Genomic DNA, 60948 nt, shown 5'->3' on the forward strand with positions numbered 1-60948 from the left:
AGCTTGGAGGCTTTGTCCCAGGTACCTCTGATGGGACGTTGTACTTCAGTCTCCACTGATAGCAAATTGCTTGTCACCCCTTCCCAGGTCCCCTCCCAGTAGCAAAAAGAAGCTGGTGTTGCATCACACGGGACCCTCCTCAGCAGCCAGAGACGTGAGCACTCCGGATGACACGTCCAGGAGGCAATTCTCCCCAGATGGTGAACACAGTGAGTCTGAGTTAACAAAGAAGCCCCAGTTTTCTCCCCAGACCCTGTGGTTTCATTCAGATCAGCAGCCAAAGAGGTGGCAGAGGTTCTCAGATCCTCAGGGGCAGTGCTTGAGGCTTTGCTCAGGCTGGCAGAAAACAGTGGCCAGTGCTTGTGGGTTTTCTTGGGAGCTTCAAAGCTTGGGCTTCAGGCCGGTGTTGAAGTGTCCTGAGAGCGCTTGGGATGGTCTGACACTGCATCCACCTTCCACAGGTGCAAACAGATCCCTCTGCAGCGACACAGAAAGTCTGGGTGGGAGCTGTGAATCCCGCTCCCTGGACTCTCCCAGTTCCAGCCCAGGTGAGAGCTGCAGAAAGTCAACCCTAACCATTGCCCAAAACCCTAAAACCAGAAGCACAACCCCACCGACCCCTCTGGCTGAGGACAGCCGTTGGCATTTCCCCTCTTCTCAAGGCAACACCAGCAGGAAGCTGCTGAAAGCTCCATCCACTGGCACCGTGTCGTCCTCGGATGACTTCGAAGAGAGAGAGTCCCTGCACACGCTGGAAGCCGGTGAGGCGCCCACAGCCCTGACTCCCCCCGAGGGAGCCCCAGCCTGAGCATCGGCTCCTTTTCACTCCTTCCTGCCGTGTTCTGCAGAGAATGGCTCGTCCCAGCAGCAGCTGAAGAACGTTTCCCTCTCGTGTGCTGCCCAGAGCCACCGGCTCCGCCGCCTGCGGGGACCGTCCAAGTGCAGGGACTGCGACACCTTCATGGTCAGCGGCTTCGAGTGCGAGGAGGTGAGGGAGGAGCTGGTCCTGAGGAAGGTCTGGGGTGGGGGGATGAACTCCCTCTGCAAAGCTCTGTGCTTTTTTACCCCCCATCCCGCCCTGGAGTGAGCCTGGAACGAGCCTCTTGGGCTTGGTGGGACGCTGGTGGTTGAGGGAAGGGGAGAAGTCCTTCAGGCTCAGCCTCTGCTGCGGCGCTGGACCACAACCAGACCGCACTGGGCTTGGTTGTGCCGTTCCCAGTGCTGCCTGGCCTGCCACAAGAAGTGTCTCGAGACCCTGCTCATCACCTGCGGCCGCAAGAAGCTGCCCAACCGGGCGCCTCTGTTCGGCATCGACTTGGCGCAGGTCCCTCGGGACTTCCCGGAGGAAATTCCCTTCCTGGTGCTGAAATGCACCTCGGAGATCGAAGCCCGTGCCCTGGCAGTGCAGGTGAGGGGGGGTTGCTCTCACCTCGGTCTCCTCTGCGCCCGGAGCTCCTGACCCGCTCTGACCCCCCGCAGGGCATCTACCGGGTCAGCGGCTCCAAGGCGCGTGTGGAGAGGCTGTGCCAGGCTTTCGAGAGCGGCCGCAGCCTGGTGGAGCTCTCCGAGCACTCCCCCCACGACATCACCGGCGTCCTCAAGCATTTCCTCAAGGAGGTGGGTCCTGGGTCTCGCCTGGCTGCTCTCCTGGGAGCCAGAGCAGTGGGATGGATGCACTGAGCTGCTCTTCTCGCTCCCCTCTCGCTGCAGCTCTCGGCACCGGTGCTGCTGCCCCAGCTCTACGACGACCTCATGGCGCTCGCCAAAGAGCTGCAGAAAGCTGGGGAGGAAAAGCTGGACTGTGCAGGTTTTCCCTCTGACCCCGTCCAGAGCATGAAGGACTTGCTGAGCAAACTGCCTGGAAGCAACTACAACACCCTGAGGCACCTGATTGCCCACTTGTACAGGTGAGGAACGTGCTGGGTAGAGCTGGAGATGGGCACGAGAAGCACTCTGGGCTTCCATGACCCGGGAGAGCCAGGCAGGCAGCTGAGGAGGGGCTGAAAGTAATCATTGGGAAAGAAAATCTTGCAGGGACTCACTTTAACGACCAAGGAGGACCAAAGTGCAGAGCAGGAGGTCGAGGAACAACAGGATCCCAACCCTCCAAGCACAGGCTGCACCACGCAGGCAGCCGCTGGGACCTGTCCCCTGCCCAGACCGGAGCTCTGCGGCTTCTCTCTCTGCTGGGGGTGCTGTGTCCTGTCTGGGAAGCCTCTGACACTCCCGTTTCCCTTCCCCAGGGTGGCAGAGAATTACGAGGAGAACAAGATGTCCCCAAACAACCTGGGCATCGTGTTTGGTCCCACGCTGATCCGGCCGGGCTCGGGGAGCGACGTGTCCATGTCCTGCCTTGTTGACTCCGGGTACCAAGCCCAGATTGTGGAGTTTCTCATCCAGAACTACGAGAGGGTGTTTGGGATGGACGACCTGCCCTCGTCCTTATCCCCAGGAGGTGAAAACCCTTCGCAGGAAGCATCAGCAGCAGAGGGTGAAGGACCCGAGAGCCCGAACACAGCCCAGAGCGTGACCCTGGAGGTAGAGACACCCACCGGGGCTCCCTGACCCTGCTGTAACACACAGGGAGGTGCAAGAGCCGTTCAGAGAACGCTTCCCACGGAGAGCACAACCCTTCCCTCTCAGGGGGTTGTTCCAGGAGGAAGGAGCAGAGAACCTGTGGCACGTGGAGCAGGAGAAACAGAGATAAACGAGTGTTCTGTGCTCTCCCCGAGCTCCACTGCTCATTCCTCACAGGATTCCTCTGCACTGACAGCCAGGAGTGGGCACAGCAGCCCTGAGCTGGGGCATGGAGGGGCTTTTTACCCTTTCCTGGTTGTCTGGTGAAAGAGGAAATGACTTTCCTCGAGGTTAAGCCAAAAGGAGTGAGATTGGGGCTGGGGGACGCTCTGGCTCCTGTTCTGGAGCCGATGTGGGTGCCTGTGTGTCTGCAGGGACCTTGCCCAGGCTCCTGGTGGAGGGAGCACAAGTCAGAGTAGCTGTGGTTACAGCTGAGCTCAGCAGGGCAGGCACAGTTTGCTTCTGCTGTGCAGGAAGCCTGCAGGGTTAACAAACCTTCGCAGAAAGCACTGTGAGAGACACACAACAGTCACATTGGGGTCTGCAAGCCCAGCCCTGTGGCAGTTGTGGTCTCACAGCACATCCTGAGCCATGTGTTTCCTCTCCTGTCCCTGCTCCTTCCCCATTCCCCCGAGGGCTACAGGATCTGAGACAAATCCAGGTGTTTCCAGCTCCAGCAGCTGCCTCCATTCACCTGGCTCTGAGAGCAGCTCTTGCCAAGCAGGAGCTGACAACATCTCCATGTCAAACAAGGGTCCTGTATAAACACCCCTGGCTTTTCCCAACAGAGCCTCTCCTCCCAGCACGGTGCAGTCGTGGGCTGCGCCTCTGAGAACTCGTCCTGCAGAGAGGCCGTGGATGAGCTGACTCTGGAGGGAGCCCACAGCCTGCTAAGCCTGGATGCTCATGGTAAATCCTGCTCTGCTGCTTTCCACACCTCCTGCCTGCCCTACACAGCACAGAGAGCAGAGCTGGGTCCTTTGGCATGGCTGCTTGGGCTTCCTGCAGTGACCCGTGGCTGAGCACCCGACATGTAGCTGCAGGAAACCTCTGCAAGAGCTTTTCCCCGCTGCTGCTGCCCCAGCCTGAGCTCCCCATCACCTTCCTGGCTGCAATGCACTGAGGATGGCTCTAGCAATAGGGACCTGGATGCTCTCCTGCAGACAAGTAGCTGCAGGAAACCTCTGCAAGAGCTTTTCCCCGCTGCTGCTGCCCCAGCCTGAGCTCCCCATCACCTCTCCTGGTTTTAATGCACTCAGGATGGCTTTAAGCACAAGGACCTGGCTCATCTCCTTCACCTCTTTCAAACACACACCTCGTGGCTGCTCCTGGCTGATGAAGCTGTTCCAGGGGGTGTTTCAGCACGAAGGGCTCCGCTGTCCCTTCCAACGGGGGAACCTGCTGCTTGCAGTGACGTTGCCTCACACTGTTCTAACTGCCTGGTTCTTTCATGCAGAGATGAACACGAGTGTTGGCTCTGAGCTGGAGGACCTGGAGGACTCTGGGCAGGAGAAGACAGACAGTGACTCAGAGTCAGTGCTGGGGACCAAGCCCAAGGGCCACTTCAGCCGACAGCCCGTCAAGTACATCCGAGTGCAGGCGAAAACGAAGCCGGTCATTCCCACCTCCTCCAGCCTGGCCCTGTGGGCTACCAACGTGGCCACCGAGCCTGGTGCAGAGGGCAACGCTGCTGAGAGCAGCTCCAGCACAAAGGAGGTGCTGGAGGAGCTCAGGCAGGGCTCGGGGGGGAGGCAGCAGCTCAGACACTTTGAGATCACGCAGGAGACAGCCAGGATCGTCTCCAAGTTCAAAGCCAGAGATGCTTCTGCATCCCCTGAGCCTTCTCTGGACAGCACCCAGAGAGCAGAGGACGCCAACCCAGGGACATACCTGTAGGAGTAACCTGAGGGGTGCCAGAACAGCAAGGGAAGGGCTGAAAGGACTGAAATCCTGCTGAGCAGAGGAACAGCGATGGGGAGAGAACGGCCTGACTGCTTACCAGGCAGGCTGGAGAGAAGGCACCTGCCTGGTGGGGTCTGAGCTAGCCCAGGGCTTGCTTTTCACTCGTTAGCAAACCCATGTGAGCAATAGAAGCAAGCCCAGGGGCTCGCTGCCTGCTCAGCACGAAGGGACACGCGGGAAGCAGAGGAAACACGGGCTGCCTGGCTTTGCAAGAGCTCAGCAAGGAGGATGCTGGGCAGAAAATGCACCCAAAGGCTCATTTCCAGGCAGCTGCAACAAGCACTGGGGTTTGCCACTTGTATTTCACAGCTTTTTTTGGAGCTTAACTCGCTTTTTGAGTGTCCTGGGACAGGGCACAGGGGCAAAGCTCCTGCCCTCGGGACCCTTCTGCTTCCCTCGCTGGAGTCAGCACGAAGCCACTCAGCCAGGGGAAGAGCTGCTGTGTTTGTCTCCAGAACAGCAGTTCCCTTTCCCTCAGAGCACGTGGAGCTTGTGCAATCCCCACACGTGAAATCCCCGACCCCCCAGATGAGATTCCTGGGTTCTAAGGCGAGGCTGTTCCGAGCTGCTGGGTCTCACCCAGCCCTGGGCTACCCCGATGCTCCCCTCTGCAGCAGCTTTTGCATCCACCCAAGTGGCCCCCGAGGCTGGGGCAAAGCCGGTCCCACAGTGCCACCTCCTGACAAGGGCTTGGGGAGGGCTCTGAGCTCCGGGATGGGCATTGCTCAGCCTCTCAGGAGCTCCTTGGTCTGTCTCTACACACCCACGACCTCAGAACCTTGTGCACTGAGGCAGGTTTTCAGCGGTTGCTGCAAAGGAGCTGGGAGATGAGACCCCCAGGGCTAAAGGGAAACGTTACTACACTTCCCCCAGCTCCAGAGGGTGAAGGATCCACTTTGCAAACTGCTTTTGTCTCCTCCAAGGCTCCATCCTGCCTCCTACCACAGTTAGAAGCAACGCTGAGGATCTGCCCTCAGCCCCTGGCTGTGCAGGGCCAAGGGGAGTTTGCACCTCTGCAGCAATGTATATTTGTACATGAGAGTGATTTGAGGCCTTGAAGAGTAAATTATCTCTTTGCTGTAGAACTTCTGCAATAAATGGCCAGGTTTTTACCCTGTGTCTGTCCAAGGTCAACGGGGAAGCCTGAAGTCAACACTTGCTGGCTTAGGATCAAGTGCCAAGTGCACTCAGGGCTCTGTGAGAGTGAAAAAGGTAACGTTTGCCCACAAGGATTTGTAATTTGAGGAACCAGCAGGGCCAGAATAATAATAACCCTGGTCAAAACCCCCAGTTTCCTTTTCCTGCTGCACCCTTAGCCAGGCAAGAGGAGTGGCAGAGGCTGGCACAGCACAGCTCAGCTCCTGCCATCCACCTCTGCCCTCTCCTCCTTCCAGCAGCCCAATACACACAGAGGTGCCATCAGAGAAAACTTTACCTCCTAACCCCTCATTGCTTGCTGATGTCTGCAGAGCTGGTAAGTTGTTGAGGGTAGGAGCTGCCAAAACAAGGCTTCCAGCCAGAGCTGCAGGGCTGCCAGGTCCCACCGGTGTGGGGAGAGCTTGGACACAGGGTCTGAACCATCAGGATGGGGATCTGCTGTCATCCAGCCACAGCTGACAGGGTTTGGTTTGGAAACCAAAGGAGAAACTTGGCAGGGAGGGAAACATCATTTCCTCAGTTCCTCCCACCTCCTTGAGGCCGCATCTTCACTTCAGAGGAGCAGCAGGGTCGTGTTTGTGTACAGCGAGGGACAGGCAGCAGCCCCGTGAAGCACCAAGCAACAGCCCACTCAAACCAGGAGCAGACACGATCTTACAGCCATCCTGTTTGCACAGCAGCACCTTCTGTGGGCGGCTGGCTGACCCCCTCCCAGCTCAGGGGATGGCAGCCTTGGCTGGGCAAGGGCATGTAAAACCACCCATAAACCCATTTTCTCACCTCAGGATCTCGCTGTTGTTTGAAACCAGCCCCTGGGAGCTCAGAGCACCAAGTGACCAGCTCACCTCAGCCAGTCACCGTGCTCCTGAGCATCAACTGCTCCTCATCCAGTAAAGGGAAGGCCCTGGAGGGGGCATGCAGGAGGGAGATGCAGGCACTGAACAGTTCCAGGCAGGGGCCAAGAGATTCCTTTTACTTGGAGAAGCCAGTTGGGGTTTAATTGCATTTCAGTGTAAAGTGGTGTAATTGCAAGCAGGCCAGTGACAAATTCTGCCCTAAGAGGAAAAATGGGGGTGGGAAGGGAGCTCTTTAGTTTGTCTTTATCCTCCTAAACCCCCAATCAAAGCAAACAGGTAGCCAGCAGGAGGCTGGAAGGGAAAGCCAGTGCTTTCCCAGCACAGGGATTACCTCTGGGGGGTTCAAACCGAGCAAGGCAAGAGGCAGGACCTTTATTTCAGGAGCTCAGGGTCTAATTCCTGATCCCTCCTCCTCCTCTTCTGCTCATTTTAAGTGTTGTGCTGTTGTTTCATGTTACCTAACTGGAGATTAAACCTCAGATAGTCCTCAAAATTACTCCCAGGAGGAGACTCACTGGGGAAAAAGCAAAGCAGCTCAGGCCAGTCGTGGGGTGGGAAGGAGCCTCACTCCCAGCTGCCTCCCTCTGAGCCACTCACCCTTCTTCAGCACTCCCCCTTGACCCAGCAGCCCTCCAGTATAAGGTGGGGATGAGGGGCTTGTTCCTGGCCTGGGGATGGGATGGGGAGCCCTGCTGCTGCTTTCCCATGAGCTCTCTCCTCCTGGGAGCGTTGATGCCTTGCAGGATCCATCCTCTCAGGGTAAGAAGTGTTCAGGCTGTGCCCCTCAGTGTGATGGGGTAGCTGTTACAGCTGACCCAAGGTCTCTCATTCTCCTTGCCAAGCCATTTAGTTGTCTCACACCCTGGCAGGAGGTGCAGTGGTGGGACTGGTCGTGGAGGTTGTTGTTTAGTGGCAAATGAAGTGGTTCCTCTCCCTGCCTTGGGTGCTGCAGCACTGGGGTGTGTGAAGCCACTCAGTGTTGGGGCATTCCTGCTCTATTTTACTTTGGAAGCTGCTCTTCCAAGAGTCAATTAGCAGATCAGATGAGGCAGTGAAAAGTGAGCTCTTCTGTGTGTCCTGGTGGGAGTTCATGCTGCTGCAGACAAACAGCTTTTGTTTTCTTCTTCCCTCTCCCCCCACTGCCCCAGTATCTCTGTGATGTTCTTGGGTTTGTGGCTGTGCAGAGCAAAGGGACCTATAACAGATGGGAAAGGGGAGAGGGAGTGGAGCAGGGATGGGACTTTCTGGTCAGATGAAACCCAGGAACACCCTTTGCTTGGGGACCAAAGATGCTGAGTCCCAGGGTGCTCCCAGTGCAGGGGGATGGAAAGGGAGGGAAGTCTGAAGGAACTGACCCCAGTCTGTGTCTCCCCATCCAGGCCTGCAGCTGGAGGCTTTTCAGGGCACTGGCTGCTCTCCTCTATCATTTGCCGTAAATAAGGATGTGTGGAGCTGTAATCCCAGCTTGGCTTGCACAGAGGGGTTTGGGTGTTGGCATCCAGGGCCCTGCAGAGGGTCAGTTTTGTTGGGATCTTACCAATGGGCTTCAAGGGGGTTGTATTTTTTGGTAGAGGTCTGTTTAACACATGATCACCCTGGTTTCCTTAGGTGAGGGAGTACTTTTCTGGACAGCAAGAGCTTTCCTGCTGCTTTGCAGCTGAGGAAGGCAAGGGAACAAGCAAATGAAAGTGGTTTTTCCCCCTCCTATAAATGTGCCCAAGAGCCCAAAGCTTTAGGAAGTTAAAACAACTTTGACAGCACAGCCATTCCCTCCTCTGGCTCGGGGAGAGTGGCTTTGTGTCAGTCAGCCCCGATGCTCGTGTTGGAGACCAAGCTGCAGTTGTGCTGCATCTGCTCCTCCTGCAGCTGGAGCCTTCCCTCGCTTGGCTTTTGTTTGTTCCTTCCAGACTTAAGCAGAAAGGCATGTTAAATGCTTTTTATGGCTCTGCAGCCACAAGCTGCAGGCATCTGACACTAAACCCAGCAGAGACACAGGGGGAGTGGGGTTTGGGGAGTAATCCCCCTCCAAGCAGAGGCTGAGGCACGTGCAGCTGGAGTTGCCTGCAAAGCTCCCCGAGTCCGCAGCGAGTGCCAAGGGCTGAGGCAGCCTTCCCCTGCTGGGAGCCAGCCAGGCAGCGTGTGCCTGAGCCTGGGGCTGCCTCCCTGGGCTTCACAGGAAGGGAATTTCCACCCAGTTTTGTTGTTCTTGACAAGAGTGTGAGGTGCCAGATGAAATGCTCCTCGGGTGAGGACGAGGCTGAGTCCTGCTCTGTAAACAGCGTCCTGACTTGGTTCTGACCCTCCCTGGTGCCTTCTAAGGACGTGACATCGTTATGGGGGGCCAAGCTTTTCTTCCTCCGCTGCTCCTGCCTTCAGAGCTGCTTGTCTCTGTGTAGGATAATCTCTTTCTTCCTGTGTGAATTAGGAGCAGCAGCAGCAGAGAGGCCCCTGGACCATCCTGGCTCCAAACAAAACACCCCTGCAAACAGCCCTCTCTCCTCTTCTCTCCTCTTCCCTCCCCTGACCCTGTCTTCTCTCCACGGCTGCAGAGCAAATGTTTTCATCTCAGAGTGCTGCAAAAGCCAGTAACTGTGCCAGAGGGGCCCTTTGCTCACCAACATCCCCTCCCAGGAGGGTTACCTGGGGGAAGGTGAGGGTGCTGTTCAGCCAGGACCCGGAGGCACTGCAGGGAATTATCTTGGCTGCTCCTTCTGGGCTGTTTTCCCAGCAAACAGGGCGAAAAGGTGACAAGGTCCAATGTCTCTTGTGGTCTTGCTTCAGCTGGGCTCCCCACTCCAGTTTAAGGTGTTGTCTGCAGATGCAAATGCAAACACAAAGCTTGGGAGAGGGATTTTTCCAGGTTCTTTGTGGTTTGTTGTGGAGCAATTGGTGGTAAAATGGCTGGAGGGGAAGAAACTGCCTGTTGCAGGCGGATTCCTTCCTTTTTCCTCTTTGTTGAAGTGCTCTTTTGATGCTGGAGGCTTGCAAACAACAGCTCAGCTCCACCTCGGGGTTGGCTGGGTGTCAGCAGCAGTGGGTGTTATGGAATTCCTGCATTTTCCCTGCTGATGCATGTGCTGCTCTGCAGAGGAGCTGCAGGAGCCCAGGGGCTGCTCTGTGGTGCTGGAGGTGTGCTGGGGGGGAGGGTTTGGGAATCTCTGGGCCAGTTGGGACTTGGGGGAAGTGTTAATTCAAGCAAATGGTTCTCTGCAGAGATGTGCAAGGGGAGGTGGGGAGATGGTGACCTGGCTCCTTCCAGGAGGTTTTTCACATTCCTGGGATTCCAGGAGAAGGGTCTCAGTGGAAAAGAAAACCCCAGCTCAGATTGTGACCCCCAGAGCAGCCACAGCCACGGTGCTGAAAGTGACCTCTTGGCTTTGGGCTTGTGTGAGAAGTGCCAAATCTCCTCAACCAGTGAACTTCCCCCAGCAAAACAGAACCATGAGGAAGGGGAGGCAAAGCTCTGCTGTCTTTGGAAATGGTTCACTACCAGCTCTCTGCTGGGCACCACAGTGTGCTCAGATCCATGTCAGGATCAGGTTACCCCGTGTCTCTGCTCCAGCAGCCCCCCTGCCTGGGAGGGGGGACGGGGCAGCCCAGCACCCCTGAGCCCCTCTGAGCTGCTGGGGACAGGAGAGATCCCTGAGCAGCAGGAGGGGCCGAGGGGCTGGATCTGAGGGGTGTCTGGTGGTCTCCTTGGGCTTGGCCGTGTTTGGTGTGTGCTCAGTCCCAGAGCTGTGGCTGTTGGGAGATGCTTGAGCTCAGTCTCAGGTGCAGGGGCTGTGTCAGGGCTTCAGCCTGGTCCCAGGCTCATGTGTGGTTTATGGCTCCAGACAAGGGCTTAAATGGTTCTTGGCTCCTTCTAATACCCCCCCAAACCTGAAAGCACACTCCCAAACTCCTGTTATGCACAGAAATTGGTCTTTTCTAGACAAAGGGACTGGAAAAACTGCAGGCTTTAAAATCAGGGCTTTGAAACCTGGACTATTCCCTGACCTCCATGTGGGGTTTGTGACGGGCTCCCAGGAGCCCTGCCCTGACCCAGTCTGACACACCTTGTCCCCTTCTCTGTCCCGACCCTCCTGTGCAGGGGCTGAGCTGCACAAGTGCTCCTGGCCCCTGGTGTGAGCTGAACCTGCTGGGTCTGTCTGACTCTGAGAGCCATTGTGACGGGCTGCTGACACTTCAGCTGAAACCAGTTATGCTGGGCTGCTTTCCTGATTGCTCTGGGTGTTCCTCCATGCCTCTGAAGCACTTGCTGGTACCAGTTTGAAGCCTTCAATCACAAGTATTTTTAGGCTGCTGCCATCCCCAGCTGCAGAGTGTGTGTGGCTCTGTAGCTGACTGAAGCCTTGCCCCAGACCTGTGCTGCTGCCAGATTCTTGCTCTCACCTGGGTTTTGCTGCTTGTGCACCACAGAGCTGCTGGATCAGTGACTTGGGAGCTGTTTGTGGCAGCACCAGCTGCTGGAGCACACTGAAGGAGCAGCTGGGGGAAATGGGAGGGTTGGTTTATTGGACTTTGGTCTCTTCGGTCTTTAATGATGTAACCAAAGGGAGGGGGAAATGCCTCGTGGGAAGGGGAAGGAGCTGCTCTGTGGCCCTGGATGCTCCAGATGTGAAATGGCTTCTTGCAACTGCAACGTTGCTGTAAGTCTGTCGAGTTGCAGGGTGGCTGCCTGTGTTGGGAACAGACTTCTTGGTGTCTCTCTGCTCCGAGAAAGCAGCTTGGCTGAGCTGTAGGTGTTTCCCAAGGAGGGGCTCTGGGGTACCTGTTGGTGCAGCTCCTGGGACCCTGTGCAATTTCCATGGCATTGGGGGTAATTGTCCCTCTGCTTCCCCCAGCCTGCCCAGGTCATCCCCCTTTTCTTCTGCCAGTGCCACTGCAGCTCTGCCTTGGCCTCCCTGCTCTGTTAATGTGTCCTTGGCTCTCTGGCCCTATCTCTTTCCCCTTTGTGCTGGGCTGTCTTTGTAAATCTCCTGCCTGTTCTGCACACCATGAGCTGGCTCTGCCAAGCTGCACTGGCAGCAGATTAAGGCTGTCCTGGTGATAACATTGTTCCTTGGGGAACAGATGATGGCTGGAGGAGGGTGGGAGAGGCGAATGGAAATTGCTGGGGCCTTTGCAAGAGCAGGAGGTGTAAATCAAACTGGATGGATGTTGCAAACCCCATGCTGTTGGGTTTTTTTTTCCCCCTTCATGATTTATACAGCTCCTGGCTGCTGAGCACCAAGTGTGCTGATGGTATTTGCACAGGACTTAGCAGGTAAAACCACCTCAGAGGTGTCAAAGACTAGGCAGACAGACATACCAGAAACATGAGTGAGCTCTTTTCTAGCAGTGACACCTAATTTACCAAGTTTATGGCAGGAAAATCCTTTCCAATCTGTGCCCCAGTTTCTCTCCTCTCATGGCATCACCATCTCTCTGCTGCTTCCCCATGCCAAGGTTTCCTGTGTTGCCCTGGGCAAGTGTGGCTGCTGTAGAGGATGAGGAGGGGCCAGATCCTGCCCTGGCAGCCCACCTGAGGTGTAGGTGCTGCAGCTGTAGGAAGCAGAGCAGCCTTCTGGTGCTGAGCCATGACATTGTGGGGTCCCCCCACTAGGTCACTCAGTAGATGTTGTGGGGCAGTTGGACCAGAGGGTGCCAGTTCCCACTGAGCAGCCCTCGAGGGAGATGGTGGGAAAGTGTTGGGGGGGAGATGGTAGGAAAGGGATGGGGGGGTGCTGCTGGCAGGGGATGATGCTGATGGTGGCAGAGGGGTGCTGGTGGCAGAGGGTGCTGGTGGCAGAGGGGTGCTCCTGATGCTGGCAGAGGGGTGATGCTGATGCTGCTGCTGGCAGAGGGGTGCTGGTGATGCTGGCAGAGGGGTGCTGGTGATGCTGGCAGAGGGGTGATGCTGATGCTGCTGCTGGCAGAGGGGTGCTGGTGATGCTGGCAGAGGGGTGCTCCTGATGCTGGCAGAGGGGTGATGCTGATGCTGCTGCTGGCAGAGGGGTGCTGGTGATGCTGGCAGAGGGTGATGCTGATGCTGGCAGAGGGTGCTGGTGGCAGAGGGGTGCTGGTGATGCTGGCAGAGGGGTGCTGGTGATGCTGGCAGAGGGTGATGCTGATGCTGGCAGAGGGTGCTGCTGGCACACGGACCGCGGCTGCCTCGCTCCAGCCAGAGCCGGAGGGGCTCGGAGAGCGGGGGCGGCGAGGACTCGGGTTACAGCTCCCGGGTGTCCTGGAAGGACCCGCCTAGGGGAGGACCCGAGGAGGGGCCGGGCTCCCCGCAGCCCTCCCGGGAGCCGGCGGTGCTCCGTGCCGCTGCTGCGCTCCGCGCTCCGTGCCGCGGGCAGCCCTGCAGGGATGGGGGGCTCCCTCCCGGACCGCTGCCCCGGCTCGCTGCGGCGGGGAGGCCGGTGCTGAGGGTCGGGTGTGGATGCAGCGCTGTGCTCTCAGGTAAGGGCTCTGCCTTTCGGAGCAAAAGCTGCTCCTGGTTTCACGGCAGCGGCGTTTGGGCGCTGGGCCACGTAAATCGGTGCGGAACGGGTTGGGTTGGAGTCCCCGTGAGCCCTCGGAGATCCATTGTTCTGCCTCGATCAGCACTGATAGTGGCATAAATCCTGCCATTGGTCCCTGTCCCGCACCGCGCCGGGTCCTGAGCAAGCGCGGTGTCCCCGCACATCCCGGAGCCGACGGGGAGGACACGCACAGCCCGACTGACTGCGTGAAAGGACTCGGGACTTGCCCTGGAGCCGGGGCAGGGGGTTGTGTGTGGGGGGAAGGCTGGGGAGGAGGAGAGCAGAGTTGTGCCCTCGCTCTGTGCTGTGGCTCCTGCCAAGCTGCAAAAGCTGGGCTTGATCTGGAGGGGTCTGAGGTGCTGTGAGCAGGGAAGAGGCTGTGCTGGATGTGGAGAGGGGTCTGAGGTGCTGTGAGCAGGGAAGAGGCTGTGCTGGGTGTGGAGAGGAGCCTGAGGTGCTGTGAGCAGGGAAGAGGCTGTGCTGGATGTGGAGAGGGGTCTGAGGTGCTGTGAGCAGGGAAGAGGCTGTGCTGGATGTGGAGAGGAGCCTGAGGTGCTGTGAGCAGGGAAGAGGCTGTGCTGGGTGTGGAGAGGGGTCTGAGGTGCTGTGAGCAGGGAAGAGGCTGTGCTGGGTGTGGAGAGGGGTCTGAGGTGCTGTGAGCAGGGAAGAGGCTGTGCTGGATGTGGAGGGGTCTGAGGTGCTGTGAGCAGGGAAGAGGCTGTGCTGGGTGTGGAGAGGGGTCTGAGGTGCTGTGAGCAGGGAAGAGGCTGTGCTGGATGTGGAGAGGAGCCTGAGGTGCTGTGAGCAGGGAAGAGGCTGTGCTGGATGTGGAGAGGAGCCTGAGGTGCTGTGAGCAGGGAAGAGGCTGTGCTGGATGTGGAGGAGTCTGAGGTGCTGTGAGCAGGGAAGAGGCTGTGCTGGATGTGGAGAGGGGTCTGAGGTGCTGTGAGCAGGGAAGAGGCTGTGCTGGATGTGGAGAGGGGTCTGAGGTGCTGTGAGCAGGGAAGAGGCTGTGCTGGATGTGGAGAGGGGTCTGAGGTGCTGTGAGCAGGGAAGAGGCTGTGCTGGATGTGGAGAGGGGTCTGAGGTGCTGTGAGCAGGGAAGAGGCTGTGTTTGAGCTGGAAGGGAGTCTGAGGTGCTGTGAGCAGAGTGTGTTTGCTGTGTTGCTCAAGGAGAGGGGCTGCAGGATTGTTGCAGAGCGTAACCAGAGTCTTGTTTTACTGAGTAAACAAATGCTGGTGAGGAGAAATCTTGCGAGATCCTGCTGAGGAGTGTAAGGCCGTGGAAGGGGGAGTGCAAGGCCATGGGAGGGGGTTGCTTGGACACTGAACAATAGATTCATCCAGCTCCTTTGTGCATCGTGGCACCAGCCTGGGTTTCTATCTGCTGGGGGTGTTTCTCTTCCCCTGGCACTGCCTGCTGGGTTTTGATTTGTGATGTTGCCCGTCCTGGGTGCCAAGCTCCAAGGTCAGTTTGCTAATTGCAGGGTGGCACTGGAGTGCCACATGAGCTCCCAGAACCAGTCCCCAGCACTAAACCTGTCAGTGCCTCCTGCGCCCGCCCAGCCCAGGGCACAGACCTCATGTGTGACCCACGCGCCTCTCGGAGGGGTTTGCAGCTCTCTGGGTCTTGCCTAAAGAAGTGTTTTGGGTGCTGTCAGCAGGGTTAACGCCGAGGTGTTGTAGCTGCAGTGTTAGAGGTGCAGAGCACAGCTCCTCCGGGGGATTGCACAGCTCTAATCCCCTCCCCCAGCACACACCCCACTGGACCAGCACTGAGGAAAGCTCTCAGTTTGCCAGGAGGGAGTTTGGAGGAGTCATAGCTGTGGAACTCAACACTTGCAACGAAATCAAACTGGTCTCCATCACTCAGGGCCAATTTTAAAGCCTGGTCTTTCCTGGGTTTAGTTTGTCTTGGTGTCAGTGATGTTACTGAGAGCGAGACTTGGAACAGATTGTTGTGGTATTTAGTGTCCACTTCAATACTGGTGACAGATGGGAGCGTGGTGCCTGCTGCCTTTGTGCTGCACAGTGCACAGGCAAGTGGCTGTTCCCATCTTCCCTGTGTCACTTCTATAGCTGAGGGGGTGGGAAAGGTTGGTGCTGCTCCACGTGAGGTTCCACAGCACCTGAAACCTGCTGGGCAGTGCAGGGGCTCCTCCAGACCCTCCTCTGGGCATCCACTTGTGTGTCATCTTAAAAAGGTGAAGTGACTGGGCTAACTTCAGCAGTTTCCTCCCTGGTTTGGGATTAAAGCTTTCCAAAAGAGAGGAAACTCCTTTCATAGAATGGCTTTTGCATGAGAATGGCCCAGCTCTGGATCAGATGCCTCCCCAGGTACAGCTGAGGAAGGTGAGCACCTCCTGGTGACTCACGGTGGTTTTATTCATCCTGTCCCTGGGCTTTCCTCCCTTCCTCCTCTTCCAGCAGCTTCCCCTGTTCCAGCCAAAACCTTCCCCAGTCACCTGCTGAGTCACCACGAGGCATCTCCTTCATTTGGACCACATGACTCCCCAACAGCTCTGCAGCTTGAGATCTACCTGAAACGAGCAGAAAGATGGGTTGATGACACAGCTCGAGCCCACATCCACCCCTGGGGCAGGCTCATTCCTCCTCTGCCTCCATCCCCCCCAATATCTGTAAGAAATCCCCTTTCCCTGATGAGCAGCTTCCCAAGCCAGGGGCTGGGTTGGGTGGTGGGGGTCCCCAGGGAGCCTGTGGGGTGGTGGAGACCCCAGGCTCAGCCCCAGGTGGGAGGGGGTTTCCTCCTGGGCTGCCCTGTTTGCACAGAGGGGGTGTGTGGAGGCAGAAGCTGCAGCATCCCCACGTTGCCAAGGGCAGCCTGGCCCAGAGCTGCTGCCACAGTGTCCTGGGAAGGAGCCAGCCCAGAAAACTACCTCCAGAGGGGAGGAACAGGCAGCTCTTGGGGTGCCCTGAGCTTTGGGGGTGACTGAAGTGACGTGTGAGTTGGTGCTTTGGGTTCTTTCCCTGCCTGAGGAGGATGCTTGGTGCTGAGCTTGCTTAGCTCTGAGCTCACAAGAGGACAGGGAGAGCCAGTGAGCTCATGTGCAGGACACACCAGGGTAAGGAAAGAACTGTGTCACTTTCCAGCACCTCGGTGCCATGAGGAAAGAGGCTCCAGGCTGGGTTTGCCCCATCCCAGGCAGATCACAGCCAGCCCTGACCAGACATTTCCAGCCTCTGGGTTAGGAGGAACACGAATGTCTGCTGTGGGCTGTAGTGACTGGGCTCCTCCTCACCCCTTGGGTTCCTTCATGGGGCTGTTTTTCATGTTTGGCTGCTTTATTAATGGACCAGTAACACAATTAACACTTGCTCAAGCACCGGGTTCAGATTCTGACTCTGTAAGAACATCCTTTGCCTTGACCTGCTGCTCCGTGTGTGGCCACAGGACAGGATGCTGGACTCACCAGAGCTGCGTGGGCTCTGGAAAGGGGCGCTTCACCTTGCAGCCCAGAGGAATGGCCTGTCTGGTCTTGCTCCCAGCACTGCCTGCTGTGTCAAACGTGAGGAGTCCTTGAGGCTTCAGCATATCTTCCTGTCAAAGGTGTTTTTCCAGGGGGGTCAGTGGGTTTTGGATTGCAGGCTGGTTCCAGGCCTGGGGGGGAAGGAGGGAGCCGCTTGGTGCACGGATGGCGTAGCAGGCGATGCTCTGGCTGCTGACCCACAGCCTGCGAGCGCTGCAGGGTCCTGCATGATCCAGCTCTCCCAGACCCACAGGGCACCACGTGCTGACCTCTTGCTACACTTCATCCAGGGCTGAGGAGCTGGTTTGGGAAGCACTGAGCTGCGTGGGAGCGGTGGGCACGTAGGCTTTGAGCACCAAGTGCCCAGGAAAGGTGGGACGTGTCTGTCCTGCAGCAGGAGCAGGAGCCCTGGGGCCACAGCGGCTGCAGAGCCTCGTGGCTTTCCTCAGTGTTGCTTGGCCATGGACTGATGAACCTCCCTTGCTGCTGCTGTGTGTGCTTCTGCATTTCTGGAGCAGGGCAGTTCTGAGATAACAGGAGTAGTTGTGTCTGTGTCCTCGGGGAGCCGTGTGGGCAGCTCCCATCGATCTGGCGGCTCCAGGCTTTGCTGCACCCTGCAGCTGCCTTTGGGGCCAGATGAGGACTCTGCCTGGGGGCTGTGCAGTTCTGTATTTGGGGACAGAAGTGCTTTGCTGGCGCTGGTGTGGTGGTTTCTGTGTGTTTCGAGTTCCTCTCCCCGTGCCAGTGCTCAGCATCCCCTTGGGCTGCGTGTGGGCAGCGTGGGCTGACGCCTCTCGTCCCTCTGCAGGGCAGCAGAGATGAAGCACTGCTTCTACAATGAGACCGTGGGCTTCTTCTACAACAACAGCCGCAAGGAGCTGACCACCTACTGGAGGACCAAAGATGTGCTGGTGGTTGCCCTGGGCCTGACTGTGAGCGTCATCGTGCTGCTGACCAACCTGCTGGTCATCACGGCCATCATCATCAACCGCCGCTTCCACTACCCCATCTACTACCTGCTGGGCAACCTGGCGGCTGCTGACCTCTTTGCTGGCATTGCCTACATGTTCCTCATGTTCCACACCGGGCCCAGGACGGCCGAGCTCTCCCTGAAGACCTGGTTCATCCGTCAGAGCCTGCTGGACACCAGCCTGACTGCCTCTGTGGTGAACCTGCTGGCCATTGCTGTAGAGAGGCACCAGACTGTCTTCACCATGCAGCTGCACAGCAAGATGTCCAACCAGAGGGTGATGATCCTCATCTTCTGCATCTGGGTCACTGCCCTGCTGCTGGGGCTCATCCCTTCCTACGGCTGGCACTGCCTCTGTGCCCTGGAGAAGTGCTCCAGCATGGCCCCCCTCTACAGCAGGAGCTACCTGACCTTCTGGGCCATCTCCAACCTGGTCATCTTCCTGATCATGGTGGTTGTGTACACACACATCTTCATCTATGTCAAGAGGAAGATGACAAGGATGTCCAAGCACACGAGCTTCCACCCTCGCTACAAGGAGACCATGATCAGCCTTGTCAAGACGGTCACCATCATCCTCAGTGAGTGCCTTTGCTCCGGAGGATCTGACCCAGATCCTCCAGCCTGGGAGTGGGGAGCTGAGGTGGGTGTGCCTGGGACATAAAGGGGAGGATGTTGTGCATCCCTGGTCCCTGAGCTGCTGGGGTGATGGTGTCAGGGCTCTGAAGGCTGATGGGAGAGAGCTGGTGGCCAGAGGGGAAGGGAAGCTCCTGAATCTCTTCCCTGCTGGCACGGAGGGACTGTTGATGTTGATCTGGCTGCTGTGAGTGCAGGGGCTCAGGGCTCAGCAGCAGCTCTTACCTGCTCAGTGCTGTGGCCTTAGGAGCTATAATCAAGCCTTCAAAAGCAGCACTTGGTGCATCCTTTACCAAAGGATGGAGAGGGGCTCGGGGGGGACATTACAAGGGGATGGGGAAAGAGAACAAGGGAGTTGTGTCCAAATCCCTGTTTCCTGGAGCAAAGCCCTGAACTCTGCTCAGATTTACCTTGTGTTTTGGGAGCAGTTTTGGGAGCTCTCAGCTGGGTGTGAGCTGCCCTCTGTGCTCAGGGGATCTCCTGCAGGGTCCTGGCTGCATCCCCCCTGCAAGGAGCAGCACACACAGGTTGGTGCTGAGGCTCCCCCTGCCCAGGATCATTACCTCCTCCGTGCCTCTGACACCGGGGGCTGCTGTGTGCCTTGTGCTTTCAGCAGCTCGGGCACTCCAGGACTCCTTCAGCCTGTGTTTGCCTCGTGCTTTAAGGGTCTAACGACCTTTCTTCAAGGCAGGATAAATCAGCGCTGGGATGTTCCCGGGCTCGGGGCTCACGGTCACAACCCTCTGCTTTGCAAATCTTCCCTGATAAGAGCAGAATTTGCTCTGTCAGGGAAACCTTGGAGCTGCAAACAAAGGCTCCTCCCTGCAGGCAGCAGAGGCTGGCTGGGCTCAGCAGGGTGGGAGTAGCTGGGGGTGGCTGCTGGGCTGCTTGGTGTGTCCCAGCTCAGGGCCATGAGGCTTCCTGGGGCTTGTTCCAACTTGTGAGCATCGAAACTGGAGGGGCTTTGCCCATTTCTGCCTCTTGCTGTGACTGCCCTGCAGTCTCTCCGCTGCCTGTGTGCAGATGGGGGTTTGTTGCTGCCTTGGAGCTGATCAGATGCAGCACAGAGGGTCAGTAGGGCTGGGGAATTATTTACTTCATGTATTTTGCACAGGGCAGAGTGGAGAGAAGTTGTTTTGTTCCCTCCTTTCCCTTCCTGAACAGCCTCAGAAGGGGCCAGCCCGTGGTGTCAGCTGGGCTGCTTCATGTCGTGGGGCGTCACGGTGCCAGGGTTGGCGGGGTGCTGGCCAAGAGGGAAAATGCACTTCATGCTTGTGCATCACCTTGTTTCTGGGAGATCCCTTTCCTCTTGCTGTCCCCTCTCTTGGCTTGGCCTGCTTTGCCTGCTTCTTGCCTTCTGTCTCGAGTGAGGAGCAGAGCTGGGTCTGAGGAGGCTGCACAGGGGTCTCTGGTCTGACAGAGCAGGGAGGAACCCAGTGTGGAAAGCTGAGGGAGACCCAGGAGTTCATCAGGCCTTTGGGACTTGTAACCCAAGGGTTTTTCCCCCTGCCTCTGAGGGAGAGAAGCAGCAGGTCCCTTGCATGGGAGAGAAGGAGGGAGAGAATTGCTCAGCTTGGGGAAAACCTCTCAGTTTGGGCTCAGCGTACAGAAACTTGAGCCTGGAGAGGGTGTTTTTTCCCCTCCTCCCTCTGAAAGCCCTGGTGTAATTCCTTCTCCACCCTCCTTCCCCAGCCTTGTGCAAACTTGGACTCTGCACAGAGAATACTTTGGGCCTTATGCATCAGAGGGTGTAGCCGTGGTGAGGGTGCGGTGGGAGCTGCCTGTGGGTGCCAGGGCTCTGCACGCAGGGTCAGCCACGGCTCGGCATCCCGCAGCTCCTGGCTGCCGAGAACAGCTTCAGGACCTGGCCTGGAAGCCAGTAATGAGCTCCAGGGTGCAGCTGGAAAGGAGCAGCACGTTTTCCCACAGGAGCTGTGACACAGGGGGTGATGATGACTGAAGCACAGAGTCCTTAGTGACCAGGCTGTGTCACGTTATGGAGCTCAGGCTTCTTTCTGAGCATCTCAGCTTCCAATAAGGAGCAAGGAGATCAGTCTGGATGTGCAGATACTCTTTAGGTACCTCTCTTTGTTTTCCCCCGTCATGTTTAATGTTCCTCTGACTTTATGTAGCGCTGCTGGGAGCCAGCCTAGAGCCTGGCTTGTCTTGTGGATGCTGAAAACCTGGCTCAGGGAAGTTCTGTCACTGGAGGAGGTCCCTTTCAGCACAGAGGTATTGACCCTTCCTTCAGGACAAGCAGGAATCCACTTGGTGTAGCTGCTGAACCAAAGAAGGCAAAGCTGCCTGGCCTAGGTGTGGTGGCTGCAGAGCTGCCCACCCAGGATCATGAGCCACTGAAATAAGCAGGTTGTGTGATGCTGTGGCCTGAAAGCAATGGGGAACACTCCCTGGGAGGTCCCTCCCAGCCCTCCCTTGGCCCCTTCACCAGGGCAGCTTTAAATCCAGCCTCTGTGTTTTGGTGCAGCTCTCTGGCTGCTCCTTCCCCAGAGATGTTTTCCAGTAAAGGGTGTAGTTGCAAAGTTCCCAGCAAGTCTGGTTCTTTTCCACCCTTTCCTGGAAGATGTGGCAGGGGGCAGCTCCTGTGCCTGAAGATCCAGCCTCGTGTGTGACCTCCAGGAGCACTGATGGATGGGTGAGTGCTCCCTTTACGTCAGCCTCTGGAGCTGCAGCACCTCCCACTCGTCATGCAAAACAGCAATTAGCCCTTTGCCAAAGAGCTTTGCAGGTGGTGGCGAGAACATGGTATGTGCCTGACTGGATCAGTGGTGGAGCCTGCCCAGCTCAGCCCGTTGCTTGGCACAGAGCTGTGGCAGAGGCTGCTTTGGGCTGCCCCGAGGGTTGGCCAGGACTCTCACACTCGGATCATTAACCAAAGCCCCCCTAAACTCTGTGGACGGTGGAGATTGTTCTGTTCAATCAGCTCTTCTGTCTCCCCTCAGCTGCCTGAAGGGGGACTGTGGTGAGGTGAGGGATGAGATCTCTCGTCCCAGGTGATGGGATGGGATGAAACGGCCTCGAGTGTCCCCAGGGGAGGTTCAGGTGTGAGCTGGGGGCAAACATCTGCCCCAAAGGGCTGTTGGGTGCTGGCACAGGCTGCTCCCCGTCCCTGGAGACACCCCAGAGCTGTGGGGCTGAGGGACAGGGGTTCATGGGGGAGGTGCAGTGCTCAGGCTCCAGGAGCTTCAAGGTGTTTCCCAACCTCAACCATTCAGTGGTTCTGAGCATCTACGGCGTGAGACCGCCAGGGGCAGGAACCCGCTGCTTCCCTAACAGGGATCCTTCTCTCCACAGGTGCTTTTGTCATCTGCTGGACTCCAGGCCAAGTCGTGCTGCTCCTGGATGGGCTGGGCTGCAAGAGCTGCAACGTGCTGGCGGTGGAGAAGTACGTCCTTCTGCTGGCAGAGATCAACTCGCTGATCAACGCCATCGTCTACTCGTACAGGGACAGCGAGATGCGCAGCACCTTCCGCAGGATCCTCTGCTTTGTCTGCTACAGGAATTCCAAATACACCCCCACGGTGGTGAAGCTCAACACCACAGACCGCAGGACACTGTCCCACAACGGGCACTTCACTGTGGATTCCTCCATCTAGCTCTTGGTCAGCGAGACAAGGGGAAGGGGAAAGGGCAGAGGCTGGGAGCCACGGAGGCAGCAGAGACCTGCGGGGTGCTGGGGCAGCGGCGCCTCGGCGACACTGGCCAGGCATAACGGACGAGAGGCTTGTAGGGAACTGCTGCACCGTGTGTTGTTTAGGACAGAGGCACCTTGGGTAGTGTTCTGATTAAAGACTAACGCCAGGGTGGTTTCATTTTAGCAGCACCTAGAGGTGTGCACAGCAGGAGTGGCGTGTGAGCTCCCAGCAAGCAAAGTATTCCCCTCGGTACTTCAGTATTACTGCCTTCAGTAGTCACTCCAGCGAGCCAGAGCTCTCCAGCTTGCTAAACAGCAGCTTAGTGCTTCCCCAGAGAGTCTTGCTCTGGCTGTGTTCTACCTGCTTCAGAACTCTTATTCTTCTTGAGGCCTCTTCCAAGAGGAACCTGTTTGGGATTGCATCCTGAGAAGCAGATTCCTGCCTTCCCAAGGGCCTGCTGCAGCGTTTCCAGGTATTCTTGGGCTTTTGGAGGATGCCTCAGGAGCACCCAGTTCTGTCCTGAGATGGAGAGCAGTGCTGTAACCGGCTGCAGCCGTGTGTGTGCCCTGCTAAGTGATACCACGTGCTGTCCACAAGCTCCTCGCCCGTTCACAGATGTGGAGTGAGTCACGTTCCCATTAAACCATCTTTCTGCTCCTTGAAAGCCCCTTTGGGACAGGTTTAGCTGAGATTCCAAGGCGTTTTGCCTTGGGTTTTAATGTGTCAGTCTGTACCTTAATCAACTGCCCAGCCCACGTGGTGAGGGTCTGTTCACACGCAGCCTTTCTCCCCGCTGGTGTTTACTAACCCCAGCGCCCGTGGGATCTGCTTTCCCGAGGCAGTGCGGCTGCTGATGGCCAGGGCTGGAGGGCAAAGGCTCTGCCTGCAAGAATACTCATGGCTGAGAAACTCGATCCTTCCCGTGTCTCCTTTGCCTTCCTGCTGTTAAAGTTTAACAGTGGGAACGTGCCTGTTGAAGGTCAAAGCGAAGCGGAGTTAGTTGTTTAACCGTGGGCTCCTGTGAGAGCAGGGAGAGGCCGAGGCAAGGCACGTTTGTCTGAATGCATCGTGTCAGGCTTGTTTCAGCCATCCCTGTTGTGTCAGGTGAGCAGCTTCCTGACCGACCCCCTCGCCTGGCTTTGCAGAGGAGGCAGCTCCCGGTGACTCCGTGTGTGTGTAAGGTCCTTGCAGAGCAGGGTGAGGAGGTGACACAGTGTTAGAGGGGATGGGGCTCCTGGGCTGAAAAACACTCTTGGGATGTGGTTCCCATCTCCCTGTCCCAGAGACTTCCTGAATAAATGCTTCTGTCCTGGGTTTTAGAAAAGAAGACTTGAGTGTTTCCTCGCTCTCCCTTCTCTGAAGCCCTGGGGAAGGTGACGTGCTCCAGGTGTGAGGCCAGAGTCCCCTCTGTGCTTGCATCTTCTGTGAGCTCAGGTGGCTCTGCCACCAATCTGCCTTCCAGCTTACTGTGGGGTGTCAAATGTGGCATTATCCCTCTTTGCAGTCACTATGAAACAGCCTTGAAAGGCTCTTTGCTGCTTTCATCAGAGGGAGTTTCCCTGGAGTTGGTTTGTGGGTCTGGGGTCTGTGATGGGTGTGACATTTGTTCTGGACTTTACTGTGTGTTGGGTGGGAGGAAGGAAGAGACACCCAGGAACTGTTTTAAAGGGATCAACTGTGGGACAAGTGAGAACACACAACGTGATCAAAGATAGGCTGTGTGGGTCCAGGAATGAGAGGTCATGCCTTGCTGACTGGTTGGAATTCCTTAAGCAAGCTGCTGCCAAAAGTAAGATGGGTTGTGGTGTGGGGTTTTTTGGGGGGGGGAGTAGCACTGGAGACTGATGTAGGGACTGATGGGCTCCAATGGTTTGTTTTATTAAGGGGAGGGGGGGGGAAGCCACCAGGGAAAACCCCAAGCAACCTGCAGGAAGGGAGAAGACAGAGGAAAGGGGAAGCGATCTTAATAAGGGGAAGCTGCTGCTGCTGGGTGTTTCTGTCTTTAAACTTTGGTTTGTCATCTCTCTGAGAGCCACTGAGACATGAACAATGGACACCAGAGTCTCTGCTGTGCCACAGTGGAATACCTGAGCTGAGGGTGACCTGGAGCTTGTTCAGGAGCCCACCTGTACATCTGCCTTGTGCTCCCCCAGCTGAAGGAGACAACGAGCACCTTGGGAGCTTCTGCAGAGTGGGGAGTTCTTGGCTGTGGAGGGTTGGTGCAGCTGTGGAGCAAAGGCTGGTGTCTCTGCACTCCTGTAGCCAAGGTGCCTTGAGAAAGGCTGATGCAATGGTGGCTTCCCTGTGGTGTCTCTGAAAAGCTCTTCCAGAAGCAGCACGGTGCTGAGCAGCAGCAGAGGGTTTCACAAGTCCATGGTCCCACACACCATGGGAGAGTAACTTCTGTGAGCAAAACAGAGAGCAACCTGTGGCTCATGTCAAAAGCTGGGACAGCCCAGAGTCTGGAGGATGCTTCTCTGCCAACTGATGGTCTTGAGCAGCTTTTGTCCTCGTGCTGTGGCTGTCACAGAACACAGCAGGCACCTGAAGGAAGAGGTAAGGAGGGACTTTGGGTTTTTTTCCTGCATTTCCCAGAAGGGAAAATAAAACTGTCCTTGAGTTGTCTGCACACATTTCCTCTGTCTCCTCTGTGATGGTGACAGCCTCCAGGGGACTTGGCTTCCACCTAGGAAGGAGCATTTGGCTGAGTGGTGTTGCCCCTTTCATGGTGGAACTGCTCTTACTCTCCAGGTTTTTCTTTGCTCACAGAAGGCAAAGAATGCAAACTGGAAAAAATGGAGCCCTTGAAGCTCCTGGAGCCTGAGCACTCCACCTGTCCCATGAGCCCCTGTGCCTCAGCCCACAGCTTTGGGGTATCTCCAGGGACAGGGACTCCCCCCAGCCCTGGGCAGCCTGTGCTCAACAGCCCTTTGGGGCAGACGGTTGTCCCCAGCTCACACCTGAACCTGCCCTGGTGACACTCGAGGCTGTTTCCTCTTGTCTCATCTCCCACATTACCACAACCCCCTGTCAGGGTGGTGAGGAGAGCACGAAGGTCTCCCCTCAGCTGCCTCCTGTCCAAGCTGAACCCCCCAGGTCCCTCAGCTGCTCCTCACACGACTTGTTCTCTTCCAAAGACACCAGGCAGAAGTCGGGGCCAGAAGTGAATGCATGACAGGATGCAGCTCTGCAGAGCCCACGGAGACCTCTACAAGTGTGTTGCAAGGGCCAGTGTGTGGTTGTCCTGGGAAGCAGCTCACGAGTGCCCTTGCTGGCAGGAGCTGTGGCAGCGCTGCGGGAGCCGGAGCCTTCCTCCGCGGGGAGGCAATGTGAGACAAGCTTTCTGTCACCTCCTGGTCTCCTCGTGACTCTTTGTTTCTCCTTCTCCCCTGAGAAGGAGGATGCACAGCCTCCATTCTCGCCATCACTCTTTACTGCTCTCATTGGCACCTTTCAGGGTCTGTGGATGGGGCTGTGCCACCAGTACAAGCTGCTGGGAGTTGGGATGACGTTCGTGGTGGCAGCAGAGCCTGTTTACCCACAGCTTCCTTGTTCTGGGGCTGAGCAAAGCCTCTGACTGATCCACAAAGCCAAGATTTATGTGCTCCAACCTACAGCAGGCCAAGGGCAGGCAGCAGTCACGGAGGTGAGAGCAGAGCGAGCGCTTCTGCCTGGCTGAGCAGCAGACACCGAGCTTCTGTCTGATGGGCAGAGGTGTTTTGTTGGCTGAAGTGCAGCTGGGGAGCTCCTCGCTGCTGTGTGCTGCTGCCTCTCCTCACAGCAGCAGTGCCAACGGGTCTGGCTGCTAATCCCACCCCCAGCACACCACAAACCCCCATCAGGGCTGCAGCTCCTGGGATGGAAAAGCCCAGAGATGAGGCACAGACTGCAGTTGCAGCTCCCTGACAGTTCCTGCTCTCTACTCTTCGGGCTCAGGTTATAACTTGTCAGTTGGCATCTGAAGTCCTGCCTTTAGGTTAGAAATTCCTCTCTCCTCCTCACCCCCTCTCTCTCTTTCTATTTGTGCTGACAGGAGTGAATTCACTTGCTAATTATACCCCAGTCCATTTCCAATCGAATTGCACAGGACAGTTTCTCAGAGAGCTGGAGCCAGCTCCCCCCTTCCCTTGGCTGCATCAGCAAGAACTTTTGCAAGACAATTTAATTTCCTGTCATCTTTTAATCCAGCTCCCTTTCCAAGTCAGCCTGTGCATGGGAAAAGATGGCTCGTTAATCATTTTAGCAAAGGGCTGAGCGCTCCAGCATTGCTCTGCCTCAGCAGTCAGCGTCCCCTGAGCACGGGGTCATCAGTGCTCAGCTGTTCAGGCTGCAGCAGAGACTGAGGGGGGAGCTCATTAACAGTTACCACTGTCTCAATGGTGGGTGTCAGGAGCTTGGGACATCCCTTATTTCTACAGTAGCTACCAACAGGACAAGGTGATGGGATGAAGCTGGAGCACAAACAGTTCAATTGAAAGATAAGGAGAAAGTGTTTCAGTGAGCTGAGGGAGCGCTGTGCCAGGCTGCCCAGGGAGGGTGTGGAGGCTCCTTCCTTGGAGGGCTTCAAGACCCCCCTGGACACGTTCCTGTGTGCCCTGATCTAGGTGAACCTGCTTCTGCAGGGGGTTGTGCTGGGTGAGCTCTGCAGGTCCCTTCCACCCCCGCTATTCTGTGATTCTGTGCTGCCGGGCGGCGCTAGGACCCGGGGCGGGCGGCGCTGGGCGGGCGGCGCTAGGACCCGGCGCTGTGCGGGCGGCGCTAGGACCCGGGGCGGGCGGCGCTAGGACCCGGCGCTGGGCGGGCGGCGCTTTGCGGGCGGCGCTAGGACCCGGCGCGGGCGGCGCTAGGACCCGGCGCGGGGCCGCTCCCGGGGGGCGGGGCGGGGGTCGCGGGGCGGTCCCGGCGGCGGCGGCGGCGCGGGGGGGCCGCGGGAGCTCGGCCCTGTTGTGTGGGAGCCGCGGCGGCCGCAGCGCGCCGGGCCCGCCGCCCCCCGGCCATGGAGGACCCGTCGCGGCTGCTGGCAGCGGCTCACGGCGGCGGGGTGACGCTGCCCGCCGCCATCCCCCCGCCCGCCGCCGCGGATCCGGCCGCTGCTCCCGCACCGGGGCCGCCGCCGCCGCCGCCCGCGCACCACGACACGGGCGACGTCCTGCAGCAGATTATGGCCATCACCGACCAGAGCCTGGACGAGGCCCAGGCCAGGTACCGGCCTCCGGGAGGGGAGGGGGCTCGGGGCCGGCCGCCTTCCCGCGCAGCCCCGCGCCGTGACTCAGCTCTGCGCGGCGGTGCGGGGGCGCGCGGGACGCGGGGCCGATCCGGTCCTCGGCGGGGCCGTGCGGGGAGGGCAGCGGCTGCGGCGGGGGGCGGCGGGGGGAAATCGGGGGGGGGGGGCGAAGTTCCAGCGGGGCTCCCGGTGCTCGGTGTCTTCGCCTCCGCCAGCCGGGGAACGCGTCAGCACCGGGAGGAGGCTCCGGACCCTCGTGCCGAACGTCCCGGTTCTCCGCGCGGGTGATGCCAAACTGCAGCCGGTGGGAACGGGATGGTCCGCGGGGGGGTGTCGGGGACAAGGAGCTCCCGGGGGCTGGTCGCCACCAACAAGAAGTTTCTAGAGGAAAGCACAGGGCGATGGTTCGGCCGCGGGGGCGGTTCGACCCGGCCGGAGCAGCCTGCGAAGGGATTCGGCATCGTGCGAGTCGTTGCCGGTGCCCCGCAGCCGCGGCCGGGCCTGATTGGCGCGGGGTAATTACATGTAATTAGAGGCTGGGCACGAGGGGAAGGTGGAGACTTCCCAGAGCGGGGTCTAAAAACCACCAAAACGCGTTTTTTTGGCCTGTTGACGCCCGTTGGTGGCTGTGCTGCTCCTGCCCGTGGCCCCTCGGCTGCCCCCAGCGCCCCGACGGCCTCGCTGCCCGCCTCAGGATTTTACTTCACCCCCACTGGCGTTGTGTTTGGGTCCAGTTTGGGATCTGCCTCTTGCCAGGGGCCGGATTCCTGCCCGTTGAGGGGGATTCCACGGACCTGAGGAGAACCTGTGTGCTCTGAGGACATCCCAGCGGGGGGTGAAGTCACCTCCTCTGGGTGAAATGACCTCTGTGAGCCGTGCAGGTCGCAGCTGGGACTCTCAGCTCCTTCCCAGCACTCAAGTTGTGCTTTTCTGGGGCTTTATCCCAGGAATAAGCCCCTGGCAGCTCCCGTGTGGGTTCTGCAGGTGGGGACCGGCCCGTAGGTTGTGCGAGAGCTGCTCTTTTTCTCTCACAGTCTCCTCTTTAAGGTGATTCTGAGTGGAATATGCTGAGAGCTCAAGTTTCCAGCCAGGGGTGAGGGCTGAGTGTTGCAGGAGGGTTCAGCGGTGGATTAAATCGGGTTTGCCTTAGAAACGCTGCTCAGCTCCGGCCGGGGCACAACGGGCTTCCCAGGACCCTGCATTTTAAAGCACCTTTGGTTTGTTTTTCAAGTGTAAAGGCACAGCAAGAAAGCTTTTGTGTCCTGGACTAGGAGTGAGTGGGGTTTGCTTAGTCCTTAGCAGCAGAAAGTGAATGGCAGGGCTGGACAAACCCGCCTGGGGCTTCCTGCGCCCCAGGAGCGCGGTGCCAGCCGCCTGCTCAGGGGCTGCTGTGTTTTGGGTGACCCCTTTCCGTGCCCAGCGGAGGCTGGAGGGTTCTTCCAGTGCCTGGAGGAGGGTTTGTTTAAAATCCCAAGTGGCAAACTTGGGTGAAAGTTTCCTTGGGAGGGAGTAAACGTGCTGAGGGCGAGTTTAACGCCGCTCTTCACCTCCTTACGCCGTCACCTCCGAGCTGGTGGCCAGAGGAACGCTGTTCTCTCTGGGCCCTGCGTCTCTCCTGCCCGTGCCCGTGAGCCCCAGGCAGAGAGGACAGCATCAGGCCTTGCAGCAGCTCGTTTTCTCTCCTTCTCCCCCCCCTCCCTCCCCGTTTTCCCCTCGCCAGGCAAGGACAATGGGCCCCGGTCTCCTCAGCTGCCTTTGTTCTCAGGCCTTTCTCTTGGGCTTGATGTCATCAACCCTCAGCAGCCTGGTGGGGTTTATCCATCCTCCTGCTCTGCCCTGGGGGGTGAGCAACCGGTTTTGGTGGTTTTTGTTCAAAGCCTGTGCTGGGGTGGCCTGTGGGGACACCCAGCACCTGTATCTGCACCGTTCCCAGCGGCCACGGCCACGGCTGCTGTGCAGGAAGGACAGGTTGGGTTTACGGACAGAGACCAGCTGAAACCTGGCTATAAAGGTGATTTAAATGTCATTTCCGAACGTGAAAGGGGTGACAAGAAGCAGAAGAGCCTCTCTTGGAGAGCACATTGCAGCCAGCTGCTTGTTCCCTGTAGAAGTTGGGCCGCTGGCCGCCCTGGGTGGTGGGTTGGTGGAGCAGTGCCCACCCCCCTGAGAGACCCCAGCTCCCGGTGGTGTGCTGGCCCGGCACTCACCAGCCCTCAGACGCGTTTCCCACGCAGCACAAGACGCGGTTCCCTGGCTGGGTTAGAGCTCAGGACGGATGCTGTGGCAGTGGTGTCGTTAACATTGTCTTTTCCCGGAGAGAAGGGGGAAAACAAATGCTGTAAGAGCCTGAGGAAGGCCCAGAGAGCAGATGTGGTGGGAGCTGTACTGAGGTGCTGCTGCCAGAACCTGCTGCTTGGTGCACCACGAGTCGGTGAGGGCTGCTTGTGTGGTTCCCACTGGTCAGGATCTATATGCTCTAAACCCCTTTCTTCCTACCTTTTGGACAGATTCCCTTGTGAGATGTTATGGAAAGGTGCCAACACAAGAAGGAACTTTCATCCCCACGTGTAAAACGTGCTTTTGGCTCACCCTGAGTTGCTCCCAGCAGGATTCTGCTTTTTAAGGCCTGGATGTTGGTTTCTGGTTTGTTGCTGCTGCTGCCCGATGTGACACTTCAATGAGCCGCATCCCCAGAGCCTGCCCGTGTCCTCCTCAGTCCCCTGCGGGCGCTGGGCTTCATCCAGGTCCCCGTTGCTCTGGCGGCCTCTGCTCAGGCTTTTTCTCCTTCTGTTTCAGGAAACACGCCTTGAACTGCCACAGAATGAAGCCTGCTCTCTTCAGCGTGCTCTGTGAGATCAAGGAGAAAACAGGTGTGTTGGTGTCTTTCCTGGCCTCTGCTTCCCCAAAGAAACCCGCCTCCAGCCCCAGTTAGAAACCCGCCTCCAGCCCCAGTTAACGTGGTTCCTGCTCCCCCTGATAAGCCTCTACAGCTCCAGGCTGCTTCTGCAACACTTGGCTTAACCATAGAGGCATTTAGGTCGAAAAGACCTTTCAGATCCTCTCCCTGAAGCTGGAAGTAGTTTCTGACGTGGCTTTTGGGGGAGAACTACGCTGCCCGTTGTGGTCGTGGCGGATCTGTGGGTTGGGGTGTTTTGGTGGGTAGCTGGAGGAGCTGGAGCAGTCCTGAACCACTCTGCAGTCCAGAGCTGAACAAGTCACTGTTACGGGGGGAGGAGGCAGTGGGGGTCCTGGGAAACAGAAGTGGCAGGGAATGGAGCTGCCGTGGTGAGGGGCAGAAGCACGGGGCGGGGGTTTGGTTCTGAGCCGCCAGGGGTCTGCTCACACACAAACACTTCAGCAGAGGTGTCTGCCTGTCTGATTTCTGTAAGTGGCAGAGGATTCTGGTGGGCTTTGCTTTTGGGGAATAACTGCTTTCATTGGTAATTAAAATGGGGAGGGGCGTTTGGGGGGCTCTTTGTTTTCATTCAACATCCCAAACCCCCATCTGTAGCGTTATTCCTTTGCCTCAAAATCCCCCATCTGGCTGTGCTCCCCTCTGCCCCCAAACGAGGGGCTGCACAGCTCTGTCCCCTGCTGTGCCCTTGTTTCTGGAGAGTTGGTGGCCTGTGTTCTGCATCAGCCAGAGCAGGGCTGTGTGTTCCCTGCCTGCGCTGCTCTGTCCGTCCTTACACCGGCTCTTTCACCTGGGTCTGGTGGTTTTGCCTCCTGCGTTTCACTGACTGAAAGAGCCGCTTCCCTGGGCTCCACACACTCGCAGGAGCAGGCTCTGGTAGCGGTTTGCTTTGGTCTTGGAGGTTTCTGAATGTCTGGTGGCTCTGTCTACTCCTTATTTAAATTACGGGGAGCAGATGTTCGGGCTTCGAGCGAACAAAAGCCCGGACGTACCGCAGCACAAGGTTTGGGGCTTTCTTTGTGGCCCAGGCACACAGGCTCCTCTCCCAGCTCGGAAATCGGTTTCAAACGTGTTGTTGTTCCTCCTCCTCCTCCTCCCCCCACCCTCCCTCCCCATCTTTCCTCCCTTCTTTGTTGGCATCACTCACAATAAGGCAGGGTGAGCCCTGCGCGTGACGCCTGGAAGGGGCCACGGGGTTGTCCCCAGTGCCCAGTCATTAACAAGAGATCACTAATTACTCTCTGCAACCCACACAGATTCGGCCACGTTTGTTGTTTTGTTGCTGTCCCCCAGTGACCTGAATCCCTTCTGCATTTTCATGCAGCTATGGCAAACCCAGGTGTTTATTTGTGAGTGACCTGCCTGCAGCACGTGCAGCCACCCGGAGAGGCACCTGAGCTGAGGCACCCTCCTTAGATATTTGTTCTGGGGGAGGGAGGGGGACTCCCAGAAGCATTTGGAGTGTTTTTCATCTGTTGCAGCAGCCAGGGGCTTTGCTGGCTGGGGTGCACCTCAAGCTGTGTGAATGCAAACACAGCAGAAGTCAGTGCAGCACCTGCAGTGTTAAAGATGCTCTGGGCGGGGGGGAAAGGTGTTTGGGTTCAGAAAGGAGGTTGTGGTTGCATTAGCTCAGCTGCCATCAAACAAAAAAGCTTTCTCAGTGTGATTTGTGGACTGGCAAATCGAGGAAACCCTTCTGGCTGGATCAACCAGGAGCTGGGGCTTAGGCAGAGTTACTGGATCGACATTTTCAAGTGTAAGATGTGGGATGGAACCTCCTGGGCAAGACAGAGACTGAGGAGGGTGCAGGTCCAGCACCTCCCTGCCTGCTTCCTTGCGCTCCCCACCGCTGTTTCACACCTCACTCGGGACAGATGGTTTGTCTCCAGCCCCGGTCCCGCAGGTTTTGGCTCTCGTGTGTAGTCCCAGCCCAACGGGGGCTGTTCTTGCCCTGGTGCGTGTTACTCGCCCCGTGAAGGCAGATGGAAAGGAGAGCAAGTCTGAGCCTCCCTTCTGCGCTCACAACGCCTGTCACTTATGTTTGGGTACCAGCGATGTCGTGCAGTTCGTTACAGACCTGCAACTCGCTAATTAATGAGATGTAAATACGTTGTGATGATTGCATTTGCATAGCGAGTGAGGCGCCGGCACCTTGGCTTGCGAGGCGCTTTAATTAAAGATTAATTGGAAATGATGGGGATTTCATTTTGCTCAGTGTGATGATTTGATGGGTACCTGGAAGGTGACGTGCCGGGGAATGTGATGCCAGTGCAGCCTCTGGGAGGGACTCCTTTGGGTCAGCCTGGGGCTTCTCTTCACCAGCCACCCCTGGAAGTGCTGGGTGATGGATCTCAGCGAAGGGTTTGAGTCTTAGGCCGGGATTCTCTCGGGCAGTGGCTGTGCTCCAACTCCAGTCACTTGGCATCTCGACTCCAAGCCTTGAGTATTGAATTAGAGTTGTTGCATGCTCTTGAACTACCTAAAACTTGGTGGTCAGAAGGCTTCTGTGTCTGGAGACATCACGAGGCAGTCGCTGGTAAACGCTGCGCAAGGACGGGCCCGTGGAACGAGTCGGCGTTGACTCAGCTGCTTTTTATTTACTGGGGTCACTTTTTCCCTCCCTTTGTCATCCTTTTCATTTAACGAAATGTAGTTCTTCCAGAAGCCTGGAGCACACAGAGTTGTGAATCCCACTGTGCAGACAGCTCTGAGTGAACCTGAGGTGACTTACGGCCTGTACGGGCGTTGTTGCCGGTGGAAGAGACTAGAAATGAAAACAAGACCCAAGCAAGAGGTTGCAGGAGATGGTGGCTCTGACTTCAAACTGCTGCCTGTGGTGGTGCTTCCTGGGGAGGTCGTGTTCCAGCTCTGGCACTTGTGAAGGTGCAGTTCCACCAAAGGCTTGGAGGGAGCAGGTTGGGCGGGCCGAGCGCTGCAGCCGTGGGCTCGTGGCTCTGCTCACCTTTCAGAGCCTTCCTTAAACACGAGGTTGGAAAACGCAGTTTAGGGTCTGGTGGTGGTGGTGAACTTTCTAGTTTCTTGAGCCCAGGCAACCTGAGTCTTCCCTCCAGGCTGGGAAGGTGCTTTACACATGCTTTTCAGCAGTCAACTCGATGAGCTTACGTGTAATTGATGATAACTAATGTCTAATTACCATAATTAGACAAGTGGCATAAAATTAAGCTGCAGCTGGGAGCTTGACTTCAACACGAGGTACTCTGATATGCATCACAATGCCTATAAAAAGATGCTGGGGCAGAAGGACCTTCAAGGAGGAAGGTGACACCCAAAGCCTTGTGCCAGTCCAAGTAGCCAAGCCAAGTCCTACCAGAAGGACCCGGGAGCAAGTGGCCCCTGGTCAACTCTCTGCTGGCTCTCCTGGGCAACAGGAGAGCTGGGGCTTCTTAGAAACACAACCCCGAGGACAGGTAACCCCCCTTTTTCACTGTGTGTGTCCATCTCCTGTGAGTTTCACCCAGCAAAGGGCTGTGCAGTGGATGCCCTGCTGGCTGTGTTTAAGAAGGCATTAGTCTTCATTCCCTAATGAGTCAGGGAAGCCACTGACTTTTCAGACAGTCCACCCTTTCCTCCCTGATGCTCCACAGTCCCCCCAACACCATGCTACAGCTATTTCTGCCTCACCTTTCCCCCTCCTGACACTGGGAAGGTGCTGAGGACACCTGGGTCGCGGTGGCAGAGCAGAGTCGGGTCTGTGGCCACTCCAGAGCTTCAGAACCGTGCAGTAACTTCTGCATAAACCTGTGAAAAGCCAGGCCCAGCAACAGGCTGCTTGTGTATTAAGAAGTGCTGTGGTCTTAGATGAGCTATTTTTGGTTTTGGCCTACAAAATGCCCCAAATTCTTTACCAGCTGCTGTAAATCCTCATCGGTTGCTGAGCTGGGTTTGTGGAACGTGAGGTGAGGCAAACTGGCTTCTGGTGCGTTGTTTTGTTCGTGTTGCTTCAGATTCTGACAGATTTGAAGTGAACAGATGTATAAATTCAGCACTGTTAAAAGACTTGGAGTGTGTGGAGCAGAGCTGTGTCCCTGGCTTGTACAGCAGGAGAGGTCCAACAGTATCCTCCTGTGTTTTGATGTGTGAGCCTCTCGCCTTTGTTCAGCGCTCCCTCCTCTCTCTCCCTTTGAGCTCCAGACCTGCTCAAGCCTCTGAAGGCTGCTGAAATGCTTTGTGAGAACCGAAGCAGATGCTCCTTCCCCCCACACCCACCCCCAGCCTTGCCTTCAGAAATAACCTTCTGATTCCCTCTCTGTGTTTATCCAGTGTTAAGTATTCGTGGTATTCAGGAAGAAGATCCCCCAGATGCTCAACTAATGAGACTAGATAACATGTTGCTGGCAGAGGGTGTCTCCGGGCCCGAGAAAAGAGGAAGAGGAGGACCGATGGCTGTAGCAGCAACATCAGGTGGCTGTCCAAATGACAATAGCATTGAACACTCTGACTACAGGGCCAAGCTGTCACAGATCCGACAGATATACCACTCTGAGCTAGAGAAATATGAACAGGTGATCTTTCTGCATGGAAGAGTTTTTATCGTCTCGATTGCGAAATAACCGCTTTTTTCCCTTGGTGTTGGTTTTGAGAACAGAACAGGCAGTGGTGATGGATTCAGGCGAACGTGAGGGGTGTCGAGTGCAGTGCAAAGCTTATCTCAAAGTGTTTCAGAAGCCAGGTGAAGGTGGAGGGACTGGACATCAAACTGAAGATTGCAAATGTCTCGTTTCTCTTTGTTGCCTCGTTGTTTTTCTTTCAAGGGTAAACAGAGTAAAGCTGAAGCGTGGGAGCTCCTCTGAAGTGTTTCGGGTTAAATCTGTTCTTGCTGGGGAGAGGGATCTCGGGGGCGCCTCGCTGTGTGTGGGTGCAAACTGCGTGTGTGTGTGTGTGTGTGGGCAGGCGTGCAGCGAGTTCACCACGCACGTGATGAACCTGCTTCGGGAGCAGAGCAGGACGAGGCCGATTTCGCCCAAAGAGATCGAGCGCATGGTGAACATCATCCACGGCAAGTTCAGCACCATCCAGATGCAGCTGAAGCAGAGCACGTGCGAGGCCGTCATGATCCTGCGCTCGCGCTTCCTCGACGCCAGGTACCGCGGCGCGGCGCCGGGAGGTTCCTCCCACCCGCGGCTCGCTTCGTCGCCACACGGTTTGCCCCCCGTGATAACGCCACGACACCCCTGTAGCTCCGCTCAATCCTCGCGTTCCCCTTCAAGCCAAACGCGGTTTAGAGGTGGGAGGGGGAAGCCCACGTTGTGCTCTGCTCTCTGAGGCCGTTTGAAGGGGAATAACTAATTACTGGTGATTAATTACAGGCGCAAACGGCGTAACTTCAGCAAACAGGCCACAGAGGTGCTGAATGAGTACTTCTACTCGCACCTGAGCAATCCTTACCCCAGTGAAGAGGCCAAAGAAGAGCTAGCAAAGAAAGGGGGCATCACGGTTTCACAGGTAGGACGGGTTGCTCTGGCCTTAAGTGGTTTGTTTCAACTCGAGCTCCCAGCCGGGCCGGGAGCGGATGGAGAGCAAAGCCCTGCAGAGAGGGGTTGGGGTGTCAGTGGCAATGTGCCCTGGCAGCCAGGGCAGCATCTGCCTTGTGCTGAAGGGCTGAGGGAGCTGGGGCTCTGCAGCGTGGAGGAGCCCGAGGGCTGAGCCCGTTCACAGGGGGATGGAGCCAGGCTGTGCTCAGGGATGGCCAATGACAGGACGAGGGGAAATGGTGATAAGCTGCAACATCAGAGCTTCCAAAGACACACAAGGAAGGGTTTCTTCCCTGTTGAGGTGAAGGAGCACTGGAAGGGGCTGCCCTGATGGGCTGTGGGGTCTGGAGGCATTCAGACCCCCCTGGATGAGTTCCTGTGTGCCCTACTCTACGTGCTCCTGCTCTGGCAGAGGAGCTGCAGCTTTCCAGGTCCCTTCCAACCCCTGAGATTCTGTGATGCTGTGTCCCAGGTGGAGGGCGGGGATGGTACAGGGGGAGCTGCGGTGGTTTGAGCAGATGCTAACAGGGATTTATGTCTCCAGGTTTCCAACTGGTTTGGTAACAAGAGAATTCGATACAAAAAAAACATGGGGAAGTTCCAGGAAGAAGCGAATATTTACGCTGCAAAAACAGCCGTGGACGCAACCAACGTCGTGGCTCAAGGCAACCAGGCAAACTCACCATCGACACCAAACTCAGGTGAGGGGGGAGCCTGGCTGCTTGCAAGTCTCCAGTTGCCTCTTGTGACAATTAGTGCCACGGTGTTTGAAACCAGGTTGTCTCTGTCTTTTAAACATGATATTCACTGAAAGAACCATTTTTGGTGGGTTTGAAAACAGCTGTGTGTGTGTTTGTGTGGTTGTTTCCAGCTTCCTCTGGCTCTTTTAAGATGACAGCTTCTGGAGATTCGTTTATAAACCTGCAGTCCTTGACTTCCTACCAGAGCTCCCCGGTGGGAGCCAACGTGCAGTCGCAGGTCAGTGAGGGGAAGAAATAAACCCACGTGTCCTCAGCAGTGAGGGGAGGGTTAAACTGCCATTTCTCTGCCCTTTACGTGGTAGGAAGGGGTTGCCCAGGGAGGTTGTGGACACTGTCCACACTGACACTAAATTAACCTGCTGTGACTCCTCTGTCCCGTGAAGTTTACATTAATGAACGTGTGCTTTCTCTGTTTAGCATCACCAGAATGTATTTCTCCCGTGAATGCTGTTGCTTACCACGAGTTAAGCTTCCTGCTGAGTTCCTAAACACAACCTGGACTGCACAAAATCCACTCCTCTGCTACACAGAGCTATAGGTGATAGGCTCAAATTCTGCCCGACAATGAACTAGTCCATATAGCTCAGTTAACAGCAAGAAACTGCAAACAAAACATTTCCACCTGCAAGAAAACCTGCCTCTTACTTAAAGGCTTTTTGGCCCAACAGATACGTCCTGGGTGCTGCTGCAGTCCTTGCGCTTGCCTTCCTCCCCTTACCCTTCTCCTTCTGTGGCATCTCGTTCCAGATGGATTCCTTACATCACGTCATACACCAGACAGGAAGATACGACACGATCGTGGGGAACCCTTTGTACACAACGCAGCGCTTAGATGTAAGATGTGCTGAGGCTTGACTGACCTGAAACACCGGCTCTGCCCGACACTGGCTAGGGACCTGTGCGTCGATGCTGACCTTTTATTCCCCCTCATGTGTCTGATGTGGGGATAGAAAAAAGAGGGAAAAGAGACACTTTAATACCCCAGCTTTTCCCTCTCTGAGACTCGAGTTAAAATTCTCCCTTTGCTCACCAGTGTGTGCACTTGAGGTAACTCTTGCTGTGAGGAGAGGGCACGAGGAGTAACACTGAAATCGGGGTGGGGGAAGAGGTTTTGTGGGATAATCTTGGAATGTGCTTTGCCAGAGCCAGTTATGTGTTTATTTCCTCACAAAAGCACCGTTTCCTGGAAACATTTCACCCTGTAAACACGTTTAAATATTTACCCTTGAACAGGTTTACAGGTGTCGCCCGTCAACATTTAAACCTGTAAACATCAACCCCCGTGAAACACGTACTTTTTTCTGTCTGAAAGCAGTTCCTTAAAGATTTAACAATCTATTTACTCTCCCTTCAGGCTAATGGCAGCTGGCAGGATGCTACCACCCCTTCATCAATCACTTCACCTGCCGGAGACCCTGGAAGTGTTAATTCGGATGCTTCTAATTAAGTTTTTAGGACCTATCGATGAGAGGAAAGAGGTCATTAGTGTAATTTGTCAATGTTGCTCTTTTGCCAATACTATTGTTTGTACAACTTGACACACACAGCTAATTACCTCAGAAAAACAAACCCTGGAACCAATAGAAGATTGTGATTACGATGATACCTCTCTCTACCTCTCAGCCTCATGCAGTCGAGTTCTTTTCACTCAAAGCCCATTGGGATGTGGAATTGTTTTGGGAGAACTTGCTTTTTCCTGACCAAATTCATCTCTTTTTGTTCAAAACAAAAAGTGTGGGTTTTAGGGTAAGAATCTGAAGGTTTTGTCTGTCCTAGAACTCGGCTGAAGGAAATTGACTCGTTTTAGTTTCCATGAATTGGTTTCGGTTGGGGTTTTTCTTTTTTTACTCTGAAGTTTCTGTTCTAGTTGGTAGCTGCTCCCCCTTATCCCCCTGTATTGTAACTGTTATGCCGTCCTCTGTCTTGTAATTTTGTATAGGGGAAAAGACAAAAAAGACAAAAATCAGCTTTTCGTACAAAGTAGGGAATGATTCTGAGCTAACGAACCAGAACGTGGCTGTACCAAAACCCTCACTGGACTTTGCTCTCGGGGTAAGACCTTTATGTGTCCATCCCACATAATTCCAACTTAAACGTCTAGTGAAAAATAAACCAAGAAACGAAGGAAAAACGACCCCAAAACAACGACCCCCCCCCCCCCCGCGCCCACGCACCTGCCTTTCCTCACGGATGAGAGGGTTCTGCGCATCTCTCAACACAGAGTCCGCCCCTTGCGGTTGAGATTTTATCAAAGATAATAAACTTCCAAAGCCTTTTTTTTTTTTTTTCCCCTTTTCTGGGTGTTTTTTGTCGGTGGGGGGGGGCGGCGCGCGCCGCCTCAGGAAAAGGGCGGGAAGGGGCGGGGCGCGCGCCGCCTCAGGAAAAGGGCGGGAAGCCGGGAGGGGGGCGGCGCCATCTTCCCGCTGGGCCCTGCGATGGCGGAGCCGTTAGTGAAGGGTCCCGGGACCGACGCTGAAGCCGCCGCCGCCGCTTCTCCGAGTCCTTGCGGTGGGTCGGAGGAGGTGAGTGCGGGAGGGACGGGGCACGGAAGCCGTGTGGGCTGGAGGGGGCCGCGCTGAGGCCTCGCAGCCGCTGTAACGGAGGTTTCCGCCCGCCCTCCCCGCCTTTCCCCCGCCGCTCCTCAGGGCTCTCCCGGCTCGGCGCCGCCCGCGGCTCACGGAGCCGGCTCAGGTAAGGGCGGAGCGGAGCGGGACGGGAGGGCGCGATGGGGCCGTGCAGAAGGGCGTCGGTTGCCGGGAGGGAGAAGCAGAGGCCGTGAAGCGGTGACCGGCCGCCGCGCCTCAGCCGCTGCTGCCCCGAAGCGCAGAGAAAGAGGCGAGAGCCTGTGTGTGCTGGTGGGAAAGGGCTGAGCAACAGCCAGCAGCGTGCCCAGGGGAGGGTGAGCTGGGAGCTGAGGGAGAAATGTGTCCCTGAGAGGGGTGTGAGCCCCTGTGCCAGGCTGCCCAGGGAGCTGGGGCAGTGCCCAGCCCTGCAGGGACCCCAGAGCCGTGGGGCTGAGGGAGAAATGGAGCCCTGAGAGGGGTGTGAGCCCTGTGCCAGGCTGCCCAGGGAGCTGGGGCAGTGCCCAGCCCTGCAGGGACCCCAGAGCCGTGGGGCTGAGGGAGAAATGGAGCCCTGAGAGGGGTGTGAGCCCTGTGCCAGGCTGCCCAGGGAGCTGGGGCAGTGCCCAGCCCTGCAGGGACCCCAGAGCCGTGGGGCTGAGGGCTCAGTGGTGGCCGTGGCAGGGGGAGGGCTCAGAGCTGGGCTCCAGCAGCTCCAGGGGCTTTTCCCAACCCAGGTAATTCTATGAATCCCTGGGAAAGACTCTTTCTGCTCTGTTAAGGTGTCGATGGTGTCTGTTTGTCTCAGATCCCGGCCCTGAAGAGAAGAAAGCGGATCCTGAGCACTTCCTAAAGCCGCCTTCTGGAACAGCTGTTGGCAAGAAGGGGCCGAGTCCCTGTGAGACCAGAGTGGCCACAAGGAGAAGATCTCATGGCAGTCCCAGCCCGAGGAAAAGCCCCCTCAGCCCTCGTCTCAAGAGGCTGTCTCCCTGGAGAGACAATCCCAGGAGAGACCAGGCATCCAGCTCCTTCCACCTGACCCCGAGGTTGCTGGTGGCTGCTCCTCAGGCCAAGCGTCGCTCCTGGTGCCGCTCCAGCCTGAAGGGGACGAAGCGCAGGAGGTCTCTGCCCCCCCTGCACCAGGATGTCACTGGTACTGCTGCCCTCCTGCCCCCTCCTGTCCTCCCCAGAGGCTCGTGGGGCTGCCAGGGGGGTTCCTTTCCTTTCCCAGGGGGTGACAACAGGGTGATGCTGCAGTGGCAGTGATCCTGGGGTGCTGGAGGTTCAAAGGGGCTGCTGCCTCAGCAGCTTCTGTAGAGCAGCGATTCACTGTCTCTGCCTTTTGATTTCTGTGGCTGAGCCTCAAGTGGTGACTTGGCTTTGTTAGGAACTCTCGTCTCCCCTTTCCTCTCCTCCCATAGCCTGCAAACAGCATTCCTGGACAGCCACAGCCCTCAGGAACGCTCCAGACACTTGCAGTTGGGTGTGAAGGGAATTGCTCAGCAATAACTTTGTTCTGGTTTTGTTTCCTGTTGTGTTTTTTTGGGTGTTTTTCTCCCCCCAGAGTTAAGCAAATCCATCAGCTTGGATCTGCCAGAGACAGACAGACTTTCTGTGCTGCTCTTATCCAGTTTCCAGGTGAGAAAACACAATTCCTCCCCTCTTGCCTTTCTCCTGCCACTAAAGGAACGTCCTGATCTGTGCCCCCCGTGTTGAGAAGCGTGGGCTGGGGGAGGAGGGGCTGTCAAAGCCCTCAGGGCTGGCTCCTGACACCTCCTTTATCCATCTTCCCCCAGTTTTCTGCACAGAAGCTGGAGCAGGTCTTGAAGCAGACAGAAGGCTTTAGCCCTGAGGCTTTCTCAGCCCATGGTAAGGTGGGATGTGCCCAGCAGCAGGGGTGGTCCTGAGCTCAGAAACACCTCAGCAGGGACTCAGCTGCCTTCTGGAACTGTGGGGAGGGGACCACAGGCTCAGGGGATCCCTGAGGTGGGAAAGCCACCCATCCCAGCACAGAGGGACGGGCAGGGGGTGTCGTGGGTGTCCCAGGCCGTGTCTGATGGGCTCCCCTGTGCCTCTCACACAGCCCAGGCGCTGGCTGCAGACCTGAATCGACTGGTGCAGAAGATGAGGCGGGATGGGACGCTGCAGGGCTGCGTGGAGAAGCCTCAGGGGTGAGGGCTGGGGCGGATCCTGCCCACAAAACCCACCTCTGAGCCCCTCACCCTGCAGCAGGAACCTTCCTGTGTCGCTCAGACACTCCCCCTTGCCCATGGCGGGGTCTGGAGGGGGGGAACAGCCCCATTCCTGGAGCCTCTTTGTGTGGCTTTGCTCTCTCTGCCCTGAGTCTGCAGAGCAACCCCTGGACTGTTTGGGGCTGATCCCAGGGGGGCTGTTGAGTGTTTTCTCCTCTGTTCTGCAATTCCACCCCCTAAACCGTGTCCAGAGCCCTCTGGCACAGGTTTGGGACCCCCCTGGATCCCGCTGACCCCCCTCCTTGTGCCGTAGGGTCGTGCTGGATTCGGCTCTGGACGAGTCGGTGGCCCAAGTCAAAGAGCACATGGCCAGGTGGGTTGAAGCGCTGAGGCGGCTTTGGGGAGGGGGCAGCCCTGGGGGCTGTTGTGGCCTCAGCCCGTGGTTCTGACGCTGGCTGTGCCGCAGGTTCACGGCCGAGTGCGAGTCCTGGGACCAGCTGCTGCTGCGCTTCCAGCAGAGCGCCGAGGCCACGGCCAGGTGGGCACCTCACCCCTCCTGCAGCCCTGCGGGCAGGGACAGGAGGGAAACGACCCTTCCCTGGGGGGGTTTCTTTGCAGGCAGCTGGAGCACAGCAGGAAGAGCCCGGGGCAGGCAGAGCCTCCCGACTACCTCCACACCTCCCAGGCCCAGGTCCTGGGCAGCAAACCCAACTACCAGCAGATCCTGGATGAGCAGGGCGAGGTCCTGAGCTGCGTGGAGCTGGCGGTGAGGGGCTGGGGGCTGCCCCGGGGCTGCAACCTTCCTCCTGCCCCGCCACAGCTCCCGGGTTCGGGGGGTTTCACCGGGGTTTTGCCGCTGCTTTGCAGGTGGACGAGCTGCAGCAGGCGGTGAGGCTGCTGCGGGCCTTCGGCGAGGACGGGCGGCAGCGGCTCCGCTGCCTCTCGGAGCAGCTCGGTGCGTGCCGGGGCGGGGCCGGGCGCCTTAACCCGCCGCTGGCCGCCCTTGGGCCCTCGGTGACGGCTGTTTTCTCCCCTCCCCAGCCTCCCGGACGTTCGGGCGCCTGGAGGCGTCCCCGGCGCGGAAGCTGCTGGCGGCCGGGCCGGGGCCGCCCCCGGCGCGCTGAGCTCGGGCTCAATAAAGGCGGCGGGAGCCGCTTCCCCCGCGCTTCCGCCTTCGAGGCTCTGGCGGCCGTTGATTGGGCGCCGCGCGTGTCGCTCAGCGCCGCCAGCCAATCGCCGCCGCGCTCGGTGTCGCGCCGCCCAATAGCGGCTGAGGGGGCGGGGCCACGGGAGCGATGGCGGCGACGGAGGCGGCGGCTCCGCTGAGCGGGGTGGGCTTGGCCGCGACCCCCGAGGCCGCCCCGGCCGGCTGGACCGCGGTACGAGCGGGGGGAAGCCCCGCGGGCGCGCCCGGAGCTGCCCCGCGGCCGCCTGACCCTGCCCCTGCCCGCAGATCACCGCCAGCGTGGAGGGCGCCGCGGCCAACCTGGGCAAAGGCTTCGGGCACAAGGGCGGCGCGTTCCTGTGCGTGAGCGGCGGAGCCGAGGTGCGGGGCGGGACCCGGGCGGGGGGCCGGGGCGGGGGGCAGCCGGGGGCCGGTGCCGAGCCCCGTGCGGTCCCGTCCAGGCGGCTCCCGGGCCCGTGGTGACCGACGTGCTGGTGCTGAGCGAGCGGAGCCCGCAGCCCCCGGGGTACACCCGCGCCCCCGAGTTCCCGGAGCTTCGTAAGTGTGCGTGTGAGCGAGTGCGTGTGTGCCGCGCCGGGGGCTGCGCGCCCCGCGACCCCCTGGCCCCGCTCCTCCCCCCGCAGGCCCCGGCCTCTCCCGGAAGAAGCGGCTCTACGTGAAGCTGTCGCCGCCGGCCGCCGCCGCCACGGCCGTGTTCGCGCTGCAGCTGAGCTCCAGGAGCAAAGCCCTCCCGCACCACATGAAGATAGGGTACGGGGCAACCCGCCTCCCTCCTCCTTACCCCGCCCCAGACCCACGGCCGCTGCCCCGCACGGCCAAACCCTGCGGGGCCGCGGTTTATTTTCCAGGGAAGTGGGTAATTTTGCCATCTGGTGTAAGAAGGGGCCGGTGGTGAGAGCCCCGGCCGAGGGGCAGCCGCTCAGCGCCGGCCTCAAGCAGCTCTCGCTCTCAGACCAGTACGTAGCCCATCGTTAACCCCCGCTCCAGCTTTACCCGAGCCAGTCCAGGGCTGGGGACAAACCCCGTGTCTGCTGGGGCCACCTCGTGGTTCCCAGCTCTGGGGCTCGTGGTCCCAACCAGGCTCCTCTCCGGGCGCAGGTCGGCTCGAGGCGGCGTCCGCCGTGGCCCTGAGCACGAGGCCCTGGCCGACTCCTCCATCTACGGCCTCTCGGGTAAATCCTTCCTCCCTCTGGCCCCAGAGCAGGGGCTGTGGCGGCATCTCCCCCTCACCACCCCAACCTCAGCCTCGTCCTGCCCTCTGCAGCTGGGAGTGGAGCTCGTTTGGAGGCGAAGCCTTTCTCCTCTCCCTCCCTGGGACTCATGCCTTGCTTCAATTAAGACATTCCCCCTCCAGCTCTTCAGGTGCCAAAGTGGTGCCTCAGCTCTCCAGTCACTTTGCAGAGCAGCTCCTGGGCCATCCCTAAAGCTTCTCTCCCTTCTCCCCCCAGCTATGGACGGCGTCCCCTTCGCCCTGCACCCCCGCTTCCAGAGCAAGCTCCGCTCCTCCAGCACCGTGAGTCTTCCTCCAGCTCGGTCCCACGCTGCCTCTGACCAGCCTTAACCGACTGAGCCTCTGCCTCTCTCCTTTCCCAGGGCAGCCTCGCGGATCTGAGCGTCAAGTCGCTCGCATACATCGAGCGGGAGGTGAAGCGGCCTTTGGGGCGGGCTGGGGTCGTGTCCCGCGTTCCCCACGCCCCGGGGGCTGGTGCTGAGCCTCTGTCTCGGTTTCTGGTTGCAGTACGATTACGGGTTCGTGGTGGAAAGGACGGCGGCCGCCCGGCTGCCCCCTGGCGTCTGTTAATGCCGGAGCTGAAGCAGCATCATCCGGCCCCAGCAGCCGCCTGGGGACAGAAATTAAAGGCGTTTCTCTTCTCCCCCGCCACACTCGTTCTGAAATGCTTTTGGGACACGGAGCTGCGGGGGTTGGGACTCGCAGCGACTCCGGGTCTCGGTCGGGGCTTGTTCTCCTGCTCACCAGCCACAAGCTCTTTATTCCACCCCCCTCTCAGCCACCAGAACCAGCCCCGAGCTCCGGCCCCCACAAAGGAAGCTCCCAACACACTTCAAAACACATGGACTCGTGTTTGTTTAGTGACCAAACCGCGGCAGCGTGTCCTGAACCAGGCTGGGGGGGCAAATAAACCCCCCCCAGTCGCTGCCACGTCCTGGGGAACGTTAAACAGGGCTGGAGAGTCCCCGGAGCTGCTGGCCCTGGGAGCGAGGAGAGAACGCTCCCAGCCCTGCGCTCGTGGCCAGGAGGGACGGGGCCCAGGACCTTCCCCTCCTTCAGGAAGGCACTTTGAGTCTGGCGCTGCCCAGCAGGAACTGAAGGGTCCGATCCACCAACAGAGCCAGGAAGAAGTCAGCCAGCAGCACCTCTGTGATCACCACCTTGAACTGGGGGGGACAAAGGCCTCGTTTAGTCCCTCTGTGTCCCCCCAGCCCCAGGCACCAGCTGCTGAAATGGAGCTTTTGCTTCCTCCTTGCAGGGAAATGAACTGTAAGAGATGCCCAGAGCTGCAGCACAACCCCTGCCCTGACCTCTCCCAGCAACGGGGACAAGAGGAAACGGGCTCAAGTTGCCCCAGGGGAGGGTGAGCTGGGAGCTGAGGGAGAAATGTGTCCCTGAGAGGGGTGTGAGCCCCTGTGCCAGGCTGCCCAGGGAGCTGGGGCAGTGCCCAGCCCTGCAGGGACCCCAGAGCCGTGGGGCTGAGGGCTCAGTGGTGGCCGTGGCAGGGGGAGGGCTCAGAGCTGGGCTCCAGGGGCTTTCCCCAACCTGAACTTGGGTTGTTGGTGCTCCTGGGAGTCACCATCTGCTCTAAAACCCTTGGTGCTGGGTTGTTCCCCTCCCTGGAGCCCGCTCACCTCGGTGGGGATTTCCACTAAACCAAACTGCTCGTTGAACTCTGGGGACGAGCCCGTGAGGAGGCCCACGATGGCCAGGCCCGAGAGGATGATGCTCCACAGCAGAGGTTTGTTCTCCTGCAGACTCTCCATGAAAGGGTGGCCCTGAAACACAGCAGGGAGAAGGGGTGAGCAGGGCTGAGGCTGCACTTGCTCCCACTGAGACACAGTTTGGGTGCAAAGAGGGAGTTTTTTTGCCCCCACTGAGCAGTGCTGAAGTGCAGCTGGTGCTGAGAGGAGAGGATGGGTTTGTGTTACTGCAGTTCCCTATGAAATCCTCCCTCTGGTGCTGCTGGAGGTGAGTTAAACCCGACTTGCCTTGTAGTTGATGGCAAATGTGGCCATCTGCATGGCCATGGACATGATGTAGATGGTGCTGTTCACAAGGCTGGGCTCAAACTCCTTGTACAGATCCACAAACTCCTCCTGTCTAAAAAGGGAATGGAGCCAGTGATGAGTGGCTTGGCCTCAGAGCCCCCAGCGGCTCCTCTTCACAACAGTGGTAAACCCCCCAAGGGTCTGGTGTGGTTCTGCTCCCCCTCACTGGTGGGGTTTCCTTTTTCTGTCCCATCCCACCCTGTCCCTGCCCCACAAACGCTCGATTCCACACACAGCTCATGCACTGAACTCCTCCTGCTGCCCAGAGGCCTGGCAGGGGGGCACTGGGGGCTGTTTCCCTGCAGGGGGGCATTGGGGGCTGTTCCCCTGCAGGGGGGCTCAGGGCAGCACCTGGCATCGCTCCGAGCCTGAGCTCCTCGGTACAGGAACACGAGGCTGAGGAAATGCACCAGGAACTGCAGCAGCACCGTCAGCACCGTGTACAGGTTGAAGATGTTGGGCAGCGGCCGCTCCTTGGAAAGGGTCTTCAAAGGCTGGGGAAGAGGGAAAACATGACACAGTCAGGGTGGGCTTTGGGTTGCTGGGCACGTCCAGGGGGGACGTTTGGGTTTCTCAGGGAATGGCTGTGAGGGTTCAGCTGCAGGCAGAGGTGGGACCCAGAGCAAACAGCCTCCACTGACCCAGCCTCTGCGCTGCCCTTCTCTCCCCTTCCTTGTCACAGAACCTCCCAGATCCAGAGGCTCAGCCCAGCCCCCTCCTCCAGTGCACCATCCATCCCTCACAACAAACAGCTTCTGGAGAGAGGCACCTCCTCCAGCGACCCTGAAGGACTGCCACTGCCCACACGCTTCCCTCTGCCCTCACCTTGGACCTGGAGATGAAGAGGAAGCAGCCAGCCAGGAGCAGCCCCTGCAGAGTGGCCTGAAAATCACTGAACTTCACCCCTTCCAGGTAGAGGACGCTCTGGCTGTAGGCGAGGATCAGGGCGTTGAGGGCGAGGATCTTGAACATCTGCAGCGTGGTCACCAGCGTGCAGCGGCCCTGCTTGATCACGTGGCAGACTGAGGAGCAGCAGGAAGCAACAGTTTGAAACTCAACCAGCTCCTGGGGCCTCGTCCCTCCGTGCTCTCCTCCCCCAGAGCCGCAGCTGAGCCCTCGCTGCCTCCCCAGGGGCTGCTCCGTGGGCAAGGCCACGGCGTTGGGGGTGTCCCTCAGCACCCCCTGCCCGCAGGGAAGGTGCCCCCCGCTGCTGACTCCCCACACACACACTTACTGCACTGGATGGAGGAGAGCTTGGAGGTGAAGGGAGCCGCGATGCTGGCGTCGCCCAGCTTCACCACCGGCACACGCTCCTCTTCCAGATCCTTCAGCACCTGGCTGATGCGCTCCTGGGGGGAACGGGGGGGCTGAGCTGACCCCACGGCTGCCTCAGCTTGGAAAACACCTTTAGGTCATCGAGTCCCGTCCCAGCCCCTGGCAGCAGCAGCTCCTCTGCCCAAAGCCACGCTGCTGTTTCGGGGTAAGCGCTGCAAGAGCTGCTCCTCTGCACAGCTCCTCCCACCACTCCCAGCCCTGGGCAAGAAGGAAGGGAAGGAAAAGCCACCAACCCTCTGGATGGCCAACTGCTCCTCCCTCTGGGACAGGACCCTGTGCTTGGCACCACGGGAGCTGGGCTTGGGGGCGACGCTGCCGGGGGCTGGGACCGGCCGCCCCTCGCTGGGGCCGTCCCGAGCTGCGTCCCGAGCTCTCCTCTTCCTCTCAGGCAGCCTCTCGGGAGCATTGGCCAGCAGAGCCACTCCTGAGGGAGCACAGAAACACTGGCTGCAGAGAAAAAGGGTTGGCAACACTGCTGGCAGAGGCTTTGCCCACAGCAGGGAGGGAAGCGGAGCAGCTAGTACAGGGACTTCAAAGGTGTCGCGCTCCAAAGGTAGCACAGTCGCTCAAGTAAAGCTTCAGAACAGCCTCAGGAACTCGTCTTCCAGGAAAGCACGTCTGCAGGCAGCTGCTGCTGGCACACACAGCCAGTGCTCCACCAGCACAGAGCCTTCAGCCCAGCCCCACACGGGCACTCACCCACGTCCGCGTGTTTCAGAGCTCCCACGTCGTTGGTCCCGTCCCCACACATGAGCGTGACGTAGCCCAGGCTCTTCAGGGTGGTGATGACAAACTCCTGCCAGGGGAAGAAGGGAAGGTGTAGTGAGCAGTGGCAGCCTGTGTCCTGACACAGCCTCAGCCCTGGGTTGTGGGTTTGGGTCAGGTTTGGCGAGGGCTTGGTGGCCTCACACCCAGAAGCTTCACCTCTGGGTGCTTTAGAAAGGCAGAGCCTGGCCCAACAGGCTCACAGCTCTTCAGGACAACGTGGCACGTGCACAATCCCAGCATGGGCAGTGTGGGAAGGGTCCTGCAGAGCTCACCCAGCCCAACCCCCTGCTGCAGCAGGTTCTCCTCCAGCGGGGGGCACAGGGACAGCAACCTCCAGCGGGTCCCCCCCAGCCCGTACTGGTGATGGGGTTGTTCCTCCCCAGGGACAGCACCAGCAGCTGAAAATCCCTCACCTTCTGCTTGGGCACCACTCTGGCAAACACCTGGATGTGTGGGATGAGCTTCAGGAGCTGCTGGCTGCTCACAGAGTGGAGGTGAGAGAGCCCTTCCCCGGTGACACACAGGTCGTAGCGCCGCGTCAGCTCTTGCAGGGGGGTGGGCAGGACGGGCAGCTCCACGGCGCCATCCAAGGACCTCCAGTGCCAGCTGCAGCCTGGCAACAGCAGCAGGAGGTTGGCAGGAGCCTGCCTGAGGTGCCTGGCTGTGAGGAAGGCTCCCACACGCAGGCCCTGGCGCTGGCAGCCCTGCCCAGCGCAGGGGAGGGTCCTGCAGGAGGTGTCTGTGGTACCTTTGCTGGCGGGAGGCTGCAGGATGAGGGTCTGCTCCCGCTGCAGGAAGTGCAGCTCCCTGGCCACGTGGCAGGCAGTGAGAGGATTGTCTCCTGTTATCATCACTACCTGAGGGGAAAGCAAGAGGGGACAAGAGGTGAGCACTGGGCAGACAAATGTCACTTCACAGCGAGTCCCAAGGCGACTTGTGCCCATCCTGGGTGCTGCAGACACTCCTGAGCTGTAGCTCTGTGCAGCACCTCAGAGGCTCTGCCACTGGGCCAGGGCAAATCCCAGCACAGAGACACCACCATTCCCACTCCCTCCTGCCCTCGCTCCACAAAGGCTCCCAGTACCCAAACCCCACGTCCCCCGTGGCTGCCAGGGAGGCCAAGCTGCTGCTGAGGCTTACGTGGTGTGATGCATTCTGGATCTCCCTGATGACTGATTTGGAGTCAGCTTTGAGAGGGCAGGAAACCACGATGAAGCCAACAAAGCGAAGGTCACACTCCAGAGCTTCGCGCTTCATCTCTCGCACCTGCCAGAGCCAACAGCGAGCTGGTGCCAGCCCAGCAAAGCATCCCTGCCAACACAACTGGGGCTCTGATGCACTGAGCAACCCTGGACCATCCCCCAGCTGCCCTAAAGAAACGTTTCTTTGGCACAAAACCTCGCAGAGACAGCCCTGGAAACAGCCACAGGTCCCCATGCCCACAGAAACCCTTCCCAGCAGGGAGGGCGAGCGCTAAACCTCTTCAGCTGCTTCAAGGCCAGGACTGCCCCTGCTCTATGGCCAGGGAAACAGCAACACTGATCCACAGCAGGCAGGAATCCCAAGCTGGCAGCACAATGCTGAGGCTGAGACCTTCCCAGAAGACCCACACAGTGTCTCCAGAAGCTTTGAGCAACAGACACCCTCCCCTTCCCCATCCCCTCCCTCAGCCCTGCTCACACCATCCCCTTTCCTTCCAGAGCAGCCCCATTCCAAGGCTCCCAACAGACAGGTACCTGCTGGTGAGTGAGGTGCCCCAGTTCCTTGTAGCCAAGGGCCAGCACTCTTGCCCCCTCGTGTGACATTTCCCTGTGGACGGTGTGGTAGTTGCTTGGGCACTGGGACAGCTACAGAGGGTGTGAGAAAAAGCCTCCTGTTAGTTACAGACACAACCCAGCAGCATCTTGCAGCACTTCACATCAAATATTGCAGGCAGGGGAAAAGGGGCACCTTTGGGAGGGTTCTTCCCCATCAGGGGTGAAAGAGGGGATTCCCCAGCTCGAGGGGGGAAAAGCAACAGGACACGGAGTGGTGGGGGCTGGAAGGGCCCTGCAGAGCTCATCCAGCACAACCCCCTGCTAAAGCAGCTCCCACCTAGATCAGGGCACACAGGAATGTGTCCTGGGGGGTCTTGAAGCCCCCCAAGGAAGGAGCCTCCACACCCTCCCTGGGCAGCCTGGGCCAGGGGTTTCTCCTCCTGTGCCAGTGGAACCAGAGAATCACACAATGGTGGGGGTGGGAAGGAACCTCTGGAGCTGCTCCAGCCCTAAAGCAGATTCCTCTGGCTCAAGGGGCTCAAGGGGCTCAAGGGGGTTTGGGAACCTCCTGAGGAGCCTCCACACCCTCCCTGGGCAGCCTGTGCCAGGGCTCCCTCACCACACACAGGGCCACGTTCACATCTGCCTGGGATCAGCCCCAGAGGCCGTTTATCACGGCACGTGGAGGGTGAAAACCCTCCATCCCTCAAGGCTCCAGCCTGGGCAGGGAGAAGCAGAGGCAGAGGGAGACTGAGCACAAGCCCCAGAGGGGTGCTCACCATTCCATGCAGCGTCTCTGGGGCCCCTTTCACAGCTGCAATGTAACAGAGGTCAGTGGAGCCGATCCTCTCATAGGACGCCAGCACAGACATTCTCTTCAGGGCACTGGCAAAATGAAAGCGCTGGTGAATTTTCAGTCCCTGAGTTTTAATACTCCTGGGGAAAACTTTCTCATCTGGAAACAAAGAGATCAGGAAATCCTGAAAGGGTTCCTCAGGATTGAAACAAGCAAAAGGCAACATCCCTCCCCTTTGGGTCCCAAAGGGACCAACAGGTCAGCGAGACCAAGCGAAGCTCCTCTCTCTAGACACGAGCACACAGAGCTGGAAAGTCTCCTGCCAACAACTCAGGGGCACAAGTGCTCAGGACAGTTGTGTGCAGTGGCAGGAGCAGCCACACAGCAGGCTGAAGGTGTGTTTACAGCACAGGTTATCACCCCAGGCAGGAATCCAGAGGCAAAAAAGGCACAAGGGTGTGGGTTCAGCGGGACAAACCAACAGTGTCTGAAAGGCTTTGACTTTAGTGAGCTGGGTGTGTAATAAAGACAAGCAGGCAGAGCAGAAAGCCTCTGGAGAGGCTGCCCAGGGGCCATGCTCAACTAAACCCCACACCATTGTGTTTTCACCCCGGTGACCTTGCCCTGGCCACGTCCTGAGGCTGCACAATCAGTGCAGAAGGGACTTGGGACTCTTTGCTGTCCCTCAAACATGCAGCACAAGGATTTCCCACTGCCCCAGACCAGTTCCTGGGATCACACCAGATGGAATGAAGCCTGTGCTTCAGAAAGCTGCCAGGAGGCACAGGACATCTGCAGAGACTGCGCAGTGTCAGGCTCTGAACTGGCACAGCGTTGTCATCATCCCCTCTCCCCCCCTACAAAAGCCCCCATCCCCCTATGGAAACAGGCCAGCAGGGAAGGGGGGTGGAAGCAGGCTTTACCTTTGGTCAGGGTCCAGTCCACAGCCATCAACATGGCCTTCTCCAAGGGGTCTCCCACCAGCGTCCCATCATCCAGCTGCACGAGCGAGTGGCACGTGGCGATGGCTCGGTGGGTCTCTACAGGGATGTCAGACACTGGTGTCACTTCCTTCCCATCCCTGCAGCACAAAGAAGACCTGCCCACGTTAACACACCCCCCATCTCACATTCCAACCCTTCCCAACCCCTCAGATTCCCCCTGTGCCACGGGAGAGCCGGCGCTGCCCCATCGCCTCTGACAGCCCCCCACAGCAAGTCCCCAAGCACAGGCCTGAACCAGCGTGTTTTGTTTAAGGAGGAAGGGAGGGCTGAGCTGTGTCTGTGCTGCAGCTCCCAGCCTTCAGGCACAGCTCATTAGGGCAGAGGAATGAGAAGGCAGGATGCCCCTGCAAGGAGGAGCAGCAGCAGCCTGTGGTTACACACAAAAGCCTGTGCAGGAAGCCCCTCAGGACCATGAAATTCACCAGTCCAGGGCCTGTGGTTGTAGCCAGAGAACAACCCCCTCTCCTCCCAGTTCCACCCACTTCTGCCACTCTCTGAACCCCTCTTTATCTCGCTCTTCCCCACTGGAATGCTGCTTGTTCTCCAGGGGAACAGGCCACAGCAAGCTCAGGCCACAGCAAGTGGGAGCAGGGACTCCCCCTGGGACCCACCTGAGCCCAGCCACTCCTCTCACCACGAGGTGGTCGCTGGTCAAGGTGCCAGTCTTGTCAAAGCAGCAAACCTGGACTTTGCCTGCGAAGGGGATGCGGAAGGGCTCCGTGCAGTACACGTCTAGGAGAGGAGAGGGGCTCCTGTCAGGCATCAGCCACCACAAAGCCAGCACAGGAGTGCCAAGAGAGATCACACACGGTGCTCTGGTGGAGTCAATGAGCCCAAAACTCCCCTTTCTGAGCCCTGAAACCTCAACAGGCACCAAGTTGTAGCAGTGACAGAGCCCAGTCACGGACTTCCCCACGTCAGACCCAGGAACCCGCTCAGGCCAGGGCTGCTGAGCAAGCACTTCCCTCCTACACTTCATCTGGGAGCTGCTTCAAAGCACAGCAGCTTTGGGCTTTGGGGTTTCAACCCTCTCCTACACACCAGCTCCAAACCCCAGATGCTGCAGAGAAACTGGGGGCAGTGCAGTGATTTCACCCTCGCTCCCTCCCCAGGCTCCCTCCCCAAGGGCCCCTCCCCCAGGGTCCCTCCCCCAGGGTCCCTCCCCCAGGGTCCCCACGGTCCCAGACCCGGGACAGCAGCCCCAGTTCTCTCCCTGAGCTCAGGCCCAGGACTCACAGAGCTTGGCCAAGGCGATGAGGGAGGTGTTGACAGCCAGGGAGAGCTCAATGGGGAGCTCGGGTGGAACGACCGAAGTGAGGATCAAAGTGCACTCCAGGAAGAGCTTGTAGCGGTTCCTGCTGGGATCCCTGGTGCCTGGGGATGGAGAAGGGAGAGCTGTGACCCTCCCTCTTCCTCCTCAGACTGTGCCCCACAGAACTGGGTACCACAAAGGAGCTCACCCACCTAGGAAGGGCTGTGGGAGGGCAAGAGAAGCATCCAGGACGCAGTGTGGGCCCCTACACTGAACCACTGGGGCAGCCCAGCCCAGCTATTGCAAACTCTCAGAAATTAGGCCCTGTCCTCCCCACAAGCTTTGGGTACAAGGTGCTGTGTAGAGACCTGGGAAGAGGCAAGAGGAACCCTCACCTTCGACCCAGACGTAGGCTGCAGCCGCGACGGCAAAGACCAGCAGGAACAGGATGAAAATGAAGGTCTCCAGGTTGTTGGCCGTCACTCTCTTCACCCCAAAGAGGATTGTACGTAGCAGCTTCCCCTGAGGAGAACAGCCTTCAGTGCAAGCAGCCAGCTCTGCAGCACACAGCACTCTGCCAAGCCACACCTCTGACGCCCCATCGCAGGTTCTGGAGCCTGAGTCTGTTCCCCTTCCTACAACTCGGCCGTTTCCCAACCCAAAACCTTCCCCAGGGACTCAAGCTGATTCCCTCCGAGGCAGCCTCCAGCTTTCAACTGCAAAAAGCTCATGGCCCTGCCTCCAGCTTCTACAAACACACCCAGACACCGTTCCCCAGCAACCAGTGTGACAGGCAGGGACAACCAGGGGCTGCAGCACACACACAGCGCAGCCCGTCCCGGCAGGAACACAGAACCCTGCCTCTCAGGCTTCTGCACCAAACACCAGCCTACTGAGACCAACCTTGTTCATTCCTCCTCCAAACAAACCACTTGTCATGGCCTGTCTGGAGAAGGGCAGGTTCACATCTTACCTGAGAGGTGTTGAAGCCAGTCCTCAGAGCATAGGCCACACATCCATTGTCCACAGCTGCAACAGGAGACAAACGTTGGGGACAAGCAGCTCACTGGAAACCTTTGATGGGCTTATCCCAGACAGAAAATGCTTGGAGCCACACCCTCCTCTCACTTAGAAGGGGACACAGGCAATTCTAACACCATTTCAGTCTGAAACCCCCAGTAAAGCAGCAGCAGCAGGGCTGAGGGGAGCAGCTCGGTGCCACCCTGCACCAAAGCCCTTAGAGGTGAGCCTGTGAGCAGGGAACGTGCCCTTCTCAGAGACAGCCTGTGCTGGTACCTACGTTTCAGCCCTGTGCTGGCTTTCTGGGGTGGGATGTGCTGCACCACTCTGGTGCCCCCGAAGATGATGTGCAGGCGGGAATCTGTCTGCATGTCCAGGACGTGCTCTGGGCTCAGATCCTCCACAGGCTCCTGTGGGACAGCAGCCAGGGCTCAGGCACAGCCACCACCAAGGGAACTGCAGCTGCTCCTCTCTCTCCTCTCATCCCACAGGATGGTTCCAGCTTCAGCCAGAGGCAGCCTGAGACCTGAACTCCCTGCCTGGCTTCCCCACGGGTCTGGGTTTGGAGTGGGAGTTCTGCATCCAGGGGCTGGCTCAGCCTTGGCACAGTGGCTGCAGCAAGGGAGGCTCTGCAAGCATGAAACCCTCATTTTGAGGACAAAAAAAGGAAGGAAGAAGTGCTTTACACTCGTTTCTCTTCCCACCTCTACCCAGCCAGAGGAATCCAGCCTGGGGAACGTGCAGGAGGGTGATGCCAAGGCCCAGAGCTCAGTGCCAGAGGATGGAGACCCTGCCAGACTAAACAGAGCTTTCTGCTTCTCATTTACCATCAGCCACTGCCAGGGAGCTGGTAACAAACAGACCAGGCTGCCTGGGCCAGCACTCACACCAGGGGAACTCACAAACACTGCACTGGCTGCAGGCTGCAGCAAGGGGAGAGCAGGGAGGAAGGAGACTGCACACAGACCTTCATCTGGGGCACAGACTCCCCTGTCAGCATCGCTTCGTCCACAATGCACCTGCCCCGCAGCAGCAGCACGTCACAGGGCACCAGGTTGTCGTGGGGGGATCGGCCTGAAACACAACCACCAGCACTGAGGAGCTCCAGGGCAGAGGGGACCACCCTGGGCTGCCTCTGTGGCAGGGGAACAGCTCTCCTTCACTCTAGCTGACACCCAGCAGACCCCTGAGGCTTCCCCCTGGGCTGCCAAGCCCAGCACAGCTCGTGCTCACTCAGCACTGCTGGGAAACAAAAGGGTCTGAAGGTGATGAGGCCTCTGGCAAGACCAGGGAAGTTGGTAATCAACAAGTCAGTTCTTAGGGGCACCACACAGCCTTAGAAAGCAGAGCAGGGTTAGGAGAGAGGTCTGCCCTTCCCCTTTCCACCCTGGGGAGGTATTGTCGGGGGGAAGGGAACTCTTCACCTTCACAGTGCTGAGATGAAGAACCTGAGGTTGCTTTATCCAGGTATTTACCTCCCTTGGGCCAGCAGATCCAAGAGACCCAGCCCAAGGAGTCAACTCTCAGACCCTTGAACTGTGACAACTGCCAGTCCAAGTCCTCAGGGACTCCCAACCAAAGCAAGACTGTTAACTGACACCCAACTCAACTCCCTGAGCGACTCAGTGCGCTGGGGAGAGCGTGCAGTGAGAGCAGGAGTGGCTGCAGGCAGCCTGGCAGGCCTCACCGATGGACACGACGTCCCCGGGGATGATCTCGTCGCTGGAGATCGGACGCCACTTGCGGCTCCTGTAAACCTGCAGGGACACAAAACCAGCCCCAGAACAAAAAGGGTCAGAGGAGAAGGATGGGAAATGGGACCTGCCTCAAGTAGCCCAGGGGAGGGAGTGCAGAGAGTCCTGTCTGGCTGCCATCACCTGGATCATGTACGGCTTGTTGCCCATCTTCCGGATCTCTGACATGTTCCTCATCTGCTGCTGCACCAGAGAGGCTTCAAACGCCACCAGCATGGACAGGGTGAAGACACTGTAGTACCAGTACTCATCCAGGCACCACAGCCCCACACAGAACACCTGGAGGGGCAAAAAGACCCCCCCAGGTCAGGCTGATCTCGCTCAGAAAAGGAAAGCCCTCGAGTCACAAGTGCTCTTTATCAAACCAGCTGGGCAGAGCTGCAGGAGCAGCAAAGTCACGAGGGAGAGTCACTCCCAGGAGCAGAGTCAGTGTGACAGTGTGGGAACTGCTCCTGAAGCTGGAGCTGATCCACAGCTCTCCAGGCAGCACTCAGAGGAACTCCCTCAGCCTCCAGCACTGAGGTGTGTTTACAGCCCTCTCCTGCTCGCTCACGTTACCTGGAACACGAAGAACGGAGCTGTGGCTCGTTCCTTAAAGAGTTCCAGGAACTCTGGCACCACCATCTCAGCCCTGGGGAAGAGTTGAACCCTTCATTAACCAAAGCAGCAGGTCAGCCCCAGCCCCAGTTGCTCCTCCCCAGCTGCAGGACTGTGCCCTTGCCCTCCTCTGGATGCCCTTGACTGCCCTGGGCTGCTCCAGCACTCACTTGTTTGTCCCGTATTTCCTCTCAGCTGCCCGGATCTCTTTGTCCTCCTGGTAGCCTCTGGCACTCTGGTAGTAAGAGAGGGGGTGTTCCACAGGGAAAGCTACAGGGAGGAACTGCTTCTTGCCTTCCAGCTCACAGGAGTACTTGATTTTCTGGAATTCAAAGGAAAGAGCCTCCTGCCCGTCCTCATCCTGCAGAGAAGGGGATAAAAACCAAGGCAGCTGCACAACTGCCACCCCACACAGAACCTGTGCTGAGGGGGCAAAGAAACCCCAAGCCCTGGCACCTCTGGTTATGGTTTGACTCTGCCTGAGGGAGGAAAGAAGCCCCAAGCCCTGGCACCTCTGGTTATCCTTTGACTCTGCCTGTGCCGCACACACCAGGAAGCAGCACACGACCTTTAACACTCCCAGCTCCTGAGCAACCCCAGCTGATTGCTCCCTCAGCAGAGCAGGCAGAAGGCACTGTGGTGCAGGCTGACAGCAGGAGGCAGCAGCAGCCCAGGGAGGGAGGAACAGCCATGGCCTCACCCGCTCTCGGTGCAGAGGCACCAGCTCAGCTGATCCGTTATTCGGTGTCGGCACAACCTTGGCCAACGTGGCCTTCCTGGGACAAGGCTCCTGCAAAGCAAAGCAGAAGCACTTTGGAAAGGGGATCACTGAGCCTGGGGGGATCAGGGAGGGCAGGAGTCCTGTCCCTGACAGGGCCTGGAGGGATCAGGGAGGGCAGAGGAGTCCTGTCCCTGGCAGGATCACAGAGGAATCCTGTCCTTGAGGATCATAAAGCCCGGAGGGATCAGGGAGGGCAGCGGAACCCCGTCCCTCACACAAGAGACCTTCTCCAGGGCTGGTGTGTGCAAACGCCACCAGCTCCCCCAACGCCCGCCCGGGGAGGGGGTTTCTCCACCGCAGCCCCTCCGCGGGGACTCACCCGCACGCAGGTCAGGGCGCAGTGAGCGTGCACCGACCAGAGCCCCGACAGCGCCGTCAGCAGATGAACGACGACGATGGCGGCGAGAGCGAAGAGCGCGGCCTCGGGGGCAGCGGGGCCCGGCCTCGGGCCTCCCTCCTCATCCCCGGCCGCCGCCTCCCCCAGCGCCTCCCACACTCTCGGCGCCCCCAGCCACAGCCAAGCCGGGTAAAACACCGCCACGAAAGGGAAGACGGTGGCGTGAAGGAGCCGCGGCCTCCGGCGGTACAGAGTGACCGACGAGACCAGCTCGTCCGCGGGCGCCGGAGCCGCGGCCGCCGCCATCTTCACCCAGCGACGGAGGAGAAGCCGCGCACTTCCGCTTCCGGTAGAGGGCGCGTGGGCGGGAAAGCGGCACGGATTCTTTTTCCCTCTGCGCATGTGCACAGGCCGGTGGAGGAAACGCGTCACTCTCCTTCACCCCCCCCCTTCCCCGCGCATGCGCAGAGCGGCGGCGCAGCCTCGGCGGAGGGATGTGAGTAACGGGAGGCGGGAAGCCGGGACGCGTTTCGCCTCACGCAGCCCCCCCCCCCCCCGCCGCCATTGCTGCCGGTGCCAGCGACCCCCCTGTACCGCCCCCGTCCCCCCCTGTACCCGCAGGCAGGCGGCCCTGGAGATCACGGCACGGTACTGCCGTAGTGAGATGGAGCAGTACGGGCAGTGTGTGGCTGCCAGCCCGGCCTCCTGGCAACGAGACTGTCACAGGCTGCGCCTCAGCATGTCCCGCTGCGCCGCCGCGCAGTGAGTGCGGGAAGGGGCCTGGGCGGGATGCGGCTCTCGGGAGTGCTGGAGACGCGCTAGACGTGGGCTAGTAACGTGTCCTCGTGGGCTACGAGGCCAGTGGCAGCCTGGGGGACTTTGGGTGTGGGTAAAAGGTCGAGGGAGGTTCTGCTCCCCCTGTGCTCTGCCCTGGGGAGGCCTCAGCTGGGGTCCTGTGCCCAGTGCTGGGCTCCCCCAGCTCCAGACACACAGGGAAGGGCTGGAGAGAGGCCAGGGAGGGTGTGGAGGCTCCTCAGGAGGACCCTGGACCACCCTCCCGTGCCCCTTGAGCCATGGGAAGCTGCAGGGGTTTGGACTATATAATCTCTGTGGATCCCTCCCAGCCCCTGCCGTTCAGGTCTCTATGAGCCCAGGGCAGTCGGCCCTGTGAGGCTCGTGGGGTGCAGGAGCTGAGGGCCCCGTGTTGTGCCCCAGCCCCATCGTGCAGCAGATCCGCCGTGACTGCGCCGAGCCGTTCGCCGCCTTCGAGCAGTGCCTGAAGGAGAACCAGGCCACCGTCACCAACTGCAGCGACCACGTCAACGCCTTCCTGCTCTGTGCAGACAGGGTGAAGCCCTCCACGTGAGGTGAGTGGGGCTCTGCCTCCACACCGCGGCCCAAACCCTCCCTGCACGTGGCCTCTCTCCCCATCTGCTCGAGGGACGTTGGTTTAGACACACCGAGTGGAAGTGTACAGCCCACAACACACACAGGCACGTGTCTTATTCCTCCTCACCTTCCCCTCAGAAAAACACAAAGCACCCACAGGGATGTAGTCAAGCTGAAAGTGTGGGAATTCATGGATTGTTGGGGGCCTGTGGCACCCCCCTGTAACAACGTGAACGCAGCAGCGCGTCTCTGCAAAGGTGTTGCTTGTTCTCAGTGTCAGACTGAGCTGATCCTGGGAGGAAGGCAGCTTTGCTGAGGTAAAGTCAGGGGTTTTTGGCCCTGTTCATCAGCCCTGCGTGGTGATACCTACAGAACGGTTTTGTTGGGGTGGGTCAGTTTGCAGCGCTCTGCCTGAGGTCTTGTCAGCATCTGTGGAGCAATAAACGTGTTGCCACGCAGGAGTCACCCGAATGGAAGCTGCTTCCGTGGCTTGACGTGGAAATCTGCCTCCCAACAAGGGCCCCACGTGGGCATGGAGCCCACCTGATGCTTTTATTTGTGCTGTTTCTTCATAGGGGAGCCTCGGAGCTTAACATTCACCTTCTGGAGGGAGTGGAAAGACTTTGTGTCCTCTGGAGTATCGTTCCAAGGCTTGGTGGGGTTGGCTTTTGCCCTGTGACCTGGTCTGCTCGGTTGTGGTGACACTGTGCTGGTCTCCAGCCCACTGCTGGACTCTGACCGGGCTGCTGGAGCCTTCCTGAGCCGTTGGCACTTGTGTGCTGCCAGCGTTGGGTTTTGTCTGCTGAGCTGCCTCTGAACACTTGATAAGTAAATAAATCACAGGACTGGGTTGAAGTGACACTAAAGGATCAGCAGCAACCTGCAGATGTGCTTGGGTAAGGGCTGAAAGCTAAAGACAACCCCTTGGTGCTCCTCATCAGTTCCTTTGGTAATTAGGCACTGTATTTTCCTTTCATCCCACTAATAAAAGACCCAAAGCCGGTTCTGGCTTTTCCTCACTGCCAGTGGCAGCTGCTCTCAGAGCTGGACCCACTACAAGGACGTTTCTTCACCCACTTGAAAACATCCCGTGCAGGCCCCTGGGTCTGGGGGTGCTGTGGGGGGTTGGAGCCCCGTCCTGCTGGGGTAGAACAGCAGAGGGAGTCTTGGAGACGGCAGCAGAGCCGAGGATTTCAGAGCTCTGGCTGCTCTGTCCCCGCCACAACAGAGACCTGCGCGTGCAGGGCTGTGGGAGAGCATCTCTGTTGGCCCTACGTGGGGGAACAAAGAGCCCCAGCCCTGAGGAGGGGCTGTTTCTGGGCTGTAACTAGTGGAGGGAGGGGGAAAAAAGACACAAAGCAGCAGTAGATGGTGTGAGGAGGAGTGGGATTGAGACCCAAGGCTGTGAGAGCTGTGAGCACGTCTGCAGAGGGAGAGCTTTGGGGCCCCTGGGTCTGCCCCAGTGTGTTGTGTCTGAAAGCAACTGTGGGACTGAGAATCTCTGCCAAGCAAGAGTTTAACCCTTGTAAAATCCTTTGGGGCACGGTTTGAGGCAGGAGAATGAGTTTCTGTGGCCTGACTGTGCCAGTGGAGCTGCAGAGGAACAGCTTTGCCTCTGGAGCAGGGACTGGGTTTTCCAGACGAGCTACAGGGAACCAAAACAGAAACCACACACAAAGTACCGCGTGCCTCACCAGCAGAGCCTTCCTCTGGAAGCACAGCCTGTGAGGGGGTTTTGTGCCTCTAAGAGAGGGTGAGGCACAGACCAGGAAACTTGGCTTGGGCCTGGTTCCCAGGGGTTCATTCCCCCTTCCTGGGACACATTGATCCTGACTCAGGTTCCAGGCAGGCTTGGGTCCAAGTGCTCGCCTCGGTGGGGGTTGGCAAACACCCCTTGGCATCTTCCAGCTGGGCAGAGTTTAACTCCTCTGGGGAGAGGGACAGCAGATGCACGCTGAGCTCTTCCAAGAGCTGCCTGCTGGGTTCCCCCTCGCCCGTCTCGCTGGGATGGTGTCAGGATGGTGTCTGAAGCCCCTCACACACACCTGCAGGAGCCTTTTCCTTTCCTTGTTCCCAGCAGAGCCCTTGTGGCTGCTGACATGAAAGCTGGGAGAAGGAGGTGGCACTCACTTTGCTTCAAAATGAGTTTGGAGAGGGAGCAAATGCTCCCAGGAGCGGGGGAGGGATCTGTGCTGGGGAGTCTGTGGAGCTGTGTTTGTACCAGGCAGCAGCCCCTGGCCACAGACGCCCGCGGTGCCAAGAGCTTTATTAAGGATGCCGTCAGACAGGAGCAGAGGTGCTTTACATGTTGTTGACATTGTATTGAAATGTCAGCCTGGCAGCAGCAAAGCCACTTTTCATTATGTTTAAGGTGCATTGGGCCCCTTCTTTAAGCCCAGCTGCCTCCTCCTCCTCCTCAGGAGCCTGGGCCGCCCCGCTATTGCTGCAGCGCGTTAACCGCTGAGCTGCCAGGCGTTTGTGCTCTCATGCCCACACCACTCTCAGCTCACTTGTTACTGCCGAGGGGGAGGAGAGGAGGATGCTGCTCCATCCCTTTTCCACGTGCAGACAGGGAAACAGAAGCTTCCTGAGGAAGCACGAGTGAGGCAGCTGCAGGTTTGGTTCTGGGTAAGGAACGTCTTTGTACGTCCCTCGCCTCAGGTGCGATGGAAATGGGGAGGGGAGTGTTGTGCTGATGGGCACTACCCAAAATTGTTCCCTTCCCCAGTTTGCCAGCTC

General features: G+C 58.4%; 7 protein-coding genes across 12 annotated transcripts in view; 6 read left to right on the forward strand and 1 right to left on the reverse strand.

Moving 5' to 3' along the window:
• Positions 1–5638, forward strand: part of GMIP (GEM interacting protein) — a 13890-nt gene extending 8252 nt beyond the window's left edge. For all 3 annotated transcript variants that reach the window (XM_062015426.1, XM_062015427.1, XM_062015428.1), the window contains 10 exons: positions 88–209; positions 462–548; positions 663–761; positions 849–988; positions 1220–1408; positions 1480–1617; positions 1711–1907; positions 2244–2538; positions 3366–3486; positions 4034–5638. In XM_062015426.1, the coding sequence (XP_061871410.1) occupies positions 88–209; positions 462–548; positions 663–761; positions 849–988; positions 1220–1408; positions 1480–1617; positions 1711–1907; positions 2244–2538; positions 3366–3486; positions 4034–4473 (1828 nt within the window). In that variant the 3' untranslated portion in view covers positions 4474–5638. The remainder of the gene's footprint in view (positions 1–87; positions 210–461; positions 549–662; positions 762–848; positions 989–1219; positions 1409–1479; positions 1618–1710; positions 1908–2243; positions 2539–3365; positions 3487–4033) is intronic.
• Positions 5639–12847: 7209 nt separating this feature from the next.
• LPAR2 (lysophosphatidic acid receptor 2) lies at positions 12848–23580 on the forward strand. 2 transcript variants are annotated; one of them, XM_062015371.1, is made up of 3 exons: positions 12848–12998; positions 17357–18099; positions 21467–23580. In XM_062015371.1, exons 1-3 carry the CDS (start codon positions 12979–12981, stop codon positions 21766–21768), a joined length of 1065 nt encoding a protein of 354 aa, XP_061871355.1. In that variant the 5' UTR covers positions 12848–12978; the 3' UTR covers positions 21769–23580. The 2 variants fall into 2 exon arrangements, with proteins under 2 accessions (XP_061871355.1, XP_061871356.1); XM_062015372.1 differs by having other exon boundaries at positions 17357–18161; positions 21467–21681.
• A 3149-nt stretch (positions 23581–26729) lies between these two features.
• PBX4 (PBX homeobox 4) lies at positions 26730–38475 on the forward strand. The gene is made up of 9 exons (XM_062015369.1): positions 26730–27009; positions 29828–29901; positions 34227–34468; positions 34857–35047; positions 35273–35408; positions 35982–36138; positions 36309–36415; positions 36946–37032; positions 37553–38475. The coding sequence occupies exons 1-9, from the start codon at positions 26804–26806 to the stop codon at positions 37643–37645; spliced, it is 1293 nt and encodes a 430-aa protein (XP_061871353.1). The 5' UTR covers positions 26730–26803; the 3' UTR covers positions 37646–38475.
• Positions 38476–38583: 108 nt separating this feature from the next.
• On the forward strand, positions 38584–42133 carry DSN1 (DSN1 component of MIS12 kinetochore complex). Its single transcript, XM_062015710.1, has 11 exons — positions 38584–38720; positions 38844–38889; positions 39568–39912; positions 40324–40397; positions 40556–40628; positions 40843–40930; positions 41265–41324; positions 41418–41489; positions 41570–41717; positions 41819–41906; positions 41993–42133. The coding sequence occupies exons 1-11, from the start codon at positions 38634–38636 to the stop codon at positions 42073–42075; spliced, it is 1164 nt and encodes a 387-aa protein (XP_061871694.1). The 5' UTR covers positions 38584–38633; the 3' UTR covers positions 42076–42133.
• A 52-nt stretch (positions 42134–42185) lies between these two features.
• MVB12A (multivesicular body subunit 12A) lies at positions 42186–44019 on the forward strand. 3 transcript variants are annotated; one of them, XM_062015711.1, is made up of 9 exons: positions 42186–42330; positions 42405–42497; positions 42578–42674; positions 42761–42887; positions 42986–43093; positions 43236–43309; positions 43586–43650; positions 43731–43781; positions 43876–44019. In XM_062015711.1, the coding sequence occupies exons 1-9, from the start codon at positions 42247–42249 to the stop codon at positions 43936–43938; spliced, it is 762 nt and encodes a 253-aa protein (XP_061871695.1). In that variant the 5' UTR covers positions 42186–42246; the 3' UTR covers positions 43939–44019. The 3 variants fall into 3 exon arrangements, with proteins under 3 accessions (XP_061871695.1, XP_061871697.1, XP_061871696.1); XM_062015712.1 differs by having other exon boundaries at positions 42226–42282; XM_062015713.1 differs by lacking the exons at positions 43731–43781; positions 43876–44019 and adding an exon at positions 43402–43499 and having other exon boundaries at positions 43586–43648.
• A 180-nt stretch (positions 44020–44199) lies between these two features.
• Positions 44200–57126, reverse strand: ATP13A1 (ATPase 13A1). The gene is made up of 26 exons (XM_062015343.1): positions 56803–57126; positions 56403–56492; positions 55873–56063; positions 55664–55736; positions 55229–55384; positions 55039–55108; positions 54319–54425; positions 53632–53761; positions 53305–53360; positions 52727–52853; positions 52316–52453; positions 51691–51811; positions 50999–51156; positions 50059–50234; positions 49259–49369; positions 48663–48788; positions 48271–48379; positions 47936–48135; positions 47454–47550; positions 46988–47178; positions 46654–46768; positions 46245–46441; positions 45771–45913; positions 45360–45471; positions 45003–45146; positions 44200–44534 (listed from the first exon to the last, which is right to left on the reverse strand). The coding sequence occupies exons 1-26, from the start codon at positions 57124–57126 to the stop codon at positions 44424–44426; spliced, it is 3573 nt and encodes a 1190-aa protein (XP_061871327.1). The 3' UTR covers positions 44200–44423.
• A 146-nt stretch (positions 57127–57272) lies between these two features.
• CHCHD5 (coiled-coil-helix-coiled-coil-helix domain containing 5) lies at positions 57273–59252 on the forward strand. Its single transcript, XM_062015632.1, has 4 exons — positions 57273–57316; positions 57442–57582; positions 58036–58187; positions 58785–59252. Coding segments are annotated over exons 1-3 (294 nt in total). The 5' UTR covers positions 57273–57314; the 3' UTR covers position 58187; positions 58785–59252.
• Positions 59253–60948: the final 1696 nt, after the last annotated feature.

This window comes from Colius striatus, chromosome 26 (genome assembly GCF_028858725.1).
Source record: "Colius striatus isolate bColStr4 chromosome 26, bColStr4.1.hap1, whole genome shotgun sequence".
In the NCBI taxonomy this organism is placed as follows: domain Eukaryota; kingdom Metazoa; phylum Chordata; class Aves; order Coliiformes; family Coliidae; genus Colius; species Colius striatus.

What these genes read in the sequence shown, in the direction of transcription:
- PBX4 (XM_062015369.1), top strand. Translation starts at nt 26,804, where the DNA reads ATGGAGGACCCGTCGCGGCTGCTGGCAGCGGCTCACGGCGGCGGGGTG. An exon ending in TCGCGCTTCCTCGACGCCAG is followed by an intron (nt 35,048 to 35,272) that starts GTACCGCGGCGC and finishes GATTAATTACAG; the next exon opens with GCGCAAACGGCGTAACTTCA. An exon ending in GGGGCATCACGGTTTCACAG is followed by an intron (nt 35,409 to 35,981) that starts GTAGGACGGGTT and finishes TTATGTCTCCAG; the next exon opens with GTTTCCAACTGGTTTGGTAA.
- MVB12A (XM_062015711.1), top strand. Translation starts at nt 42,247, where the DNA reads ATGGCGGCGACGGAGGCGGCGGCTCCGCTGAGCGGGGTGGGCTTGGCC. An exon ending in CAGCTCTCGCTCTCAGACCA is followed by an intron (nt 43,094 to 43,235) that starts GTACGTAGCCCA and finishes CTCCGGGCGCAG; the next exon opens with GTCGGCTCGAGGCGGCGTCC. An exon ending in CTCCATCTACGGCCTCTCGG is followed by an intron (nt 43,310 to 43,585) that starts GTAAATCCTTCC and finishes TTCTCCCCCCAG; the next exon opens with CTATGGACGGCGTCCCCTTC.
- ATP13A1 (XM_062015343.1), bottom strand. Translation starts at nt 57,126, where the DNA reads ATGGCGGCGGCCGCGGCTCCGGCGCCCGCGGACGAGCTGGTCTCGTCG. An exon ending in CATCGCCTTGGCCAAGCTCT is followed by an intron (nt 51,812 to 52,315) that starts GTGAGTCCTGGG and finishes CTCCTCTCCTAG; the next exon opens with ACGTGTACTGCACGGAGCCC. An exon ending in CAGAGACGCTGCATGGAATG is followed by an intron (nt 49,370 to 50,058) that starts GTGAGCACCCCT and finishes CACCCTCTGTAG; the next exon opens with CTGTCCCAGTGCCCAAGCAA.
- CHCHD5 (XM_062015632.1), top strand. An exon ending in TCCCGCTGCGCCGCCGCGCA is followed by an intron (nt 57,583 to 58,035) that starts GTGAGTGCGGGA and finishes GTTGTGCCCCAG; the next exon opens with CCCCATCGTGCAGCAGATCC.
- DSN1 (XM_062015710.1), top strand. Translation starts at nt 38,634, where the DNA reads ATGGCGGAGCCGTTAGTGAAGGGTCCCGGGACCGACGCTGAAGCCGCC. An exon ending in TGAGCTGCGTGGAGCTGGCG is followed by an intron (nt 41,718 to 41,818) that starts GTGAGGGGCTGG and finishes GCTGCTTTGCAG; the next exon opens with GTGGACGAGCTGCAGCAGGC. An exon ending in CTGCCTCTCGGAGCAGCTCG is followed by an intron (nt 41,907 to 41,992) that starts GTGCGTGCCGGG and finishes TCCCCTCCCCAG; the next exon opens with CCTCCCGGACGTTCGGGCGC.
- LPAR2 (XM_062015371.1), top strand. Translation starts at nt 12,979, where the DNA reads ATGCAGCGCTGTGCTCTCAG. An exon ending in ATGCAGCGCTGTGCTCTCAG is followed by an intron (nt 12,999 to 17,356) that starts GTAAGGGCTCTG and finishes GTCCCTCTGCAG; the next exon opens with GGCAGCAGAGATGAAGCACT. An exon ending in GACGGTCACCATCATCCTCA is followed by an intron (nt 18,100 to 21,466) that starts GTGAGTGCCTTT and finishes TTCTCTCCACAG; the next exon opens with GTGCTTTTGTCATCTGCTGG.